Raw genomic sequence first — 72,089 nt, 5'->3', positions numbered from 1 at the left:
GTGTGGTAAATTGCTCATGCCCTCTCCTTCTCCCCAATGCAGACATTCAGTTCAAGTGCTAGGCATGAATGCTAGTACAGCAATCGTCACGGAAGAGAGTGATTTAAAATGAAGCGCTCATAATCCCCAACCAAGTACTGAAAAGCATAAACTCAACATTAAAACATTTTTCGTTCGTCCGCAGTGTCCACAATGTCTTTGGCACCTCACTGCACCTAGCCTAGCTAGGACTTCGTGCTGTGGAAAGCAAAGATTGGCTCGCTTCCGCACGTGCCTGTTCGGTTAGACCAATAAAAATTAAAGCACGCAGTTGCAAGCAAGCATCAGCAAAGACCAGGGCCGTAGCCGTAATTTTTTTTCAGAAGGGGTTATGGGATATCGGAAGGCAGGAGTTTTGCCCAACGGAACACGAATTCTCGCTTAAGCGCTGTCCGGAAAACTTTCGGAGGAGGTTTAACCCACAACGCCCCCCCCCCCCCCTCTCGCAACGTTACTGGCAATTAAAGACTGTACCCAAGGTCTGATGAATCTATCACACACGAATGCTCGAGTTCACCGCCCTGCCGCGACACTTTTTTTTTGTTTTGTTTTGGTGCAGTACGATATCGGTCATCCAAACTTTTTACGGGCCTGGTACTGGTACTACAACGGAGTTATGGTGGAGTCAGTGACTGCCGAACAGGAAACATGAGCAACACGCTTACAGCAGATACGCGACGCGTTCATCAACCAACAGCTCGACGCAACACTTTACAATCGTGTAAGCACTGTCCACAGCGGCTACGTTGACAGGAACTCGGTCATCAAACAAAACGCCAAAGCGAACCCACCGCTGAAGAAGGGCGCACTTGAGCAATAGTGATAAAAAAACACCTTACCGCAGTGCATAGCTTCTCGGCAGTTCTCGGTGCTGTGCGCAGTAACGTTGATGCGCAGTGCCTTCGTGATAAAAGTAAAAACAACAAAAAAAAAGGTCCACGGCCCAGGAAGTGACGAAAATGTCTTTGTCACGTGACTTTTGGCTGTGTCGTCACGACCTCGATCTGTTGATGGCCGGAGAGAGCGTCCCGCTTCTACCAGTGATGATGATGATGATGATGATAAAAAGGAGGACGAGTCTTTTTTTATTCACTGAAATATTTCAAACCACAAATATAAGAAATAGAAAAAAAAATATTCAACTACACTTTTTCTACGACCTGAGGGGTCATCTTCTAGGGGGTACAAATTCCCAAATTGAGGGGGGGGGGGGGGTCAGGACATCCGGACCCCCCTCTTTTGGATCCGCCAATGGTCCCAATGTCTGTTTATGTCTTGGTGGCTCTGTTGCCTCTCTATCTCCTACACTCTAGCAAGGAGTTAATGTCTCCCATGTAATTGGCCAATTCTGGATTCGAGTGCACGTTGGTACACTGTGGGAAGGAAATTACGGGCACGAAACGCGGCCGTAAGGCTTATTCATAAACAAATGTGAAATTCGCCTTTCTGATAAGCTCTGATGCCCCCTGTTACCTATGGTCGTTCATAATTTCCACGACACGATATGTGTCGAAGCATTTGCTTGTTTGTTGGGACACAGGGAAATGGAGTAAGTAACGTTTGAATGGCAGTTATTATCAGAGAGTTTTTGAGTCTGGTGATTTAAGTTCGAGAGCTTGGCATGGCTTTTGTTTTTACCCATGCCATCCTGCCTCGATGATTCAGCTATTAGACGCCAATATTTTTATTACTATATACAGCATTGATGGACATCTCTGGACAAGCCTTCGCATGTACATAGCACAACTGCCTTACGGGTTGGCAGGGAATTTTGGTTAAACCCGACCCAGCAATTAAAGAAAGATACCTTTTGCTATATCTTCATAACTATAACCAGATAGCATTTTTATATTTATCCCACGTGATCCCCCTCGACGAGACCTTTAATTTGATACCCCACACACCTTAGCAGGATCATATGGAATTCATACCAGTCAAACTATGACTCTCATGACTGTAACTAGGACGCATTATTTATATGTCCGACGTGATTCCCCTAACTGAAACCTTCAATTTGACACCCCACATGCTTTAGCGGCCTCTCCTTGAATTTAACCCAATCTATGACTCATAATGACTATGTCATGATTATAACCACGAAGCCTTTTTTATTTGTACCACGTGATTTCCCTCGTCAAACCCATAAATTTGATACTCTACACGCCCTAGCGGGGTCACTTCGAATTTTCACCCTATATAAGACTCGCCATGACTATCTCATGGTTATAACCAGGAAAATTTTTTGTATTTCTCCCACGTGATTCCGCTCATCAAGACCATTAATTTGATACCCATCACATCCTAGCGAAATCAATTTGAATGTTAAACCAATCAATGATTAACCATTACTATCTCATGATATAGCCATACCGCATTTTTGTCCCACGTGATTTCCACCATCGGAACCTTCAATTTGATGCCCCGCACACCCAGTTGCGTCATTGTGAATTCTAACCTAATTTATGACCCACCTTGAGTGTGTCATGATAATAATCAGGAAGCACGTGATTACCCTCATCGAGACCTTTAATTTGATACGCCACACGCCCTAGCGTCATGAACTTGAATTTTAACCGAATCTATGACTAACCATGACTACGCCGTGATATAACCATAACTCATTTTTGTACCGAATGATTCCCCGCATCGATAGCTTGAATTTGATTACCCAGATGCCCTCGCAGCGTCATTTTGAATTTTAACCCAATCTATGACTCATTATGACTGCCTGATGACTACAATCAGGAAGCATTTTTTTATATACCCCGCGTCATTCCGTTAATTGGGACCTTTCATGTGATACTTTACACGCCTTAGCGTCATCAGTTTGACTTTTCACCCATCTAATGCGGTCATTATTCTGTCTAAAGGGGCGTTGCCCAGTCAATTCAGATAATTCATTTGAAACAGCAGAAGGGACAGCCCCCGCCCCCTTTCCCCCCCAGCTCTCACCTCTTCCTTTGTTACCCCTAGTATATCAAGCCGTTAACAGTAGCAGGCAAACAACCAGCAAGCAAGCGCCGCAGTGTGCTTTCCCACCGCCCTTTCCCACCCTTTTAGTGGATCCATCAGGAGGAAAAGTTAAGACAACACTTTTTTATGACCTCACCAGTCAATTATCACTCACGCGCCCAGCCGGGAAAACTTGGTATACAGCAAGTGCTTAGGGTCATGAATATTCAACAAGAAACTAAAAAAAAAAATCAGACACCCCCTCCTTCCCAACCGATCCTGCGTATCGCGAATGGTGCCGTACTCACAGGCAACCTGAATTCCGAGCCCACAGCAACGCATGAAACTTAACAGCTAACCATAGCTGCCTGCTAGGCTACTCATATGTACTCAAATTAAAAATGGACTCAAAACTCATATGTACTCAGAACTCAAAATGTACTCAAAACTCACAATGTACTCAGAACTCAAAATCGACTCAAACTCAAAATGTACTCAGAACTCAAAATGGACTCAAACTCAAAATGTTCTCAGAACTCAAAATGGACTTAAACTCAAAATGTACTCAGAACTCAAAATGGACTCAAACTCAAAATGTACTGAGAACTCAAAATGGACTCAAACTCAAAATGTACTCAGTACTCAAAATGTACCCAAACTCAAAATGTACTCAGAACTCAAAATGGACTCAAACTCAAAATGTACTGAGAACTCAAAATGGACTCAAACTCAAAATGTACTCAGTACTCAAAATGTACCCAAACTCAAAATGTACTCAGAATTCAAAATGGACTCAGAATTCACTAGGTCTCAGGCGTAATCAAACTCAATCGGACTCAAACTCAATCGGACTCAGTCGGCTCAAACTCACTCAAGCTCAAACTCACCATGCCACACTAGCCTCGCGCTCAAACGCGTGAGTTTGAGTCCAAATGAGAATGAGTGAGTGGACTCATGAGTGAGTTCGCCGACCTCTGGACTTGAGAGCAGGCACCCCTTGACTTCTGGCCGATTCGGTGGAACAAGTGTAACATTCTGGTGGCGTTTTGTCGGGTGGAGCGGACCCATGAGGATGCCGACCCAGCTGCACTGATTTCCACTCCCAGTGTATGCATATGAACAGTGGCGGCAAGGGGTTCACCATTCAAGAACAGGGATATCGGTGTCTGCAACAGCCGTTGTCGACCCTTAGGATTTGTGGCAGACATGTAAGTGGTTTTTTGCGGAGACAGCTTCTGGCCAATAAGTGAACACCACTGTGAGGTAATGTCCATGGCAGCTGTTGTCCACGACAGCTTGTTGACGAGACAACTTGTCGTGCACCGACCACAGAGTGATATCGTCCGCATAGGCGAGGAAAAAACGTGACCGGTATGCTATCCAGCTGCCACGCCAAGGGTAATCGGGCCCCGTTGAACAGCACAGGAGACAACACGGAACCCTGAGGCATGCCTCGCTCCGAAACAAGGTGTCCCACGCATTTCTTGCCTATGCAGATAGAGAACGAGCGGTTGTGAAGGAAGGACTTGACAAAGTGGCATACTGCTGGCGGAAGGCGGAGTCTCTGCAGTATACCGACTATAGCAGAGTGGCTCACTTTGTCATACGCCTTTTCAAGGTCCATGGCCAAGACCGTACGGATCTTACGTGACCTGCCACCTCAAAGCACCACAGATGACATATGGCCCAGGCCATCTTCTGTTCCCAGGTGTGGACGAAACCCAATCTGAGCTGGGTGATACCATCCGTATCGTTCCAGCCACCAGGAAAGGCGCGTGGCGAGCAGTCTTTCCAGTAGCTTGCACAGGGTGGATGTCAGTGCGACAGGAGTACCGAGTGCACGAGAGTGTGCGCCTCATCAGGAGCGCCCGGCGTCGGACAGCTCGACCTTCGAAAATACTCTGCGCATTGCGCAGCGTTCGTGGCGAGATCTCTCGCGTGCTCTTTTTCGAGCCAGTTCACGTGAGTTCGCGCCTGAAGTGGGGAGCACAGATGCCCAGTTCGCGCTACAGACTCCGAGTTCGCGAAGCCGGTTGACGCGGGTTCTAGTCAACCTAGTCAAACTTCGACGGGTTCTAGTCAATATTCTGATCAACCGACAGTTTGTAATGGTTTTCATGCAACTGTTTTTTTTCTTGCCCAGTAATGTTTCCCTACTCTCTCTTCTCCCAATCAGTTTTTTTTTTCATTTCTCGTGATTGCGTCTTCCTTAAAGTTCCTTTGGCAGAAGTAGAAACAGCAGAACTAAAACGGAAGACAAGTTGCAACGATCAGTATTACTTGCACCTGAACTTACGTGCTGAAAAGCATGTAGTCCTGTGTGTTACCTGTGCCCCGGTTATGTATCCCTGAGAGTAAACCGGTTTTTTCTTGCATTGAAATGTCGACCAGGAACTTTAGCAATGCTTCAAATTAATCTGGCAAAGACCTTTGATCAGGTTTCGCACGAACTTCTTTTAAACATGTTAGAGCAAGTAAATGTAGGGTCTGTTATTCTTGATGGTGTGCGCATGGCGTATACAGGGTGTACAACCATGGAGGAAGAAAATTTTAGGAGGGAGCATGACGTCAGGCGGCACAGCTTTGGCAAGCCAACCTCCTCTGACGCCGCATTCTCCTCTCCTCGGGCTCCTCCCGCGCAATGCATTATGGAAAAAGCACCACTCTCAGGCCCGCGGTAGCATTTAGTGGCTCCGGCTGGCTGCCGGTGGAGATGGAGGCGAGCGCCGTCGCCGAAGGCGCCGTACAAGATTGTTCGCCAGCGTTGCGCTCCAAGCTTCGTATCGTGGAAGTACTGCCGCTGTCGCTGTTCAAAGCAAGGCGAGACTCACGAGCTGCAAGCCGAATTTCACTTCTGACGTTGGATCGCTCGAACGCGCCGCCGTAAACGTTCACAAGCATGGAGCGGCCTACAGCTGGGCGGTGTTTGCCAGGTGTGCTGTGACGATTGCGTTTGGCATTCTGCTGAGTTATCGCGCGTAACGAGTGTCGTGTTGGCGGGGAGGTGGTGAGACTAGCTTTGGTTTCGCGCGCGCTTTTGCATACGTTCGCCTTTCCGGTGCTCCGGCGTGATGGTACGTTTTTATCTACTTCAGTGCACTGGAAAACAAAGGGTTCAGAACCCTTATGTTGGGTGTGACCACCTCGCGTCGCAAGCAGTACTCCGGCTGTTTGTCCGCTGAGGACCGCTCGATCGGTGCGATACGTATATGAAAAAAAAAAAAAAAAACGAATGCTAGATTACGCCTGGGAGGGACCTTGCTGAATTGTGGACTGCCTGCGCCTTGCCAATAAATGGTTAAATAAACGGTTGAAATGGTTGATCTTTTCAACTTTGCCTGAGCGGCAAAGTTGAAAAGATCATTTCCACTTCTGCACGCGGCGGCGGCACACAACCCTCCGACTGCGGCGTGAACTTCGACGGGTCCGAAAGCTCAGTAAACAAAGATGTTTTCTGCCTCAACCGTCCGACCACTTTGCCCGCACGATCAGGCCGCTGCGCGTTTCGGGTTGCAAGCAGAGCTGCGCGCAACGACTCGTCGCCGAAACTCGAATACGCGGACGGCCCGGCAACCAAACGGATAGACTCACGCACGCAGCGTAGGCGAAGGGCCACATGAGGCGCAAAGAACTACCGCTTGCCTGTCACGTGAATAGAACACCTCCCATCAGTCTTTCCTTTTTATTTTTTATGACTAGGCTTCATGATTGTCACGTGACGCTCCCTCCTAAACTTTTCTTTCCTCCATGTGTACAACTAAGCTCGTTGTCAACAAAACAATTGGCAAACCCATCCCAGTTCAACGGTCTGTACGCCAGGGTTGCCCGCTGTCGCCGTTGCTTTTTTGTGTCTACATTGAAGCCTTTTGTTTGAGTATTATTAAGAGTCAAAGGTTCAATGGTTTTCTACTCGAGTCATGCGAGGTGCGTGTTTTGGCGTATGCGGACGATATTGCGCTCTTTTGTGTCGATAGGAGCAGTATAAGCGTTGGTGTAAACACGCTTAAGACTTTCTGTAAGTACAGTGGCAGTGGCGTAAACTGGCAGAAATGCTTGGGTTTTTGGCATGGCTACTGGGACACTACACCGAGTGTGTTTGAGTGCATTAGCTGGCAGACGACGCCAGCGAAGTATTTGGAAGTGCCGTTGGAAAATTATGTTGATAGTGATCCTTATTGGCACAGGCAGGCTGCTGAACTGCGAGAAAAGGCAGAGAAATGGAAAGGCTCTGGCCTTTCAATGTTTGCCAGGGCCTCAGTGTGTAACGTGTTTTTATGAGCAAACTCTGGTACGTTCTTCAGGTACTTCACTGTTCGCGTAAGAACGTACAGGCTCTGCATCGTGTGTTTGCAGTGTTTATATGGGGGTCCACGTGGGAGCAAACGAGCCGGACGAACTTGTTTCGGCGGGTGCGCGTCGGGGGTCTTTCTCTATCGCATTTGTTTTTGCGACAAGTTGTCAATCGGTTTTTATTTCTGCGTGATGTGCATGATCCTTTCTTGCGCACTGTGTCTCAGATGAGGCTAGCTAGGGCGCTACCTGATTTTGTTGTTTCTTCTGCGTTTTTTACTTCTGGTGCACCCAGAGGCTATTTTCGGGAGGTGGTACTGGCAACAAAGTTTTTACGGGCCTGCTTCACGCTTGAATACTTATGAAACGTGACGCGCAAAAGACTGTATCATGACCTTGCGGATATTGTTTTGCCTGAGCCGATGTACAGATCCATGTACCGTGCAGGGCCTGGGCAGGACGTACTTAAACGAGTAAAGAGAATGGCAGTGCCGCCATGGGTCAAAACGTTCTTTTTTAAACTTCACGTGGGCGTCCTTCCAGTAAAAACCTGGCAAAAAGAGAAAGGTCTATACATTCCATGGGGGGTAGACTGTTACCCATACAAAAAACCCGAGACGGTTGAACATGTTTTCTTGGAGTGTTGGGATGGGGTCTTCTTTTGGGATGTGCTTCAGCGCACATTAAAGAAGGACTTCCCCCTGGATGCCTACGGGATCAGGTTTCTACCCATTCAAAGCGAGGATGGGGTACCATATGACCTCGTCATGGTTCTGGCCCTGCACGGCATTTGGAAATCGCGCATGGCCATCCGCCATCGCGACATCGACGCCAAACGGTCCAAAGAGTACTTTTCTGAGTCTGTTCGTCTGATTATTGAAGTGTGGAGGGCTCAGCCCAAGCCTCCGGAATGGTTGCCCGTGTTTGAAACTTTAACAAACATGAAACAATTTTAGCCATTACTCTGTTAGTCAAGTGCTGGCTAGCGTCTTTAAGAGTGTAGTGTTTTGTTTGTGTGTCAAAGTATGGCAATAAAGAAAAAAAAATTGAAATGTCGGCCAGGATAGTGCAGTCGGTAGAGCGTTAGGCTTTTGACCTAACGGTCCGGGGTTCGAGCCACCGTTCGGGCGATAAACTTTTTAAAAGGGGGACTGACACAACCATTTTGCACATTGTTTTTTTTTTCTTGCGAAAAGCAGCTAATGACCCATTTACCACGTGTGAAACCTCATTTTCTTAAGCGCACGACGGTTGTTTTATTACAGGCTTTTTTAATACGGCCAGTCACATTTTCGCTTTCAGCGGGTGCCGCGGAACGCTGGATTTTATATGAACAAAGCTGTCCACGTGACTGTCTGATGGTTTTCACAGAGCAGAGCTGCCGTAGCAGCACTGTCGATTCCTCGATTGCGTGTCGGTGGCAGTTTCTGCTAATGCCCCTACGTACTGATGTGGGAAGCCGCTTAAATAAAAAATGGTGGCGGCTTAGCTCAGCTGACTTTGGATATGCAAAGCAAAAGCTTGGCTTAGTCTGGTTGAGTCTTCGTTTCACGTGGTTAGCCTTTGATGTAGCTGTATTGCTGACCACAGCTCAAAGCCGTTCGGTCCCGTGCAACGCTCACGGAAGGATGCCCGGCCTTGGTTTCATTCTCGGCGAACGCGGCGTTCCTCTTTCAGGGCGAACGCGGTGCAAGATGAGTCACATAGCCGGAGACGACCCAGCGGCGCATGCGTGGGAGGCTGCGGGTTTGGTCGGCTGCCAATCAGCTGAGCGGCCGCTCCCGTCACGGCCGCCGCCGCTACGTGAGCAGAACGACTTAGAGCGGGGCCTTGTGCGCAGCGCCGAAAGCGGGCCCGGTGAATCACGCGGTGTACTTCGAGGGGTGTGTCACCGGGGGGTGTCTCCGGTCAAAAGGTTAACCTGCGCATCCTTCGCGAAACCGCTGGATGAAAGTAGTAAAGCTTTGCTTTAGAGAGAGAGAGAGAGAGAGAGAGAGAGAGGAGAGAGAGACATAGAGAGAGAGAGAGAGAGGAGGACGAGGAGGCTCTTTATTTAAAGAGAAAGTCAAGATGTTTGCCGTAATTTCGACACCGACATGCTACTCGGCGGGGGAAGGGGGAGGGGGTAAGAAAAGGCCCGATAGATTACGGGGCAGAAGAAATAGGAAGAAAGAGAAGAAATAAAAGAAGAGAGAAAAATAATAAAAGTAATGACACTCAGTTTGTGAGTGTGTGATTAAAAAGTCGGTTTCAGGGGCCGAATTCTCTAAATCGACGGGGCGTCACTTCGAAGCGACGCGGTAGCGCCATGCAAATGCATGTGTTCCGGGGTTGGGGCCGTCGCTTTGAGTGCGGATGAGGCACCAGATCAGCCAGGAAAAGCACTGTGGCAAGGGCTTGTCGCTTCGTGCCCTTGCCACAGTGCTTTTCCTGGCTGATCTGGTGCCTCATCCGCACTCAAAGCGACGCCCCGTCGTTTTAGAGAATTCGGCCCCAAGCTCTAAATCACGGCAATGCCGCCAATCTCGTCCAGATAATGGAACAATGCCGCCAGTACTTTGCGTTGAGCTGGTGAAGATCGCCATGGACCAAGAAGTACTTTCAAGGTCATTGGTCCTGGGCTGAGGCGCTCTATAGTTTTTGCACAAGACTGCACCTTGCGTGTATATATGCGGAGCATTCCAACAGTAAATGCTCCACGGTTTCCAGTGACCCGCAGTTGTCGCAGTAAGGGTTCGTGGTGACACCAAGACGAAAAATCTACAAGTTCGTAAGCGCTGCGTTGAGACGAAGTCGATGGTACAATAGCGTCTCTAATCGGCGCGAAAGTACCTGTGGCAGCCTCATCTTGAGCTCAGGGTCTACGTAGCGCAGGAAGACATGGTGGTGATCTGGAAGGGAATAGAGCCGGTTCCGTTCCATTAAAACGAGCGCCTTCGCCATAGTCGTGGCATCACGCTTAGTGAAGAAAATCTTCCTCACATTGCGCATTTCCAGGCCCCTGCGAGCAGCTTCATCCGCCTCCTCATTTCCTAGAACACCATAGTGACCGGGAAGACAATGAAACGTCATACAGTGTCCAGCGTCGTTGGCAAGGTGGTGTAGGTATGTGATGTTACGAGAGGCATGTTCATGAATGGTGAAGCAGTCGCTGCGTTGCAGGCTCTGCAGAGCCGCCTTCGAGTCCGTGAAAACAGTTCATTGCTTTGGCCGCTGGCGTAAAATGTAGCGTATAGCTTCCTTGATGGCGTGAAGCTCGGCGGTCATATGATGTCGCATGCTCAAGGCGAATGGAGAACGTTTGGCATGTGAATAAATATTAGATGCAGAGCATCTGATTCACTCGCCTTGTCCCTCCGGCGTCGTCATCGTCGTCGGCGTTGTTCACCCCACCCCATTTTCCTCGCCGCGCCAGCTGCGCTCTCCGCCGCTCACCCCCTCTCCTCTCCGATAGCGAACACTCTCTCGCGAGGGGCATTGGATTGGATTGGATTGGATTGGCTTGGCTTGGATTGGATTAAAGTGGAGTGTGTTGGATTGTGCTGCGTCATAGCCGCGGCACGTTGCGTCATAGCCGCGGCAGACGCGCTGGGGCCGGCGCATGTGCAGTACTCTCTCTTCCACGGTTTCCTCTCCTTCGGGCGCGCTGCGCATATAACCGGTGTGCCGTTCTCCGACGAAGCAACATCCACGCTTGGCTCAAACCCCTAGAGTCCACGCCGCTTTACAAGTACGCCAACGTCGTCATCGACTGGGACCGGCTTACGCAGTCCCCTCAACGTTGTGCGCGCTATAAAACGCGGTCCCTTCGCCGCTCCGCCTATGCGTCGCATCTACACAAGGGTTCCCGCGAGGGGAGGTGGGAGTTTTTTCCGGAGGAACTGCGCTTAGGTGTGCAGGAGCGATCTGTGAAGATGGGGTTTGCGTGAGAGTACAGCCGGCTGATATGGTGAAGTGTGAATTGTAGGAGTCCACTTTGAGGCATGCTCCTTTTGGAGTCAATTTCGGGGATGCTGCATCTGATATGTAAGTGCGAAAGGGTCCAGGGTGAAAAATTAGATGACATTGCTTTTGGTGCCTGGAAGGGAGCAGAAAGATTTAATGTTCCGAGTGTTTACCACAAACTCGTAAAAAACACCCCCAAGACAGCCAAGTCATGTTGAACACGCAATCCCACACCTAACACTAGTTCGTAAACTATAAAATGACACTCGCTCACATTTTGTTATCCACCCTATTGCCGCATACGAAAGTAAATCTTCGCTCCTTTTATTATGCCAGCGTGGCGTTACTAGGCAGCGGTGAGCGCCGCATCGCAGGTTGGTTGCGCAAGAGGAACCGGAACCCTCTCTTCGCCGAGATTGTGGCGCCGCCGGGCCAACTTCTGTCGGATCTTCTCGACTTCGACGCCTTCCCAGTGCTTGCTTGTGGGCGCCTGGAAGTACCTGCGAGGTGAGTCAGCATCAGTGAACTAAACTGCGAAGACGCCGTCGATCTCATGACCGACTTGATCGGTTGGAAGGGAACAACATCTGAGGGAGATCTAAGGGACATCTAAGGGACCTCTGCAAAATGTTTTAATTGTTAGCCTTCATTGAAATAATATCTGTTCGAAAAAAATGGCTGTGGCTTCGCTCAGATAGAGCTCTCGATATGGAAAGCGAAAGCTTGGTTTAGCCTGTTTCGACGCTAGCTTCACGTGCTTGGCATTCCGGACCCCTCCAGTGAAGCAGCTCTCCAGGCGATATCTGCAGATGGTCATACACCGCTTGCCGACGACGGCTCAAAGACTTCTGCTCCCACGAAACACTCAGATAAGACAGCCCGGTCTCGCTCTCATCCATGGCCAAGATCGCACTGACAAGGCGAGTGCGGCGCTCATCTTAGCCAAAAGCGCGGTGAGTCACGCGGTCAGACGGCGACGCAGCTGCGGAGAGCGCATGCGCCAAGCCGGCAGCGGCGGGGGAGATCGGCGTGGCGAGTCATGTGATGCGTTGCCAAGGATACGGCGCAGCTGCGGTCAAATGAAGGACAAAATTCTGGCGATGGTGAAACCCGGCTCGACTACGCCAGTTAAGACTTCCTATAAAACTGCAAAACAGGCTTATTGAATCAGTTTCCAGTGAACAGATCCTTTGCCTAAGTGCACCGTTTACGGGGCAAGGCACACTTTAAAGGCTGCTCTCGTTCTAATTTTAGCGTGTGCGTGCCTGTCTGTGCTTGTGACGGCCCATTGTGAGATCTTTCGCTGCAGGCGAAAAGGCACCCGGTTCGTCTGCAGTGAGTGATCGCATAACGGGATCGCATAACTGTGAGGGGTCGCATAACGACGGCGAAGCCTCAGTAGGCGCTTCTTTGACCTTGGCTGAACTTGAAGGTCAGAAGGATGCTAGGTATTTTGATGCACCCGCTATTTTGCAGCGACGAGCTGTAATGCGGAGACCACCCGCGGTGAGAAAGAATCCGGCTCAAGGAGGACCCACGAGACCGGTCTGCCCAACCAGATGCCACATGTACCGGTCATCTCGGATGAGTAAGGCGGGAGCACAAGACTCTCGGGAAAGAAGATACGCTCACCTGAATAGAAATGGGTGGAAACCTCACTGCCAACATCGTTGTTTGGTTGTTTGGGGTGCGGGGTTCAAAATCGTGGAGGTGGGGGCTGCCCGAAGCGCCAGCACTGCCCACCGGAGTCCCATCTGCCCAATCGCAGGGACAGGGCGAACCCATGGTCACCTACTCGGGAAACGCAAGATGGAACGCGCTCCCTGTACGGCTGCGCAAAGGGCGACCTGCAGTTGAGAACGAGCCTCCAGCGGAGTTCCCAGTGCGCACGCGGTAGTACCCAGAGACCTGACGCGTCCACGCGTGCACGGTGCTCATCCATACACCCACGTAGTGTTCAGGGCCGAGTAAAACCACTCGCGAACTCTGTCATATCAGACAGGCAACTGGTCCCGGGGGACATTCCACCGTACGGAGACCTCCGGCCGATTGCTCACCGGGGTTCCGGATGGGGTAGAGGACCGCCCTGACGCAGTTTGTGCATGAGCCGCTAGGTGGGTATAGGTCGAGTCCGTGGCCACCCCGGCTAGGCCGAAGTGGATGTCAAGTCCAGGATTACCCGCACCCCGGGTGTGTGGTGGTTGGACGCCGGGCTGAGTTGGCCTGGCGCCCCTGACACATTGGAACCCTTGTTTCCACCACACGGCCGCTTAGGCCAGTTGCCACGCACCCCTTTTGCCGTCGGACTCGTGAGTGCCGACGTTGCCCGTGGGACACCACATGGAGGCGGGCGCGGGCAGGGGTGAGTGTACGCCAACTCCTACTACTCCCCCCGGAGCAGATGGTCAATGCTCCTGGTCCCACATGCGTTTCCCATATGCGTTTCCTGGGTTTGTACCTGGAGTAATAAGCTTCGCTTAAAAGCTCTACAGATGGCTAGAGTTTGTTAGAATAAGGTCGCCAAGCTGGAAAAGATTCTTTCCTCAGTAGCAACAAGTTCGGCTGATGTGGAGAACAGCACACTGTTGAAGCGAGGAGCCTGGGAAGCATTTTTGGGGGCGATTGTTAAAACCGTTGCGCTAGTGTTTTGTCGATGGAGCCGCTCGTAAAGACGTGAAGATGGCGAAGGTTGTCATCGGTGACAAGAAAAACGTGACAGGACTTCTCAAATCATTTATTTGCCCCACTGGCAAATACCAAGTTCCAACGGCACAGAAAGAAAGGTATCGTAAGATAAATAGGCTCTGCATAGAATTGGGCGCACGCATCTACTATAGCAGTGACTACAAGCTGGTCTCGCTTCCTCGTTATACAATGGAGACCTTATATCAAGGAGCCCGCTCCCAAACCTTGCGTAGTCTTTTCACTGGACTCGACTGCGCATATTCTCTCTATACTGAATAAACGTATTTTGGTCGAACACTTGACTACGAGAGGTTGCACACTGAGGGCCTGCTGAAACTGTTATAAACCGAACCTACAGAAACCACGAATCGAGGGGATAACTGCGAAGATAAGACGAAATGGCCCATTGGACGAGCACTCACCTTTTCCTAACGAGCTCGGCGAATTCTTCTTCCGCTTTGCTTATGCTCGTGCACGACATGTTCTGCACCAACATGTCCGTACTGAAACGATAGGACACAAGAGAGACAATAGCAGGAATTTTTATTTCGTGGAGATAAGGGCGCGTTTGTTGATCTTCAGAATACAAAACTTTCACCAAGGCATCCTATGCACCAGAAACACTCCGCAGATAATACCGCCCTCAAGTGATTCCCACGTATCCCTACTGCAAAAAAATCACCCCTTGCGACATTCATCACCTCGCCTGGCAGTTTGCTCAGTTTAGAAAATACAGGATTTTCTTATCCCCTGGCTTTGACACCGCCACTACCTTTCATCTTAGCACACTGGAAGAACACACTGTCGTTAAAAGTTCGCAGTTTGGCATTAGGATGGGGTTAACACGAGCGTTATAGTGCTGGTGTACTACGAAGTGGATACCCCTTTAAAAAGACCTCAAGATTCGCTTCACGGTGCTCACTGCTGAAGAACTACGATGTATACGTTTCCTCCCGTCCTTACCAGCCCCCCACTTCTCGTGGGCCTAATGCCTTCCTTAGATCAACAAACGGTTTCACAACAACTATATGTACGTTTGATCAAGTGCTATGATGGTGCGCAGAGGCTTGATGTTGATATTCACAGCACTGACACAAAATATGCGCTTTAGGTGTCTCTAACGGCATCTCAACTGCGAGGTCTCAACGAACTAAGTTCGCACGACTTTCACACTTCTTTTTTTAAACGCTAGTGTCAAGCGCACGTTGCACGTCGGTTAGTTTGTCGTGCGCAGATACAGCAGCGTTTTCCCCCACGCACTTGCGGATGATTTTAAAATGAGTGACCTGTGTAACCCAAAAATGTGGCTCGCACGCAAAGTGTGTGGGCCGTTGCTTTCAGTGTATTATCGGGGACATCATCGGCTGTGACAGCTTTGGTGCAACCATTGCGACATACTTCGTATGTGATAGGTAATATTACGATGTTTAATTTCTTGCCCTCACAATTGCGTCCCCTCGCCTACTCCTCTGCGCTTTCCTGCTTCTGAGATCGGACCTCCTATGGACTGCTCATTGCGAGTGGTGAAAGAGATCAGCGTGGGTTACGCCTTCTATTCAGTTAAAAGGACGCTGAAGGCAACCAGCAAGTTAGTTTCAAACAAAAGTTTGACCTTCCCATGACAATTTTAACATTGATTCGGTGCTGAAAGATACCTTAATTGCTGAGAAATCGTTTTTCCTTCCCCCCTTTTCTTTCTCATTTTCCTCGCAGCGGTTAGTTGCTGCTTGCGCCACCATAAACCGGAAGTAAGCGAGGCAGCGGTGATGTAAAGAGGTAGGAAGCAACAGAATACAACACTACCACGTATCAAGCAGGTTTCATCATTTCGGCAGTTTCGGTCAAATCAGTCGGGCTTTTCCGAACTCCCGCGTCTGTTGCTGCTCAGGACAACTCAGCAGAATGTTTGTTCATGGGACCTGTGCTGAGTATTGACACTGTTGAAGAAAGGCGTATTGTCCTTTTTAGGCGGCGTGAATGCTGGTGTCGAAGCAATCCTTTGTGCGCGGCCCTAGCATGCCGCAGCAAGGGGAGACGTTGCGTACTCTTGAAAATACTGACTTTGCACAACATAAACGTTCCCCTTTCTTTAACGCAGCGAAAGCCCGCAGCGGGTCATAATAAATATGGATATGTACGCAGTACTCTACAAGGGTCCCACAATTATCTGGCCGAGTAAGTATTGCACCAGGTATTGCACCGCGGGCTGGGCTGGGCTCCCGTCAGCTGGGCTCCCATGGTATTCTTTCTAGCTTTCTTTTCGTTCTTCGAAGTTGAAACATGACCCTACAAAAACTTTCAGTTCAGTTTTTTAATAAACGTGTGGAGGCCTTTTGTTAAAATATTTGTCCCAGAATTTTAACCCCTTCCGGCGTAAGTTGCGCGGTATAGCCGGTGGCGGAGAAACCTGTCTTTCCGTTTACGCCATTTCCTACATTATTTTAGAAATGCTACCCGCAAGAGTGGTACATTCGTGTTCTCGGTGATCTAATCTATCGATTGATCTAAATAACTTGCATTCTTCTTCAGAGTCCCTTTAACGGTGGTGTGAGGTGATGGTGCGGACTTACATTAATTAGCGGCGCGGTGTCTGACGCCTCATAAAAGAAGCGTTAAATGAGTGAAAAAGCCGGCGTCAGCGTTACCCTGGGCGTTTGGAACAGCAAAACGGCTCGTAAACCACATGTACTTGCAGCGTTATACCGCGCGAGGCGTTACACTGCACACGCTTTAACTCGACGATAGCAAAATGAGGTCGTCCACACCTCAGTTTAAGGGACCCCACATCACTTCCGGTTAACGCTTTCACTCTTTCCTTTGCGTCTGGCAGCACTGCGGAAGCTTTAGTTATCGCCAGCACGGAGCGACAATGCGTGATTTGCTCGTCGCAGCAGATACGCAGCAGAGGCTATTGAATGCGCTTATTGCTGGAACTGAAGTAAAGCCGGCCAATAGCAGCTACACCGCTGTAATGACGTAATTCCAGCGGTCGAAGAACGCCAAGACCGGGAAAGGGAAAAAAAATCCTTTGAGCAAGTTTCCATGTTATCTGATTGACATAGAGCAGTATTTTTTGGCTGAGGTACAATGCGACCCCCTAATGTAACCACTGGGTACGTGTATTGACTACGGCCTGCCATTTAATATTTCGAAAAAAGTTAAAAAAGGTGTTGCAGGGTCCCTTTAAGTGTGGGAGAGGACGAGTGCAGCCGAACGAGCGAACTGACGAGCAGCTAAATGCATCACCGTCGTCATCTCTCTCATTACACGGCGGCAGAAGCGAGTAGCTGCGCAAGGCGTAGGAGACAGATCGAAGCCCCTCGAAAGCGCTAAGGCAGGTGAGGGTCGCGACGCGCAGCGACTCAAGCTGCAAGAAGAAGGTGCAACCCTTCGAAAACCCGAGGCGGAAATAGGGCGTCCCAGGCAGTCGGTTGTACATTAATTCTACCCCCCCCCCCTTCTGAACCCACGTGCTCAGTTCGGAGGGTTTTTTTTTTGGACATGAGCCTGCAGCTGGGAAGCTCCCATGGACGACTACCAATGGGAAACACAATATCGGGTCGTTATCGTGACGTTTATCGCCCTGAGAGACAGCCCCGATACATCCGAGGAACGAGTGCTTGCAAAGTTACGAGACACGGCGATAAGTCAGTGGCAGAGAGTGTGAGCCCCCAGGCGTTTTAGAGGGGATGACACGACACTGCGATGTGATTGCGCCCTTTTGCTACTGTCCCTCCCACTTTTGGTTTATTCGAACCAGAAAAGTAGGCACTTCGAAGGTAGATTTCAAATTTCTGACTTCTTGGCCACACACTCGCAAGGGCATGGATGCATATATCCTTCTGCGCAGGGATACAGCTAGTTTCAAGTTTATTTCAGTTTTCGTCACTAGTCGCACTCGTAGTTGATACTGCAGAAAAAACAAACAAACAAGTGAGCGGAAATAATTGAGTAGAAGGAACCAAACATGATCCTCATGCTTGACAGATGCTACACTGCTGCCGATTCGTCCACAAACGGCCGGTGCTCATGAACGGCGAAAAAAAAAAAAACATCGTTCCTCATGTTACCACGTGAAAGTGATGAAATGGCGAACTCAGGTGGGGTTCCCGGTCCTATGATAAAATAAAATTTTCACTAACCCGCCGTCAGTTACTTTGTGTGAATTCTGCGCAAATTCTTCCTAGCCTGCGCACTGCAAATAACCCTGTCTTCCTTTTCCCTGGGCCGCGCCACGTGGCCTCGTCATAACGTGGAGAATGTGGCATGACGTGAAATGAGCCTCCGATCTCTCCGTATACTCGGGCACAAGTTAAGGACGGCTATACCTCAAAGTGTGTCTCGCCGCGGAGAGAAGGGATATGGATGTCAGCGCGTGCGCGCAGTCTGAAAGGAGGTTGCGCTGAATGCGCGACATCGTCTGCTTTTAGGGGAAGCCCCTTAGGGGCTCGGGCTGTCGTCGTCTCATGTCGTCGTAGTATCAAGTAATCACGGTACTAAAACAACGGGACACTCGTTTTCCAACGCCTCGCGCTAGAACGCTTCGTGCTTCAAAGACGCGAGACTTACAGCAAAGCTGTACAAGTATACCTGTACCCCCCCACAGTATCATTTCGGTGGGCAAGAACGACAAGGCGTCAAGAATGCGCTTACACACTGCATGCTTCGCCCCTCCCCTGGTTTCATGTTAGTGGAGATGGCCCGAGATTTTCCTCACGTAGTGTGCTTGTCTTCGCTGCAGCAATTTATAAGATGGTGAAGTACTAAAAATCCCGTGAACGCCTCGAGTCACGTTCAAAATACTCGCAGTAAGGCGCTGTTTGCGCCGCACGGTGGAACATCCGGTTGCGGCGGTGAGGAACAAGGGGAATTTAGGGGAGCTTCCGTTTGAACAGCGCAGCTGTCTAAGCTTTTTTCGGCGGATCGCTAACAGGAAATTCCGCTGGGCGAAGCGGAGAAGGCGAGAATGGTAGGCGAAGAAGCGTCAAGGAAAGTGGCGAGGAGGCAAGAAACCTACGAACAGGTGTTGGGAGTGCGCGCCTCAAGAAAAATTGGCCGCGTATCTGCTCCTTTCGTTGCAAATGTCCTCAAAAGACGGTAGTCTTTGTAGACGTTTGCCAAGGAATTACCCCCCTTCGCTTTCCGGCTCACCTCTCATGCTGTTCCTGTTCCGTCGCGCTCATCCCAAGGTAAACACACTAAAGATTTGCTCAAGGCGATTTGAATTTACCGCGTTCCATTGCTACAGGCGGGGTTCCTAGAGTTCCTGTATATAGCTCCCGCAGGGAGCTCCCTGCGGGAGCTATATACAGGAACTGTAGGGGTTCCTCGATGCCAGCGCTGCAGTACGGCGGAGACGCGCGTGATTCGAAGCGGCGGACTTCAAGGTTTATAGAACGGCGTTGCCGTGCTCCACGTGCGTTCCAAGCAGAACCTGAAACCGAGCTAGTGGAACCTTTCTTTGCGGTTGCCGCGTGATTTCTCATGCCGCCAGGAGGTGGCGCGGGCAACAGCAGGCGGTACGCGTTGTTCTGAACTAGATGTAGAATATCATTTGCTATCGAAAAACCAAGCATCCAGGAATTTTAATAAAGGAACACTGTAAATATCCCTTGTGTACTAATTTCCGGTCTTATATTTGCGTAATGTCTTGTTCTTGTTCAACAAAGTTGACAAGTATGAACATATAAACCGGGCTTAGTCGTTTACATTTGGCTGTGAGTATATCAGACTATTGCGCAGTAAGCATTTTACTTTGGCCGGGTTGCTGAATCGAGTTACAGACAGACATAGACCACAATTTCTGGGTTCAAGTAGCCCAAGAAAGACTATCGTCTTTAAAAAAAACACTTCCCCTGGTCTGAATGGAACCTGGGTCCCTGGCGTTATGTGTCCGGAGTCCATCCGATCGCGCTGTCATCGCTTTGGGTGTGCACAGCATTTCCTTTGGCTTCGTGGCGCGGGCGTTGGCTGTGGGCTTTGGCTGAGTTGAACTTTGGCTTCGGACTTTGGCAGTTTAGATTTTGGACTTTAGGAGGGTGGATTGTGGCAGGGCCGTACCCAGAGGGGGGGTTTGGGGGTTCGAACCCCTCCCGAAATCTTTTCCATACACTGCGCAAACAATGCTTACTTTTTTTTACAGCCAAACTACCCCCTTCCGAAAACCCATAACCCCCTCCGAAATAAATTTCTGGCTACGGCCCTGGATTGTGGTCTCGAGCTGGTTTAACTCAGTTCGAATGGAGAAAGCTTTACTTTTTAACCATCTTTCTCTTAAGAAAGGGGCACACCTAAGAAACGACAAGTTGAAGCTGGTGAAGACCACCAGCACCGCTGTTTCCCCAGTCTTCGCATCTCAACTGCGAAGGTGTCCGAATTTTTTGTTGTTGCGTTGTACCCACCGAATTTATTAGACCCGCCGCACCGTGTTTAACTCGGTAGAGCACGCGTCCGCCTCCTCTCCTACCCAGTATTGTGCCTCTGCAGCCGTATTCTTCCAGGACAAGCAACCGCATATTACCGAAAGCAGCGTTTACAGCGCACCACGGCTTTTGACGTTAGAATGAGCCAGCAGAGCGCAGAACCGGTCACGTACGGTTCCTCTGTGGGATACCTGCGCCGCGGCGCGTGTGCACACCGGTTTCGTTCCCTTTGCGCACGCGCAGTGGTGCCTTTCAACTACCGAGCACCATACCGACACCGGTTCTCCGCTCTGCCAGCTCATTCCGTTTACCCGAGCTGGAAAGTACACCACAAAACAATCGTTGGAATGTCGTACAAATGAAACCCGAAGAAGCGAGACTTGGGGAAATCCGCCGCGATGGCTCAGTGGCTAAGTCGTTGCCCTGTCTCAACGACCGTTTATCAGACGGGGGTGAAAAAGGAGAACGCCCATATGTCGAAATTTTAGCTCAACTTAAATATCTCTAGGGGGTCTCAATTCTTTCGGGGCCATTCACTACGGCGCGCCTTGAAGCCCGGGTGTAGCTGGGCTATTAGGCTCGTGCCGCAGGTTATTTCCCGTTTTGACGAGATTTTATTTCCTCTTTCCTACCAACGCTATCCCTCCCAAGAGGACCCCCTCCTTCGAAGACCCTAATCTTATGTCAGCCCTTGGGTTGTTCGGCTTAGACAGTGGTCTTTCAAGGGTACTGAAAATCTGGGTCCACAGTCCACCCTGGATGTGCCCGTTCTCTTACAACATGTGATCCCAACAACAGTCAGGCTCGTCTGGCTGCAGTGACGTCATCTACGGGTTTAATAGACTCAGAATTGTTACTGCTCGACTACTCCTCCTGCCTCTCGTCTCCTATTCATGAATTTTGGTCGCAAGGCCTTACCTTGATTAGCAAAGGATTAAAACAAAATTATTCCTACCCCCCCCCCCCTTCCCAAAGAAAGTTGATAGAAGCGCGAAAGCTTACATCAAAACTGCATCAAAAGGGCGACAAAATTTTCGCTAACAGTGCGTCCAACCTTCGCTCAAAGTGTGTCCAATCGATAGTCAAACCTTCAAAGACCAAAATTGCAAACGAAGAAATAACCCACACGACGACTTTTCGCGCACTAAGTAAACACATATACGAACGGTATAAACGTATACCGATACGTGGTTTATGAGATGAAAGCCGACTGAGTACGGCTTCTTGATTTGTGATCGATGCGTGTACCGTGATATCTAGAACCGTTCCTTTTTCGAGATTTTCAAGTAACCGTACTACGAACGGACAACAGGTGTTCCACAAGGACCGCGAGAATGGAGACCGCGAGACGGGACTAGAAGAAGAGGAAGGCCATTAACTCGATGGAGAGATGAAATAAGGAAATTCGGAGGCAAGGAATGGACACCGGCAGCACAGGACAGAAAAAATTTCCCCGCATTTCCCCGAGGGGAAGAATGTGAAAGTGCGAATGCACGAGTTGAATTTGCGCGGTTCGGTAATGTTCGCGAAAGAGAGATCACACACACACACACACAACTACAAAGAAAGAAAGATGCATTTATTCACAGACACCTATTTGTGTTGTCGTTGTACTTGTTTCGTGTCAGTACTCCTTTAAGCGGGTGCATTAGCCCTTCTCACGCCCGATTCCTGGCCAATCCCCCACGTGGGCACGTGCCATGTCAGCGGCCAGGCAGCGCGCGCCCATCTCCCCCCGTTGCCAAGGAAGACGAGGAGATTCCTGGCCAATCCCCCACGTGGGTATGCTATGCGGACATCGCCGGTGGACGCAGGTTCAGGGTCGCTTAAGAAGTGAATTCGCACTTAAAAGGGTGGAGGTCAACGGGGGAGGCCTTCGTCCTGCAGTGGACCCGAATAGGCTGTTGGTAATGATGATGATTACGTTTCTACATACCCAGTTTCTAGAGTGCCGTCCGACGGCACTCTAGCTGATCGCTGCAGGCATGGCTAGAGTGCCGTCCGACTACATTAGAATATATAAGACTAAGCTAACACCGTCCAATGCGTCTGTCCTTGTGCCTCAGTGCTTCGAGACCGGCTTGTGCCTCAATTGTTTTGTTTTACATGCAGAGCATTTCAGTAACTCACGATGTCACCCGCGTTGGCGTCCGTAGTCCGCATCGCTCCCCCTACACTATATAAAAAAACAATACTTGCCGGCGCCAGGTTTCGATCCAACGACTCTGCGGGCGGAACGCAAGGTACATGATACTCTACCAACTAAGCCACAAAGCCTACACAGAACGTAAGGTTACGAACGTGCCTTATATCCTTGGCTCATTTAACCGTCGGCCACAGGTGCGCCCTCTCCCCCGTGTCCTCCTCGCCTTCTCTCCGCTCGCAACGCCCTCTCTCGCCGCGTTCGGTTCGGGCGCACAACAGGTGGGGACGTGCGCAACACCCTCTCTCGCCGCGTTAGGTTCGCGCGCAAGAACAGGTGGGGGCGCTCGCATCGCGCTCTCTCGCCGCGGTCGGTTCGCGCTTAAACCACATATGTCGTTCGCGCGCGCTGCGGTCGCTAACATCTGTGGCGTGATCGTGACGTCAGCATCACGCGTTCGTGTGGTGGCGATTTCGGCGCTATAACACTCTCTCGCGAGGGGCATTGGATTGGATTTGATTGGATTGGCTTGGATTGGCTTGGGTTGGATTGGTTTGGATTTGGATTGGATTGGATTAAAGTGGATTGTGTTGGATTGTGTTGCGTCATAGCCGCGCCACGTTGCGTCATAGCCGCGGCAGGGGGTTCACGGCACGTTTCACCATCGACTTCATCGACAATGTCTACGCTGGAAGACAACAATTACAACAACAACCAATACCTTAATCCATACGACTTGCAGGCGCGCCCCCCCTCCCGCAGAAATGCTCTGCATTTGATCGTGCCCCTCGCGAGGGGGATGTTTTTTAGTTTGCGTCGGGCAAGAAAGGTCACTAACACGGAGGAAATTTTTCATCTTTACCTTCAACAATAATTTTCATGGCTTAGGTTAGTTTGGGTGTTCTAAATGCTTTCTTTGTGTGCATCAGGTCATGTTATGCTATGTTTAGGTTAGGTTGGCTAGCTTTGCGTTATCTAAAGCGATGTAGTGCCAGCAGCGGCAATGTTGTTAAAAAAAAAAAACGCTGGTGGACGTCGATATAGTGGAGTGCCTATAATACCGTCGGACGGCACTCTAGACACGGCCTTCTACATAATGGAAACCCGGTTTCACGCACGTGCCGTGTGTCCGGAGACCTTATCAGAGCTTCTCTGTCGACCAGCCTGTCTATGGGGAAATGCATTACTTTTTTGACAGGACGCCATCGATCCGACTAATCAAGTTTCCGCTTTAAAAAGCAGCTATGCTTCTAAGAGATACAGAACCGAATAAAGCAGCATGTGGGAGTGGGATCACAATTGAGCGCATTGTCGCGAAACAGCCTTGCTGGTGCAAACGATTACGTGAAGCCAACTCTAGTCACAGCTTATTTTCAGCATCACATCACCTATACGTCGCCGCGATTACCTTCACGTCCCTTTCTATGAAGTCTTGCTTTGCGAGCGTCCGGAATTAACCATTGCATGCCAAAAATATCCCAGTGGTAGCTGCTGCCACAAACTGTGCTGCCATTTTGATGTCAACATCCAGAAATGCGTGTTCTTAGATGCACAGCCTTACCTGTTCATTCCGACAACGGTGGTATGGACGCCGGGAAACTTGGAGAGGCTGTACCACAGTCCAAGTCTTTCTATGCTGTGGCCCGCTTCCTGAAAAAAAAAATCGGCATTACAGATAAGGATGCGAAGCAATGCTCCCTGCATGGAGGGAATGTGCATTCAGAAGTCTTAAGCAACTGGGTGTCCCGTTGATATTTCTCCAAAGCGTTTCAGGCGTTTGATATTTAGTGGGCTTCCGAGAAGTGCAGGTATGAGACGAACAGTTGGAATTAGGGCACGTTACGATTACCTTACCATACCTGCCTGACTAAACGGAGTCTCCTTCCTGAACCATCTGTAATAAACAATTTATTCAAGGCGGCCTTACTTGCCCGCTTTCCTGATTATTCAGAAGTCAGGTCTTTCAGAAGCCGTGCTCATCTGTAAAACCGTGTATATTTTGGTGATTGTTTTTGGACATTGTTTTATGTCCGCATTCAATGCTCTGTGATTTTTGCATTGTCAATCCCTTTCCTATAACTCCCTCTAACGTCCTCAGTGACCTTGATGTCATCATCATCATCATCAGCAGCAGCCTGTCTACGCCCACTGCAGGGCAAAGGATCTCCCATTATTATCCAATTACCCCAGCCCTGCGCTATCTGCTACCAATTTATCCCCGCAAACTTCTTGATCTCATCTGCCCATCTAACTTTCTGCCGCCTTATGCCCCGCTTGCCTTCTCCAGGGATCCACTCTGAGACCGGGGATGTTTCCGCACCTCTCCTCACCTACCAAGAAATCACCCAATACTACCGAACCACGAGACAGACCTTCCCTAGTCCTCACACATCTTTGACCAAAAGCCAAGAAACCACACTCAGACAAATTCAAGGAGGTACTTTTCCCCACCCTATCCGTATGCATTTACTCTTCCCTACACAGTACTCTGATAAGTGTAAATTCTGCCACGAACCAGGAACTCTGGCACACATATTATTCGACTGCACAAAAAACTCGGACCTTCCGCCTCTGAACCCGTCCCCTTCCCCTGAGCAGTGGGATATACTGCTGTCCAGCTGTCGACCTGAGGACCAGCTACTGCTTGTGACCAGGGCTACGGCAGCCTGGACAGCACATGGGCTCCTGGACTGAGGAACCACTCTCGCATTATTGCGTAATAAAGTTGTCTCTTTCTCTCTCCACTCTGTTACCCTTAATGACCAAGGGTTATCTTGCCTTCGCATTACATGTCCTGCCCGCCCCCATTTCTTCTTCTTAATTTCTGCTAATGTGTCTTTAACACGCGTTAACAGATAATGAATGGCAGCCTACCATTGTCCCTGAAGAAGAAAGTGTATGACAGCTGCATCTTACCGGTACTCACCTACGGGGCAGAAAATTGGAGGCTCAATAAGAGGGTTCAACTTGAATTGAGGACGACTCAACGAGCAATGGAACTGAAGATGGTAGGTGTAACATTAAGGGACAAGAAGAGAGAGGAGTGGATCAGGGAAAAAAATGCGTGTTAAGGACCTTACCTAGTTTCCATCGAGCGGCCGTGCCTTGACGGTACTCGAAAATAAATAAACAAATAATAGGATGCCCAGTAGCTGAGGCTTCTCTGATACGCCTATACTTATTTTCGCATGTATTATTTGTCCATTTCTGTCCTTTGAATACTGGTGCAAGAAGGTGTGAATAGTGGGGGAGGAATAAGTAGGCATGTTCTGTCGGTGGACAATACAGAGTGGTTAACTTGAAGGAAACCAGGTTGCTGGGGCGGGTACGATAAGCCAGTTCGGTTCCCCTCGACTCTCAGTCTTGATCAGCTCTCTTCCCTATTACAAACCGAGGTCATATAATGTAACGCAGGAGACATGGCGGTGGAATAAATCAAAACGATTATTGCTTATTTCATCTTCTTCGTCCACAGCTATCCCACCGCACCATCTTTTTGTGGCTAATCTCTGGTTGCAGCTACATGCAGAGCCAAGCCCTCTTTGGAACGCCAGAGAAGGCGCAGGGAAAGAAGTTGATCAACTTTTCGCATGGAAGTACATTTATTTCTCGAAGTGCAATTAAGTCGAGAAAAACAGGCTCTACTGGTTGGACACGAACGTACGCGTGGGATGCCATTCCAACTATAGCTTCTAGAGAAGCTATAGTGGGTATGGCACCATAGACGCATAAGAACTTGCTCGGATCTCAGCGTCAACACTGCTGATACATGCTATTTAAACGACGTACGTATACTAATCCATACACGATGTGCATTCGCTTATCATCATCATCTTTTTTGTTAAACCCCTCGTGTAAAGGTGACTTTCCTGCTGCGCGCTTTGTGCAATGAACGACGTCATCAGCGAAGCATAGAAAGATTCCCTTTAATACCTGATGATGTATTTTCGTAACACCCTTGCAATGACCATGTGCAATTGCAAGCCCGCTACAGAGGGTGCGGTGAATGTATTTTGCTTCAAAAGAGAATACCTTGCAGAAACGGGCGGCCTGAGCACAGGCGTGTTTGAGGTCCTCGGAGGCCGGGTGCCAGTCGGGTGGCGGAGATGACGTCAGTAGGCCCATGCCTAGCGGAGCCGCGTTGATCACGCCCAAGCGCCGGCTCTGCACGCCAGCATTTGCGACGCGCAGCGTTTTCAATGCATGCGATTGCAAACTGGTTCTCTGCGAGTTGACTTGTCAGACAGCTATAGTTGTCGTGGAAGAACCACACACGCTTTGTAGTAAACGGCCGATTCGTACCTTCACCACAATTCGGCTAATTCACACGTCGGACACGTCAGGTACACCTCACGCACAAACTACAGTCAATCGGTCTGCCTCCATCAATAACAAACTGGATTCCTTCCTATTTATCCAACCACATGCAAAATGTCAGTATTGAAAACAACTGTTCCAAGTCTTTACCCGCAACCTCTGGTGTACCGAAAGGCAGCGTACTAGGCCCCTTATTGTTCTTGGTATATATTAATGACATTTTAATGTAGATGGAATCGGAAAGAGGAAATGCTCATGTGTAGAGATTTCGGCGCATGTTAAAAACCCACAGTAGGTCAAAACTATTCAGGAGCCCTGCACTATGCATGGCGCACCTCATAGCCGAGGTGTAGCTCGGGCGCGTTAAACCCCACAATCAATCAATCAATTGTTAATGTAATTACTCACCCATTGCAAAGCAGGTTGTTTGTAGACGATTGCATTTTATTTAACGAAATAACTTGATCCAAGGACAAAATAAAATTAAACGAACCTTGCTAATGTCCATCCATAGTTTACAAAGTGGAATATGAAGCTGAAGGCCGAAAAATCTGTTTTAATGAAAATTACTGACATGAAAAATAGTTCGTCGTTTTCCGACAGGCTGCCAGCCCAGCCGTTTTGCGAGGCCAATGCTTACAAGTACCTTAATACAAACAATTAAGTTGGAACCTATACGTTTCTAACGTCTGTTCTTCCTGATTTCTCAAGCTTTGCATTTTTAACTTAAATTGGCACCTCCAAATATTAAACTACTTGCATACACATCGATTATAAGACCAAAACTTCAATACATATGCTCAGGCTGGGACCCCTACAAGCAAAAAAAAAAAAAGGGCTCTTAAAATGATATAGCGAAATGCTGTTCCATTTATCTACTCGAAATATCGTATGACGGACTCACCCACTGATCTGATGAAATAACGTGGCATCCAGACATTGCAAGCACGTTGAAAAATAGAGAGTATAAAATTTCTTCGACACATTTGAGAGCAACAAACTTGGAATTAGCTTCCATCGGTATATTCAACCATTGATGTCTCGACGTACACGGCATCGGCACAGCGCGTCACTAACTCTTTACAGTGCCAGGACAAACGTGTTTAAATTTTTTTCCCCGCGCACCATATCTGAGTGGAATGATCTGCACGTATACTGTTATTAGCTGCATAGATGCAATTGATTATTTGAAAGTTGAAGCGATGTGTTTAATTTTCTGTTGCTGTATTTTACCCCATGTTGTCAGTGTGTTACAACGCAGTGCCTTTGCCCCTCCTGCCCCTTTACCCCTTGTAGCGTCTGCAGCATGTCATAAATAAATAAAATAAAATAAATCATGTCGTATCACTAGACGGCGGGATTTCGCTGCCGTTTCGCGCTCTAGCGATCGATTTACGGCACAGATATGTGTACAAGATAGGAACAAAGCGATTCCTTCTCAGGACAGGTGATTTGATTCTTGGCGATGTTTCCAGCCAGAAAACCAAACCAATTACTCAGTCGGCTGCTCGGGGTATTTCTTCCCAACTCTTGAGGTTTCGCGTACAAACATGCTCAGGGATTGTCAAACTGCGCAACCAGCTTCATTTTCCTGAAATGCGAAAGTTAATTGTAACGGTATAGCTTCCGGTATAGATTCCGGTATAGCTTCCGGTATAGCTAACGGTATAGCTTCCGGCCTCGGTGTAAGGACTCCGGTCTGAGTCCTTCTGTGTTCGGCTATGATGTAGTGCACCCGTCTCCTCCCGTGACACTGCGGCCCCACTCGCCACACTAACGGGGTTCTCATAGCGACAGTTCGCCTCTTATTAGCGACAAAATGACTTCAGTTGACCCTCAATTGCTGTCCACGCTGAGTGGATGGAAATTTTGAAAGCAAATGCTAAAACAAAGGAAAGAAGGAACAAAGGAAGGAAGAGAGGGAAGAAGAGAGGGAGGGGAAGGAGGTGGAGAAGGGGAGGGGACGAGGGAGAAAGGGAGGAACAGAAGGAGGAAGGAAGGAAGAAAGAAAGGAATGTTATTCTGGCTATGATCCAGTTTGCTATTCTACACGCGGGGTAAAGAGGGCATAAATTAGAAAGTTCTGAAAGAAACGTCAAAGGTTGGAGCAGAACCTAGACAAATAAGCCTGGCATTTCGGTACTTCACATTAAAGTTCCGTGATTGCCACCGCAGACTTTCGTTCTATAATTTTCGATTACGGTAATCGACTTCGTGCCGCCAGAGTGCACGGAGCTGCGACAGTGTTACTGACGTATGCAGACTGAAAGTCTTCTACGGCGATCACGAAGCAGGCATAGAACCTCTAAACTACCAGCAATAAACAATCAATACTACGTCGTATAGTAGACTGAATGACGCAATCCCTCAACCATCATGCAAGTTTCCCGCATCGAGTAGCAACAGCGGCGAAGCTATCTTTTAAAGCGTAGCCATCCTCTAAAGGTTTTCAATTTGACAAGCGCAGCTGGGTCGAGACATGGACAGGGATATTTTTTTGTATTCGCACTTTCCTAATAATCAGCGTCAACATCATTTGGCTGGAAATGTGTATTCGTTTTTCGCTTATTTGTGGCTGGGCAACACTGCTTTCTTGTGTTAGTATCGTTTCTCCAGCGTGCAATTTCGATGACGAGGGGCAGAGTCACTTGTCACCCCACCAATGCATATTCCGTAAGTGCATCCGTCTCCTCTATCAGGCCAGTAACGTCTCCCTTCCTTCGTTCCCACATACGTTTTCGCGTTATTTTTTAGCTCTTGGTCCCCAACTCCTGTCTGCATTGCCAACCCCTTCTCCGGTCCCCTTCTCTTGTTTTCTCAATCACGTACTGCGAGAGCTCTGACTAGCTCCACTGCTGTCGCCGATCTCCTGGCTTCCCACCGGGCCCACCGACCATGCCAACCGTATCCGCAGAGATGATCCATGCCCCCTTCCGAATTACCCAGCCGTCGGCACCTTAACGCCATCAAGTAATCCTGGACCTAATTTTTCACTGGACCTGTTGTAGGCTGGGTGCTTACCAAAACTGTATGCGCTGACAGAGTGTCTAAAGAAGGTCCCGTCAACCAAACTGAGTATTGCGACCAGGCCAAATTCCTAGTTAATGATCTGTAGACCTCAATATAGCGCGGGCATATTAAAAAAATGCTTGAAAATTGGCAACAAGGACGACTCCATCACTACGCCCAATTTCCTTTGCTTGTAATGATTACTAAGTTTGCAGTGGAGTTGTAAATATTGTGAAATTTTCGCATGCTGTCAATACGTAAGCTTCTACGGAAGGTAGACAGACAGCCCCACGCTTGTTCGCTAGAATAAAACTCTAGCCCTTCCAAGTTGCCTTCAGCTTATTAACTAGCGAGTATGCGCAGTCACAAATTACAAACGTATTTGTTTGTTGCGCTTTTTGGGCTGCGCCTGCAGCTCCGCTGGTCATCCTTTTTCTAAGGAAATCATCGTACTAGCGAACACTAAACAGAGACAAAGGTAAAAGAGGCGACGAAACATACGCTAGAACTTCAACTCAGTTTATGCAACAAAAACAGGAAAAAAGGCTATATGTACATGAAACGTGGAAAGGGTAAAAAGCAGCGAACACAAACCAAATAAAATAGTATCGCACTTCACATACTCCAATAGTATATGAGCAAGTGTGACGAATGCGATACTATTTTATTTGGTTTGTGTTCGCTGCTTTTTACCCTTTCCACGTTTCATGTACATATAGCCTTTTTTCCTGTTTCTGTTGCATGGACTGAGTTGAAGTTCTAGCGTGTGTTTCGTCGCCTCTTTTACCTTTGCCTCTGTTTTAGTGTTCGCTAGTACGATGATTTCCTTAGTTAGTAACCAACTCGCCCAACTTACCGCCTTAGTTAGTCATCCTTTTTCGCAGAGAGGAAGGACATTGAATTTTTTTCAAAGCTAAGTTTAATCTTTTTCTCATCTCATCCCTCATAGGTGCGAGCCGTTTTCTGTGTCCCCCCCCCCCACTTCTTCTACAGTTAAACCTGGATGTAACGAACCTCTGTGTAACGAATTCCTGGATTAAACGAAGTTTTTTAAATTCCCCATTTCCACCTTCATTGAAGCCCATGTGTTTGCGACCTGTATGTAACGAAACAGTGGCGACGGTTAACCTGGATGTGACGAATTCGCTACGCTATGAGTCAAAATTTCTTGCCCCTTTTTCTGAAAAATCGGCTGGCGAAATGCACTAATTTAGCGAATTCCGCCCGCACCGCAATCTCTCGTGCGTTTCCACGTCTGAGTGCCGTGTCGCGGTTAGGTGCTATAGGCCTGCCTGTCGGCGTATAATCGCGTGTGTCCCCTGATATTTGTGGTATGCATGTTCATGGATGATTTCTGCTGCCTGAATACGAAAAGATTCGTCTTTTCTAGACAAGCACGCTATGCTAAATGCCGTCTCCGCCGGCGAGAAAGAAGAACGTCAGCGCCCTGTACAGTGTCCCAGCTAGCATCCCTTCAACAATTTTTACTGCAGAAAAAAGCGGGAAGTTCGCGAAAAGGCGCCCTTTCAGCATAAGTTTGGTTCTTGAGACGCGTTAAGGCACCGAAAAGTATCAAAAAGCAAAAGCGATACATGGTAACGTTTGTGAATTCGGGGGCCGTGTAGTATAGCAGCAAGCGCAAATCACGCAGTTTTTCAGTGTGAAATATATCCTTGAGCAAGGGTGAGTTCAGCGTCACTTATGCCTAGCATTATGATTTCGCTTCTGCTTCATTCTCGCGAGCATTAACTCAAAATCTGCATGTAAAGGAAACCTGGATGTAACGAAATATGCAAATTTTTGTCAACTTAGTTATATCCAGGTTTAACTGTATATGATTGTGGGTAGCGGCGGACCCCAGATAGCAAGCACGAGCTTTCCTTCGAAGAATCGTAAACGATGCAGCCGGCGCCCACCTGAAAGAAGGGCAGGTATTCGGCAAGCGAGTCGTCAAACAGCGTCCCCCGGCAGTACGTCAACACTGTGTCCAGCTCTACAGGGCTCTTCTCGATCACCTCCCTGCGTGCACGGCCAGAGCAACACACGTTCACGCACTCGGGCTGCAAAACAGAGCGCCGGCGCTTCCAAATTTCTCTCGTTGACAGCGACCATTTTGTGGTAGCATGTGTAACGTTCCGCAATTCGTTCCGCAAGACACACAGGCTTCACTCAGGCGCACTAAAAGGTGCGTGTTGGTTCACTATAAGGAAGCTCGGTTAGAAAGACACTCGAAATTTCTTGCACGTCGTCACCATTATCGGTTGTTACCATATATATAGGTAGACCAATATGAGATGAGTGCGGAGGGTGCTGGGGTGGTAACGTACGGTACTTTAAAAACGATGCTTAACAAATAGTACGCATTCTTTAACATGCTTCCAGAGTGTTTGAAATGTGTCTTGGACTGCAGGTAATTGGCGGTAGTTTTGGACGCAGCCAATTTGCCGCCGTTACAGAGACAAAGGCGTAAACGATGTGGTTCTTAACGTGGCGATAAAAAAATAGCAGTGGCTTAGCTCGGCTATGCCAAGATATACGTAGCGCGAGCTAAGGTTCAGCTGGTTATTCTTAGCTTTCCTCTTTGTCTAGGATTAGCTTGGTTATCATGCTTACTGCTGCTTCAATGACACACACACACGATATACGCATTATGTGACACATGCATATTTATCAAGCGGCTCCGGCGCAGCGTCACCAATCGCCCCACAGCTAAGCTGGTTCCACGAGCGCACGCCGGTGCTGTTGCGACGCACAAGCCAACGGTTCCACACCCGGCCACCCCTCGCATGGACTGGGCCGCCACGTGCGGAATGGAGGTTGGCGAAGACGCTGGGCGCGTGGGGTGTGTGAGAGACGCCGGGAAGCGAGCAACGTTCTGTGCGCAGTGTGACGTCACTGCTTCTCCGCACATTCGCATCACGGCTCTCCAGGAGCCACGTGAAACTGCTCAATCTCGGCCAGCGTAGCTCACGCTACAAATTGAGTCCCGTCGGGGCCGCTTGCGCGTATTAAGCTTTATTTCGCCGCTATTTACTAGCCAGGGCATCCCTTGCAGGAAGCACTCGTCCTAGCAGGAGCTTGGCAGCACTGTAGAGCCTCACAATTACGCCACTGTTAATGCGGATGTACAGCAGTTACACCAAACCCTTGGATTTTGACGCGGCCTGTTTCTAAGCATTCTGTGTGAGTTTCGGTTTCTCTTCAGCCGCCGGTTTGATTTGTCCCGCATCCGCTCTTCTTTCCTGCCGCGCGCTGGTATCGACATCGCGAATGACGTCGCTTCCGGCGTGACGTCGCATATCGTCACGTGATGCGCGTATTTAAGCCTATTTCCTCATAGCTGGCACTGTCGGAGCAGGTGACTTTGAAATACCCTTGCATAGGACTTGCCCTGCGCACTTCAGAATGGGCTTATAGCAAAGAGTTGGGATTTAGGACGACGATAGTTTTTACAAAATGTACAGGCCCATCAAGTTCACGGAGGCTGGAAGCAGGAAGTTCTGAATTATGTTAATTCTAATAATAAATCACGCCCACTGCCCCAAGGGACAAACAAATACAAGAAAGGCGCTCTGAGGATGCCGTTTCTGCTCGCGCCCTACTTTTTCCAGGCAGACAAAAAGGAAGGTGCAGAGATTCTCTAAGCATTTTCTTCTAAAATTAAAACGCCAAAGCGTTTTTCTCTAAGCTCGTCGACGAGTCTTCCCATGTATGCACTGAACCGACCTCCTCGACATCGGAATAGTTACTTGTTGAAGAGCCACATCCACTCGCCTGCGACACTGCTTTCGCATAAGATGAAGGCCGACTTGAACTGTGGGGATACTTTAGATGCAAGCGCCTCTCTTCGTTCAGTTTTTTTTTTTTTTTGTTCTCGCGCTAAGGAAGATGTCGCAGCCAGTGAGAATAGAGCGTCCTCCGAGGCCTAGGGGTTTCCTGGCCGTTTTTAGGCGAAGGATATTAAGGTGCAAGCCCGGAAGCACTCGGTAATGTCCCTCTGACCTTCAAGCTCAGTCAAGGTCAAGCAGGTGCTTTGTGCGGTTTTGCGGCGCCGACGGAGGCGCCACCGACCACGCTTTGGTCACTCGCGGAACCGATTCGCGGCATGCGCACCGACGGCTTCCGCAGTGAAAGTGTCTATACGCGAGTTCGCTCCGAGGTGAGGAATGCGGAGACGGGGCAACAGTATGGGCGCGTGACATCAGAAAATGATACAAGAAGACGCTGACTGCATCAAAGTTCACTGCATGGTCGCTCCTACAGCGTCGACTGCCAAATGTGGGGGTGTTCACAACGCGCTTTCGCCATAATATCGATATTTCTCGACATACTTTAACCGCGTTCAACTACGGCGACATTTAAGACTATGGTTGTCTGTATGCCTCGTGTTTGAGACGCAAAACTGCTTCTTAGGGATGACGTCCGTCAACACTCGAGAGAGAGAGAGAAATAACTTTTATTTCACCAATTTGTGGAGGAGAGCTAGACCTCCACCCTAGGCGTCGGCCAGGAGCCCTTGGGTCCTAGCAGCGTCTTCGGCTAACGGGATGGCCCAGACGTGATCCGCCGGGTCTGAGCTGAGCAGTACGGTCTCCCACTGCTCATTACTGCTAATTTTGCGGCTCTGAGGAGTCACCTGAGGGCATGCCCATAATATATGTGCAAGATCGGCCCGTTCCTTGCATTTCCGACATTTATCTGAAAACTGTCCAGGATAACATGACTATACGCGACGGGGTTCGGGTACGAGTTCGTCTGAAGAAGCCGTCAAACCACAGACTGCCTTTTACTGAGGGATGGGGCTCGTTCAAGCCGGTAATGAGTAGTCATCTCCCTGTAAGACACAAGCCTGTCTCTGCACGTCCAGCGAAGCGAGTGAGCGTTTGGGTCAGAAGTGTCGACGCCAGCTCGGTCGGTAAAGCCTCGAGCCGCATCGTGCGCACACTCGTTCCCGGCTAGGCCCGTGTGGGCCGGTGCCCATATCAAGTATATCTTCCCGTTCCGCTCGTCATGGGATCGGTATTTTAGGATTTGGGACGCCTGGGGTGTAATTCGCCCTCTCGAATAATTTAAAATAGCCGACTTAGAGTCGCTAACAATGAATTTAATTTTTGGAGACGCAGTCATCGCCAGGGCGATAGCCGCCTCCTCGCCCACCTCTGTGTCCGCCGTGCGGACCGAGCATGAGGCAATTGAATCCCCACGGAAATGGACCACTGCGAGGGCCATGGCGTCGCGAGCTATGTAATCAGCGGCGTCTACGTATACCACGTCCTCAGATTTTTCATATCTTTTGTGTAGGGCTTTGGCCCTGGCCTGTCGCTGCTCCTGGTTATGTACGGGGTGCATGTTTTTCGGTAGCGGTGGTATGTACATGCGATCCCCTATTTCGCTGGTAGGTTTATTTTGGCTCGGGGTATCCCTGCGGGAAAAATTGCAAGCGATTTGAGGATCTGTCTGCTTGTTAGACTCTGGATAAGTCGCTCCCGCTGTGACAGCCTTTGAGCTTCGATAATCTCGCTGAGGGTATTGTGAAGCCCGAGTGCCTCGAACCGTTCGGTTGGGGCTGTTAGCGGGATCCCTATGGCCTGTTTATAAGCCCGCCTTATTATGGCATTTAGCTTGGCTTCTTCATCGCGTTTCAGGTGCAGGAATGGGGCGACATATGTTACTGTACTAATGACGAAGGCTTGTACCAATCTCGCGAGGTTGTGTTCTTTCATCCCGTGGTGACGATTGGCTATTCGTGAGATCAGGCGAGTTGTTTGGTGTACGCTCTTTTCGAGAGCGAGTATGGTCTCTGAATTGTGTCCGTTGGCCTGGACGCGGGGCGACATATGTTACTATACTAATAACGAAGGCTTGTACTAATCTCGCGAGGTTGTGTTCTTTCATCCCGTGGTGACGATTGGCTATTCGTGAGATCAGGCGAGTTGTTTGGCGTACGCTCTTTTCGAGAGCGAGTATGGTCTCTGAATTGTGTCCGTTGGCCTGGACGCGGAGGCCCAGGACTCGGGTACTTGAAGCTGTCGGGATGCGTTGGCCTCCGCATGTAAAGAGCTCGAGAGAAATATAATTTTCTCCCACCTTTCGCCCGAATTCTGCGCCACCTTATATCGCGTGCTAAAAACTTCTTTGGTCATGCACAGTCAGACAGTGGAATAGCTACTAACTTTTTGCGGACGCCACCCGCGTGCGCTTTTTGTGGATGTGGATGCGTGCTCGGTTCGCGCTTTTGCCAAGTAGGCCAGGTAACACTTTCGCTTTCAAAAACTTTCTATTAAGGTCGTTGCGAAGGTTGCAAAGAACCATAAAAAAGTTGGTGTTTGTATCTCAGTGAACGGCGACAAAACGTGCGGATTCTTCTCACAAAACCGACTTCTGTCCTATTGGCTGACACTCAGCCAAGCGATCATATATATAGCCCGCGTCGTTTTAGGAAAGACCACTCGCACTTCTTACTTGAACGTGTGCAGAGGGTACCCGGTAACGCCGATATGACGAACTATTCCGGCCTGTCGAAGGCTGTCTAATGCTGGTAGCGTTTCGCGAATGATGACGTCAACGTTGGGCGCGAACTCGACGTCGTGTACCTGAGCCGCAGCACAAGAAAACAAAAGAACATAATCCAGAGATTAGAACAGGCACATAAAGGTGAATGACGGAGGAAGATAAAATGAGTTCGTTTATGAATGTAAAGTCTGAATTGAATATGTCAGTACAGGCACCGGCCCAGGCACGAACCTATACATATTGTCACGTAGACAAAGACGACGCAGCTGTCTTAAAGGAAAAACAAGTTTATTGGAGCGAACTTGTGCTCCCCTAACAACTCAAATAATACACAGGCGGCGAAGCATCAGTCATAAAAGTGACGTGCGCAGGCGAGTGTCAGCGAATCGAATGCCGCGCGTCGGCTTTGCGGGAATTAATCTTTGGGTGCGAGTATTTCTGGAACAATCGAATTACATCCAGAACACTGTAGGTCAAAGAATATTATTCTAGGCGGTTGGCGTTAGTTCGAAACGCTCTCCCTATCAAAACAAATAACACGTGCGGCATAAGAAAGTAGAACACGCGCTTCATTTGACACATAGATAACACAGACCGGCGCAGCCGGGTGGTGAAAACAAAACATAAACAAACGCAATGCATGGTTTGCGGCTATATTTACCAAAGTTTCTTTTTGTAGAAGCCTTAAGCTTAATAAATTATTAATATAATTTAATATATATATAATTATATTTATTAATTTATAATATATAATTATAATTTATTAATATAAAAATAATAAATATAAAATATAAATAATCGATTATTGCATTGAGCAGATTGCGAACGGGCCTGGACTGTATAACAGAAGTTTAGGCTCTGCGAAATGGTTCATAAATTTGGAATGTGGCGCAAATGTGGGACACACACGTGTGCCTTAATAAACATTGCACTCACTCACTTAGACCGCCATCAAAGCGCAAAATACGCACCGAAGTCCCATCCAAATAAGCTTTGAAAAGGTCACTCATAAGGTGTCCTTTCTCTACGAACGATAGTTAAGGTTTCGTACCTATTGTACCTGTGCTATTAATGCGGCATTTTGAACTATAGATACGTCTCATTTACTCAACAACAGCGCTTCACTACTTACAACTTGCCCAACTTCTAGGATACACCTTTTCTTACCGCAGTCTACCTTGAATCTCTCGCATTCGTTACCTGAATCTTTTCGGGCCATCTGATACTAGCCCACATCTTTCTCGAATGCCATTTCGAGAAGCGTGTAAACACCTCACCTGTACGAGGTCGAAGTGTGCGAGTCGCATCTTGTCGAGGCTCTCCCGCACGCTGTCCAGGGTTCGGCGCCCACTGAAGTCGAACATGCGCTCCACGTCGCACTCGTAGCGGCCCACCTTGTTCGCCACGTAGAACGAGTCGCGCGCCACACCGCCAAGCGCCTGAAAGAGGCGTCACGTGGGTACGCACTGTGTTCATCTCTTTGAAGCGACGCTCATATGGCTAGGATTCGAGGGTCTCGCGCCGGCGGCAACAACTGACTCAGCGGAGTATGTTCAGCGCATGAAAATAATTCATAAAATGACAAAAAGGTCCTAGGGACCTTTGACATTTTGACAAAAAATAGCCTATATTGCCTCTTCAAAAAATGCTTCCCAGCAATGCATTTGTGTTTAGAGGTGAAACCGACTTCAAGGAGAATGAATGAATGAATGAATGTGCTTTATTTAAAGGAGGCACGAAGCCCTTTGGGGGGAAGGAGGTAAGTGGGGAGGGGATGAAGTGGGATACCACTAAAGTTCATTGTGGGATCATAGGTCCTTTCGAGGGCGTCTTCGTTCTTGGGTGCCGCCTAAAAAAAAAAAAACATGGTCAGGCCCGCTCTATACTGCTTTGTAGACCACTCTCTAGTGCGTATCGGCCTATTGCTCCGAGTAAGGATGCGTTACTCCGGAGTAGCTGTAAGTGCGTGTGAGCGTCAGATGGCAGTGGCCACTTATCAAGCAGGGCGGCTCTGCCCTTGTCGAATGTCGTACAGTGCCAGATTAGATGATACAGGTTAGGCGTTGTAGCCTGCCCACAAAAGGTACACGTGGGTGCCGATGTGAGGGAAGTGGCGCCGTTAAACCATTTTCGGGTTACGTTGGGGGTATATGCCGCGTTTGCGTAGGCCTTGTTAATAAAGATTTCTTCTTGCCGTCTGAGGGGGATTCCAGCGGGCAGGTAACCCTGAGGGGTAACGTCTTGGAGCCGCTTACGGCTTTCTTGTTGCAAGCGTTGGCGCTGCAAATACCATGTTACTGGAGTAGGCGCCGGCGGAGGGTTGGAAATCACGGGAGGAGAGGTTAGGAGGCACTCCCTTGCTGCGTCGTGGGCTTGCTGATTTCCATCTGCTCCAGCCGTGTGACCAGGTGTCCACGCAAGTCTAACAATCGTGCCTTGTTGCTGGAGGGTCTGTATTAATGTTATGATGTGATTTGCTGTTGCATTGTGAGTGTAGGCCTTGTTGAGCTCGTGCAACGCTGTATGAGAGTCCGTAATTAATCTGAATTTGGTGACGTTAGTTGGTGCAGAGTGTTGCAGTTGTTGAAGCGCCCCGAGTATTCCAAGGAGTTCAGCTTCTTTGGTGAGGCCGTAGGTGTGCGCTATTTGGCGGCGGACATTGAGGGCAGGGTGTTCAGGGCATACCCAGGCAATGGCCGCTTGCGCACCGTCAAGTGAGGCATCTGTGAAGATGTCCCATTCATCAGGACCTTTGTCTTGCTTAAGTTTGTGTATATATCGTTCCCGTACAGCCGTGTTTCGTCTTGGGATTGGTTTCCGGCGCACGATACAGGTTGTGCGGCGATCCCAGGGTGGGATTGAAGGGGGTATTAGCGTGGGGTCGACTTCGCTGTTTTGCAGATCCCATCGTCTGAGTGCTTGGCCTTGCGGCGTTAGGTCAAGGCGTTGCTGGTGCCTAAGTTGCGTTTCTTCCACTATGCTGGTGAGTGGTGGCAGTTGAGCGGCCTGTTCAAGGACATCAATGCGAGTATGTTTAGGGAGCCCAGTGATTGTCCGGATTGTTGCACGGTACAGGACATTCAGGTCCCGTATATGTTTTTGTGACAGAATGTATGCTGGTATTCCATAAGTGATTCTTCCGACCGCCACCGCTCGCGCAAGCGTAAGGCAAGCCCGTTGGCTAGATCCGCCGAATTTACTTGATATGCGGGAAATTAGGTGCATTGTTTGTCGCCAGGTTGTGCGTAGGGTACGAATCCACGCGTGGGGGCTGTTGCAGCTACTAACCTGGACACCGAGTAGTCGGATAGTGCCGTTTTTCGAGGTTAAAGTTTCGGTGCCCATTTGAAGTGTCAGTTGTTCGGCCGGGTTTGTTAGTCGCCGTCCATCTATACTCAGGAATTCTGTTTTGCTGGGTGAGAGTTCCAAGCCAAGTTCTGCGAGGGAGTTTTCAAGGCTGAATACTGCTGCCTGTAGCTCAGTTTGCATACGCTCTTTGCAATTGTAATCAGCCGCTTCCGTCCAGACGACAATGTCATCGGCGTAAATAGCAAATCGGGCTGAGGTGTTTCGCTCTAGTGCGCGAGCCACTCGGTTTATGGCCAAGTTGAAGAGAATTGGGCCGAGTATTGATTCTTGGGGAACACCCCTATCAAGAAAGAAAGTTTGAGGTGTCCACTGGGAACTCTTGCTGTGGAATCGAATTGGTCGGTACTCCAGGAAGCTGCATATCCAGTTCTGTGCTCGCTGACTGGGGAACGCAGCTGCAATTTCTTGAAGAATAACATTCTGGCTGACGTTGTAAAATGCCTTGCGCATATCGACAGCCAGAAGGTAATCGGGTAAGTGTTTTCGGGATTTTCTATTAATTACTCGGCGAAGTAGCCAGATGTAGTCGTGGGTACTCAGGTTGGGGCGGAAACCGGTTTGGGATGGGTGTAACCAGGCCGTTTGCTCTAGGTGGTATTGCAGCCGGTTGTTGATGAGTCTCTCGGTGAGCTTGCAAATAGTAGGTGTGAGGGCAATCGGTCGAAGGTTTTCAGGTTGACGAGAGTCTTTTCCAGGCTTAGGAATGGGATGAATGATGGTTAGCTTGAGGTGTTCGTTCACCGTTCCTTGCTCCCAGGATTGATTAATTGTAGAAAGAAGAGCTTCTTTAGCGGCTGTAGGAAGATTGCGTAGATCTTGCCACGTAATACCGTCATGACCAGGGGCAGAGCGTGGTTTCCCTTGCCCCAGGGCTAAGACAAGTTCGCCCATAGTGAAGGGTTGTTCCAGATTTTCTTGTGGGCTGCGGATTGTGAGGCGAGTTAAGGGAGGCAAGTGTTCCGGTGTGCGAGCTGCGTGGGGGAAGAATGTACGGATGACTTTGTCCTCCACTATGAGGGGCTCCGCTTGCAGCATTAATTCCTCCATAGTGGGAATCTTGATTTTTGACTTCCGAGCGAGACTGCGGAAAATGCCCCATAGTTTTGACAAGCTTTTTCCCTTGCCTAGACGGTCACATAGGTCGTGCCATTTTTCGTTCTGGAGCATGCGTTGGTACTCATTGATTTCCTTGTAATGGTTTTTGAGCTTTATCAAGTGCCGGTATTGCCGTCCATCTCTTCGGAATCGCTCCGTCAGGCGTTCGGCAGTACGAAGCAGTTGTGCCATGTGCACGTCTAATGTTTCTATTTCTATAGTCGTCGGTATCGGTTCAACACAGGAGGACTTAGCGTCCTTAATACTGGTGACAATGGTTGAGAGGGTGACATCAGGAGGCAGCTCGAAGCAGGCCCTGTACTTGTCCCAATTGTGAAATTGAACCGTGCTTCGTTCTCGTATTTTCTTTGAGTTTATTTCAAGAAAAATGGGATAGTGATCGCTACCCCATGTGGTACTGGACGTTTCCCATGTTTTAATGAATCCGGGTGTTGAAAGAGTAAGATCGGGCGTGGTGTCAGCCTGTTTGGAGTGCAATCCAGCCCGTGTAGGCATAAAAGGCTCATTTCGGAGGATTAGGCTGCTGAACTCAAGTGCTGATTCCAGGAGTTTTCCTCGGGCATTCGAGGTTTGGTAGCCCCATAGGGTGCTGCGAGAGTTAAAGTATGGTGTAAACTTGGTCTTTGTAAGCTGGCTTTCCAAATATCCTGTTGTACAGTGAAGTATGGCCATCTACCGCAGGAGTATGGTTACAGCCCCACCTTATACACCTGTCCAACGCCGCCGCCTCTGTCCCGAGTCGCGTAATCTGCTTGCCACGTAAGGTGTCTCTATTCCCCCCTCCCCCCCCCTCACGTGACATTGCGCAATACCGCGCGCTCTGCGGCGGCCACCTGTGCGGTGCACTGGATCCTGCGCTGTGATTGGAGTAGCCGCGCTATAATAAAACGTCATTGCCTCTGCCCACCAATCGTGTGCGTCCTTAGTCTGTGACGTAGAGATAGGGTCACTGTCCTTATAATACAATATAGCAAATCTCGAACGAAAAACAAATCCAACCAAAGCGCCAGATTCTCTGGTCTTTCGACCTCACCGGGTAGGAAGTCTCTGATTTTCTCCGTTCGGCAAGCGGACAGATGACGCTTAGCATACGCCACCAAATTATAAAATACCCACGTGGATTGACGTCAAAATTTTCAACTTGTATGTGATGCGTCACAATTTCGTGGCATTTTCGCGGCTATTCTCTCGAGAATTTTAGGACTTAAGGAGGCAGACGGTTCCTCTTTCGAATCGGTGAAGTTTCACAGGGACGAAGAGAGAGAGGGAGAAAAAAGAAATCTATCGACAGTTGTCCAAATTGAATGCAAGCATTCAGTTATAAACCTACTCTCATATGTCGTTACGGTGTTGTGTTGCATGGTTTTCAGGAATCGAAATTAACTTTCTCAATTCCCAACAATGTATTGGCAGGTGCATGCAGACTGCTTGTATTTACGTCAAAACATTAAGGCCTACGGTAGCCATTATACAGAAGAAAAGGATGCAGTTGGACGCAACAGAAGTACAACAACGCAGCGGTGGGCGAACCACAGGCGCTTTCCAACTGGGTGTATAATAATTGTAACAATTGAGTACTGTAACAAAAAGCAACGTAAAAAACAGGAAATACGTAGAACTACAGCGAAGCTATACAAATGACGTTATAATAATTACATTTCTTGAAAGATTTCATATAGCAATGTTATGTAAATGTGCAAGACTGAGACAACAGCATCAAAACATGAAGGTGAAACGAAAAGCAGGGGTAAATATTTCGCACAGCGGATGATTTGGCAACATTGAATTAATTCAGCGGGAGTTGCGTGATGTTTTCAGTACAAGGTCTGCAGGGCACAAAGGCCCGTCAAGCTGTGTACTAAAGGCTTGACAGGGCCTATGAACACCCTCATTTGATGCTGCAGACCGATAAAAGCAATTAAGAAACAAGAACAGAAATGCATACGGAAATAGAAAATCCTCTGGCTGACCCAACACATGATAAGGATGGAAGCCAGTAACAGTTCCAGATAACAAACAATATCCAATGGATAACATATAGCCATCCAACGGCCAAGTAACAAGAGGGTACTTTATCCAATAAAGAGGTGAAGGAAAACAAAGGTGGAACTATGCAAAAGTTTCCACCTTTACGAGTTTCTTCCACGTTTACAGAAAAAAGCTTTTGATTTATCTTGAAGTCCATTTAAGCAGACAATCAAACCTCTTTATATACCCGCCGCGGTGGCTCAGTGGCTATTGCGTTGTGCTGCTGAGCCCAAGACCGCGGGTTCGATTCCCGGCCGCGGGGGCCGCTTTTCTGATGGAGACGAAAAGCAAAAACGCCCGTGTGTACGAGATTTCGACGCACGTTAAAGATCCCTAGCGGGTCAAAATTAATGCGGAGCCTTCCACTACGGCGCGCCTCATCGCCTGTGTATCGTCGGCGCGTTAAACCCTACAATCAAATCAAATCAAATCAAAAGAATCAAACCTCTTAAAATAGTTGGTAACCAAACATTTGCAGCATTTGAGTTGTCATTGCGCGTTATTCATTGCACAAAGACGCCGCGAGGAGCAGTCTTGGTGCAATGAATCACAAAGACTGCCCCTCGCGCCGTTTTTTGGGCCGGTCGATTTCAGTAGGACTACAATTCAGGGACATTTTAGGTCCCCCGGCTTGCTCCCAACGTGTATCTTGTACAAAAAGGACGCAAATCTTGATCACACCCTGTAAATAACTAAAAGCATATGTGCACCTCATTATGATCATCGTAATCATAATCTGCGCATTCATCTAGTGTAGCAAACCATGGCAGGTTCGGCTGGATTGCAATTTCATTAAAGATCGTTTTTCCTCTCTCTCTTTCTCGCTCTCTCTCGGTCTATCCTGTAGTATTAGTAGGTTATGTTAGCCGGCGTTATCCTTTTAATGAATAAAGGTCTCAACTTCCCCAGACAGTCGCCATTCTTGCCATCATCAGTGACGTACAGGTCTTGCACAAGGAAGGAAGGAAGAAAGACTTTGTTGAGTGCCTGCAACAGACACAGTGTGTACACTGCGCCCGGACGTAGCCACTCGTCGATCCCGACGTCACCCCTACTCGGACCACCCCTTCGCTACTCCCTACGGGGTTGGACGCCGCTGCCCCATAAGGGAGGGCGTCGGCCCGCAGCTTTCGCTCCGGTGCTGCTTTTCGAGGGCCGCCAGGACCTATTGGCCGGCCGATAGTTGGGTGTCCTTGTCACAACTGCGCACTGCTTCTTGGATCCACGGCGGTAGGTCTGTCCTGGTTGCCGCCTCGTTAGGTCGCACTTCACAGTCCGGTCGAGGCCCTAGCATTGTTACATAACACGCACGTGTCGCCCGTATAGAGTCCTGGCTGTATGTGCTTCATGACGACCGGGGTCATCAGTGACAAATTGTATGTTGCTTCGCAACAAGAGGAAGCGGTCTGCAATTTTTGCAACGCATGTCTGCCTGCACCAGTAGAGACGGATATGGGGATACCACAGGCAAATGACCACGAACGTTGCGCCAAAGAAATTCTTCATCTCAAGAGCGGTAATACTCATCGAACTCATTTTTCTTCGGTGGTACGTCACGTTCGTCGTCATTCCGGGCTTTTTTTTAACATTGCTTCTGAAGCTGGTTGAAATAGTCGGAAGGTGTCCAATTTGTCTGGGAATCGGGTTCAGTACCAGAGTCGTCAAGCACAGCAGGAAGGCATGGCTAAAACTGGGTGCCTTGCCTCTGGCACGGAGATCTTTCCGCGTCTTCTTCAGACTCTTCTACAAAAGCAAAGAAAAATTCAGCCTCATATTTTATAATATAAAAGCTTGCGTAACGAATTCTGCCTGAAGAGGGAACGTCTGGTTGTGATGCTTATAGAACGCGCGTGTTCTCTGCGTCTTCTGACAAGTCGAGCCCTAATGACTTGAGAAGCAATGACCTCCAATATCGCTTCGGCAGTTTTCAGCTGCAGCTAGCCCCGGCATACTCGAGACAAGGCAAAATTAATAACGCTGTACAGTCAAACCCGTTTATAGCGAACTGCAATATGCACCGCGATTAGTTCGATATATCCAATAGTTCGATATAGCCGAACCCGCCCATAACGAGCTTATTGTTACGAGTTCGCAATCCGCGGGAGTTCGATATAGCCGAACCCGCCCATAACGAGCTTATTGTTACGAGTTCGCAATCCGCGGATTGGCCGCAATCCGCGGCCAATCCACATCTCAATCGCCGCTCCGATATCATGCATTTCGGCGGCCATTCTAGGCGCCCAGAGTTCGATATATCGGATGTGAACTTCGTTATAAGGAATATGTTTCCCATGTATTTCCGTAACTGAATTATTTTTGTTCGATATATAACATAATTCGCTCTATCGGGGTTCCTTACAGCTGGGTTTGACTGTAATATGAGCCAAAGAAGCTTTCTTGGTGAGGATAAATTTCAATTTAACGTCCCGTCATCGTAAGAGGGCCCACGGCGAACACACCGAAAGAACCTGAGTCATTCCACCTTGGTCCTTGAGTGCAATAAAATATACACAAAAGAATGTGTGATATCACAAAGAGAGAACACGCTTGCCCAAGGTATAGTTGAGTTCTAAACGATCCCCAGACCTTCAAGAATCCACTCGGCACAAATATCAAAGCATTTCGTAAAACGCTAAGGAGATAGGAGCAACTCACTTGGCCGCGCTTTGGTAAAACGACTTCCCAGGAACGGAGGACATTTTTAAAAAAGGCGCGGGAAGCACTGCACAGTCGACTCGCATTTGTTGCACTAGACGGCAGCCAAGGTCTGTGCAATGCTTTGCATAGCGGCACTTCGCTTGATTGGCTGTTGGACGAACGCAATGGCGCTGAGAACGAGTGTGAAATAAAGTGTACTCTGGTTCTCACAATAAGATGAAAGCACGCTACAAATGTGTGAAGGATGTAATCGGCCAAACGGAAGATGAGGCGGCAGTGAGCAAATAAATTAGAAGGTATCCAGAAACGAGCTGCCCGCTTCATATCTTGTCAGTGCCGCAAAATTTTCCCTCCCTTCGCTTATTTCGTGTCGAAACACCTCTTGTATTTGATTACTTCAGTTTCTTTTTTAACAACTACCTTTGTGTTGCTTACTTCAGTTCCTTTTTGCCAGGCATCCTTTGTTAAAACCTCCACCGAGAACGTCATACCGTGCAAACCATAGCCACCCAATAGCACGTAATAACGGTCGCACTTCAGCAATACATAATTTCTTTTTTTAGATTCTGCATTACACTGGAACTTACGTAACGGTATCACTGCATGCTCAAACCGCTCTACCTTTCGCGAAAAACCTAATCTTTATGTACTGTAACTCTTAACTTTTGCCCTCCACCCACCATACTTTTTACACTGTATGTAATCATTCTGTAGCTACATCTTATGTGCAACAGAATACAGTCAAACCTGGATGTAACGAACTCCTACGTAGCGAATTCCTGGATTTAACGAAGTTTTTCGATTCCCCATTGTCAGCCCTATTGAAACCCAAGTTTAATTGCGACCTATACGCACCGAAGGCGTTGCGATGGATAAACGTGATGTAACGAATTAGCTGCGCTGTTTATCCATTGTTTTTTGCCCTTTTTGCAGAAAATCTGTTGGAGACATGCACTAATTTAGCTAATTTCGCCAGCTCCGCAAACTACCGTGTGTTTTCACGTGTGTTATGGCGGTGTCGGTTAGGTGCTAGGGCTGCCTGTCGGCGTGTAGTCGCGCGTCTCCACTGCTACTGGGGTATCGGTTCGTTGTTGATGATTTCTGCGGCCAGAAAACGAGAAGTTTGTCTTTCCAGCATAATCTCGCAATTTTAAATGCTGTCTCCGCCGGCGAGCTGGCACCCTCTCACCAAATTTGAGTGCGGAAAAGAGCGTTAAATTCGCGAAAAGGCGTTTTCATCATAGGTTTCGTCCCTGAAACGCTTTGAGGCACCTAAAAGTCTCCAAAGCAAAAGTGATACTTAAGTTACGTTTGTGAATACGGGGGTAAGTGTCCTTGCTCCTATGCATAGCCGCGCGCGTAGTGGCTACGCTCGTGGGAACACAGCAGGCCGAAATCCTGCAGTTTTTGAGCATTTGAGTATTTGATTTTTATTTCTTGGCAAAACCAAGGGGAGGCTGAGACTAAAGGCGGACGGGGCCCGACAGGGGCCTCAGCCACCCGATTTACAGCGTACATAATAACACGTCTGTTCACAAATTTAAGCATAATAGAACGATCGTGATAGAGAAATAGCACAAAGCAAAGTCATTACAACATTTCCTATGTATTATACAAAGCATATGTCTAAAATTCACACAAGGATCACAGTGCGCACATAAACACAGTAATTCGTACGCATGAAACTTCATGCGTACGAATTACTGTGAGATTTCTGTGAAAATGAAAATTTCACTGCGAAATAAATCTTTAAAGGGTGAGTTCACCGAGGCTGATGTCTAGCACTTTGGTTTCGTTTTTGCCACATTCATGCTAGCCTTAACTCGAAACTTGCACGTAACGGAAACCTGCATGTAACGAAAAATTGCGAAGTGTTGTCAACTTCGTTATATCCAGGTTGAACTGTACCGTGTTTGCATTTTTCCCTACTGTCTTTTTTATCTGGCTTTTGTCGTGAGGTGTCCTACTCGAGTACAGGAGTGTGGTGAGACGCAGGCCGAGACTGATCTGCAAAGCATTCTCTTAGCAAACACTTCCTACCAAAACCCCCCTTGAGTCGGAACTAGTTCTACATCATCGTTTCAGCGCTCGCCCTGTCTGGTTTCATTCCTCGTGTATTTCGTCCTACCGCGCTGTTTTTACATCATGTCTATATCACCGTGTTGCGAAAGCCCCAAATTTACGCTTTAGAATTATACAGAACTACGCTCCTACGAAGTGCCCGTTCGGACTTTTTTCAACGTTTATGTCAGTGTTCGCTCTTTTCACATTTCCATTTGGTTGAAAGAAACTATTTACAAACACATATTCAGGTCTTGTTAAACTGAGTTGATGACGTTGTCCGAAGTTTTTTTGTGGTGGCCCGACATCAGCAGTGTCAAGCGCTCTTCTACCCCTTGTATGTACATGGGCGTCCGCAGGATTTTGTCTTGAGGAAGGGGGGGGGGGGCCTTCTGCACCGCCGTAGTGTGCGTGTGGGCGGGGGGTGAAAACATTATAAGAAAAATTCCACAGCATCCACGACATATAGCGAAGAAAGCTAGTTTCTGTTCTGAAGGGTAACAATCCGGTTTAAGAATGTTATGAGCACTCAGACAGCACAGCAAGAACCACTGCGTTACATAACGACACCATTTTAGTTAACAGAACGATCGAGGCAACATGTTTTTCAATTGTGTTGCACAGATCAGATAACCATGTAAAATTTAATGATGCTGTGAGGCAAAATTACCAAAATTTGTATTTTCTTTGCGCAAAACTGTTATTATAACTCCAAATTAACTATTACAACTCCTCCAAAAATATAGCAGCATCTGTCTACAGGCGCCCGAATCTCAGTGCATATATTTGCCTCTCTCTTCCAACATTTTTCACGATGCTGCTGAAGCATGATGAGTCCAGAGAGACGGATGTTGTTGTTGGTGTTGTATCCATTTATTTTAGACAATTCAAAACTGCCTTCGATGGCATGGAAAAAGGCAAACAAAACTGCCTGACCAGGCCCTGCCACCCGTAACAATCACACGCGCAGTGGGATCACAAGGAAAAACAATTAGAGAAAGAAGATAACAAAAATGAACTAGCAAAACAAAAAATTCAGAAAGCGAGCTACATACGTTCGCCAAAACAAAAGGTGCACACTGGCGTAATCATATCAGAACAAAAATATGAACACACATCTGATATCAGAAACCAACAAAACAAGAAACAAAGAAATCACAATGCACACATCCTTTAGGCACTGGAAAGGGACAAATTACAGCGCTAACAACTGCTGTCACCGGTAATTTTTATTTGCCTCAACAATTTTTCCTTCATAACTTTAGATACTTTGTTTGCGATACGATATCGAATGAGATACAGAATATCAGGGTACTGATTGAGGAGGTGAGGAATCTGCCATTTTAACCTTTGATCCCCATAGCCTGTCCGAGAACGGCATTTTTCTACCAGGGACGTTCTCAGTTCATACGGACTTCTATGTACGTGATAGTTCAACTCAAACAAAGTTTCATTAGAATTATACTGGCGGAGTATTTCTAGAGATAATTTTTGGGTGTAAAGTTGTCGTACTGGTAGTGTTTCATGTTTGTTAAAGTATGCTGCGCAGCTTGCAGAATACTTTAGGTTTGCAATTGCTCGTATGGCTCGTTTTTGAAGTATCGTAAGATGATTTAGGTTTGTTTGCGCTTAGGTTTGTTTAGGTTTGTTTGGTGGACCACACTAACGAGCACTAATTTAATAACGAATGAAAAAGCGCGTAATAAACTTGACGTTTTACTCTCGTAGGCAGGTAGTATCTCAGCCGGTTTAATGCACCCACAGCTCGACAAAGGTTTTTTCTAAGGGAAGTTATGTGTTGTTCATGAAAGGTTTTCATGAAATGTTACACCAAGGAAGCAAATTGTCTCGACTGTAAGATGCTTTTGTTATAAAAGTTTAACAACAGGTTTGTAGGAATTTGTGTCCCTTTTGGTATGAATACGAGGTATTTGGTTTTATCTACATTTAATTCTAGCCCATTTCATCTGAGCCAAACACCTAAATTTACCAACCAATGATTCGTTTTTTTATAGAAGTCTTGAATATGCATCACTCTTAATCTCGATCCACATAAGATCCACTTAGTAACTGGAACATTTTTGCAAAAAAGTTCCACTTATATAATTGGAACCGTGTCCTATATACCCTGAAAATGTAAGTGGAACAGTGCACCACATATTTTTGCAGCTAAATTATCTGGATCGGCGTTCCAAATAAAAGTATACGGATCACTGTTCCAAATAAACGGGTAGTTAAGTTACTGGAACACTGGTCCACGTAAAATGATTATGGATTTATCCGGTGCGCCGTTCCAGGTACCTTCAGACCAGCTGTTTATATAAAACGGTGTTCCGATAGAAGTTGAGAAGCTGTCTATGGGACTCCACTTTTCCAATATATCTGCTTTTCTGTTGGTATAAACTGAGGTCATTTGCCAGTCTGGCGGATGCATTGGTATCAGGAGGAAACCGCAAGCAGCATTCTAACGCAGCCTTGACATATGGCCCACAGTGATACCAACAATTCGAAAACAGAAACCACCGCAGCATTGTGGTCCCTGACAGTTCCCAACAGTTGCCTATCGGAGCACAGTTCTATATAAAAGTTGGTCTGAGATACCTGGAGCGGCACACAGAGACTGACTTCATCCGCCGCATCCTGTTCTGGGTTTTGGCTGCATGTAAAAGAAACAAGACTCGCAATAAAATACATACCAAACCAACTATTAGCACTCATACAATGCTTTTCAAAACACTAAGCAAATTTTATTCGCTCGTATTATTGCGTACATTGGAGATGCGGAGACATATCTGTTTCCACTTGGGCAGAAAATGACCAGCGTACAGGATCAAATACCAAAACGATATCAAGTAGCCAAAACGATCTAAGTGGCATTTTCCTAACATCTGCGCCTCAGGCTCGCAAATAAAGATTTATCAATCAATCAATCAATCGCTAATATTTACCATTCTTTTTTGCTAAAAAAACATGGGTCATAAAGATGGCTTTAACCGCAACCGCGTCACAAACAGACTTGTACATCTACCCTCGCACTAACTCAAAAAGCATTACACAACAGTGAGCATAAAATATGCTGTTTTATCACATGAAATCAGGTACCGCAAATGCGGAAGTACCCACAGCGCTTGCCATATTATGTTTACGCATCCCGGTTGCTATTAAATTGTAAGGAAAAGCCAAAAATACAAGCCATACACGGTTGGATTATCAAAAGACCTGCAAGAGTGTAGGAAAAGAACACCGGAGCCAATACTAACAATATAACATTTGCACAGAAAAACTTACCGGAAGCATGTGGAACTATTGCAAAACTAAAACATACACCATATATCAATATCAAGCTAACTGTAATATCAAGCTAACTGTAGCCGAAACCGACTTTATACGCGCCCTGAAAAAGCCTTTCACTGAAGCCGCGTTGCTTCCCCGACAATTTGTAGCTATTTAAAATAACTTATCAAAAAAAAAGCTCATAGCACCCAGTGTGAAACAAAATTTTACAAACCAGATAGCTCGGAGCATGTTACGCATTTTAAAGTTTAACAAGCAGCCTAACTCTAAAAACGTTATTAATTCCCTCAAGAACAATTCAGACATCCCAAATAACCAAGCCAGGTAGCGTTGAAACATACAGGTGACCAATTTTACCAAGCGAACTTGGAAGCATTTTTCCAGCCGGAACATTTATGTGAGGTAAAATTCACAGTTGCGTGCTACACAAACCCTACTATCATGACGTCAGTATGCTTGTGACCAAAGCACTGCCTCTAACAAGTAAGAAATGCTACTTAGTCCAAAGTAAACAACTTTTTTAAGCCAAATATGTATATTTCGCATTCTTCTAGGGCTTAGGTGTCAGCTAAGGTACAGTACCAAAATTGATTAATAAAGCCCCAAACCGCCTGTGTAAATAATTACTACGTTTGCATCCATCAACAGCAGTACTGTAATGGAAAAAAATTTTTGAGCTGCACTTGAATAATAAAAACGTTACAGTGCAGTGCCATTAACTACATTAACAGAGTAACAGAGTAGCTGCAAAGGCAGCCTGCGCTTTGTGCCAATAAGGAAAAATTGCAAAGGAAAGCACGACTTCACTTTTGCAATTGACATGCCGCTTGCATCTACCAATCATTTGAACCACGACATATCTTTCTGAATAGGCTTCAACGTCTAATTTAAAACCCTAAGTAGAGTGACCACATCAAGTCTTTCAACAGAGCTTTGAACTTAAATGACACCAGGACACTGTTAAATGGCCAAGAACTCTCTGCAAAAGTCCAGAGAACTCTCCAAAGTCGCCTAAGTTTCAGGAGATTAAGATGAAATATACGGCGAGGATGACCACATCTTGATGTGACAACGGAGGCGGAAAATCCATGACGTGTTTCTTGCAGACAATATTTACGCTGCCATTGTCTTCTCTCAAAATAACTGGACCTCGAGAATAACTGGACCACGTCATGTACCTTTAAGGAAGGAACAAGAAAATTTTGTTAGACGATGGCTTTAAATGAGTAAGTTGCTTAGGATACCCCTTTTAGCAGTAATTGATTGAAATATCAGCGATTTCTTGGTTTCTTTTCTGGAAATGCTGCTAACAATGTACAAAAATATTAGCACAGACTGTCAATAGCCGTTCTCTAGACTGTCAATAGCCGTTCTCTAATTCTGGAAAGCAACCGCACTGGGCGTGGCCGTGGCGCCGTATAATCACAGCAGCAACTCTCAATGTGAAAGCAAAATGTTTGCAAAACTTGAATGCAAAATACGTTTTTTTGTCCACATGTTGCAGCATCCGAAACAGGCTGAATGTGAAGGTATTTCCCAATATTGGAGTTCACGATTTATTTTTAACAGTAAGATTTTGCTACAAAGAAAACTACCACAAATTCAGTCCCGCAAAAATAAAATGCCAACTTCAATAAACACTACCATAAATTGAGTCCCACAAAAATAAAATGCCAACTTACCCAACTTAAATTAAGATGCAGGCGTTCCTGGCAGGGCCTCCTCGGAGTGCATTTCCAGGAACGTTTTGCCAACGTGTTCCCAAAAGCTCTTACTGTCGTTTTCACCTACAGGTCAAGTTGTCACTGAAATGGTGTTCCGAAGCCATTACGTATATTGCAACTACCTAAAAAGGGACCATCAAAGTTCCAGAACTGGGAGTGCGTACTTACTTGTAGAATGCAATGATTTCATCCCGTACAACGGCTTTCATGTGTTTCCTTTTCGTGAACACACGCCTTCAAGAACGGTGAACGCACGCCTTCAAGAACCAGGAAAATGGCAGTATGCATTCCTTGTTCCATTGTTTTAAGTCCCGGTCCACCCTATTTCCTAGAAAATAAAAACAGTATAAAAATATCGAAGCATAAATTTACGCTTCCCTCTATGGGAGTACTACAAGATCTCGTACAATGCCTGATTAGTTGTGCTACAATTTCTTTCGCAGCACAAGCCCTGGTGACGTTTTCAGGCGAAACAATTTTAAATATAAAAATATTTGAACATTTTTAGGCTCACCTGTCATTGCTCCATGCGGAGTGGTGAACGTCTGTATGATACGCAACACTCAAGAGGCACTCTTTCGTGGCTTTGACTTCCACAATGTATTCATAATCTGCCACACTTGTCACGACGACGCCTCGGCGTGCAGAAGATGTCTTCAGCCACAGTGAATGCCACAGCCATGATTTCAGAGGTATATGTAAGGAATGGAAATAATTCGTTTTAATTTCTGTTCTTGAGATAAAGGAAAACAATTGTCGCAAACTACCAGTGTAGAGACAAATGTCTCCACAGTAAGCCTAGTCTGCATCTGGACAGGTTATACAGATCGAATACAGAATGTAGCAATCTGCTTTCGCAGTATATTTTCTAAGTTCAAGGAAGCACAGAAATGGGTTAATGTTGGGTGCACATAGTGATGCAAGAACTTATCACCTGAGCGTTGTCGGAAATTATTTCAACTCTCGGGTTACCACCGACATTGACGGCATAAAAATGCAAGAGTGGCTTATTTCCAACGCGGTTCGTGAAGTAGCAACCACTAATTATGGATATTGGATATTTATCCTGAAGTTTCAAGTTACCACTGACATTAACAGCATAGAAACGGCAGAACACTTTCTAGCGTGTTTCCACATTTCTTCCCCTCTACAAAAGAAACGTTTGTTACTGCGGTACTGCTAAGACAACAACTGTCCCTTCCATTTCTCTACACTTCAGGCAATGTAAAATAGATCATCTCAATTGGTCAAAGGAATTGGAAGAAACATGAAACATAAACATGAAACGTGGAAACATGGAACAGATAAACGTAAGATGACGCCTTGAAAGCACTTCAGGCAATGTAAAATAGATCATCTCAATTGGTCAAAGGAATTGGAAGAAACATGGAACATAAACATGAAACATGGAACAGATAAACGTAAGATGACGCCTTGAAAGCACATCAACACAACTCGAAATAGCGTCTACCTTGCGTGCAACGGGCAAGGTCGAAGACTCCCGGTCTGGTAAGCACAGTAAATGCATTCTACTCAGCAGACTAACACAACGCCGCAATTACCACGCAAGTTTTCATAATACCAATAAATCTAAGGACGGACGCTCCGACAAACTTGCTTGGAAGTTGTACACGTGTGCAAGCGCGATTATCGCGAGCGACTAACCCGAGAAGATTCGCTACCGCAGAGATACACAGCAACCGTCAATATACAACAAAGCAAAGCCGCACAGTAAGGGAACATCTAATCATGAAACGCGCAAACCAGCAACTTCCTAACGTACGCAGTCAGAAATGTCTAGCCGACTCTGACCCACGAACACGGAAGGTTTGGTAAATTACGGCTGCAAACGTTTCTCCAACACAAAATATTACACGCCGCGACCACAAGCATGGACGACACACGAACAACGGGCAGAGAAGCGGTGTGTTTATTGGACGCAGTTAACAAGGATGTCACTGAACAACAACCCTTACCAGCACATAAATAAGCAGCACTGACCTTTTTTGCGCCTCCTGGCAAAACTCCACTTCGTCGAACAGGAAATACAGCCCGGGGATATGAAAAAATTCGCAGTTGCACGCCGCAATCAACCCAATCAAACTGCTAAGTTCTAACGGCGCTAAGCTAACGGTTCTCGCCAGCGTGACCGAGAATTTCTTTAGTAAATATCAGGCGCATCCCGCGAGCAATTGAGAAACCCGCTTGGGAATGCCACTGGTGGCGCTGCATGCGGGAGACCGTAAAATTAGTGGAGGGAATCCTGGAAGATGGGAGCGCTGCTGTCGTTTAAAGTGTTGACGCAGTCCCGATTTTCATCCGTCGTCGTCGTACCCGTTGCAGCCCCACTGTACCGTGAATCAACGCAAAAACAGCTCTGCCGTGCTGCTGCTGACGCATGCGCATGGAATGCGCTACTGGAGTGGCGGTCTTTTCCTCATGGCTTCGGCAAACGTTCGTTCTCGCGGAGGCTTTGGCGATGCGCCCGCATAAGAGCTCATACAAACTCGGCACACATGATGGCTTATATTTGATTCGGAAAACGGGCATATGCGTCTAAGCGGACGTTTACGCCCGCTGAGGCCGAAACAAAGCTCAGATAATAGCCGCGTTAGCGCGTTAGTACTTGCTAAAGTTGTTTCTCGCGGAGGGCCGTGAGTGCGTGCGATATCCGAGCTTAACTTTGGATGACAATTTCTGCGTTACTGCTTACAATGAACGCAAAAGGGCGTGGCTTCATTTACTGCTTTTCTTGACAACAAGCCTTTCCGTAGTCAATAAAATATACTGCGACGCTCTTAGATACCCACGTTATATAAAGCTACTTACAGCTAATTATTAGCAAGTAATGATACATCGGCCCGTTTCCCAGCCCTTTTCCCTCCTGAACACCAATACTACAGGAAAACAGCAACTGGGGAAGCAGCTGGAGAAGGCGGGTCATTCAATGAACTTCAATTACTATGACAAGACACAACAACAGCAAGTTAACTCTGCGCATTTTTGCCGTTACTGCACAGCATAATTAAGAATTACAATGTCATTTCAGCATTAATACATACAAAATAATGCAGGTATCAGGTGGTATATTTAGTTGTCCAAGTTTAGTTCCGTTCACCCAGTCAACCGCTCTCTGCAAAGAGGCTTTTGTTTTTGCTTGTGGAAATGAAAAGGGACTCACCTGTTAGCATTCCTATCGGACTTACTACGTCATGACCAACGGACTTAAAAACCATCGTGCAACGATACGAATAGTTTTACAAATACATACCGACATTCACAACGGCCTAGTTTGCTGATTTTAGATATATGTCGCTTCTCTACTGAAACAAAGAAATAAAACTCTCGCATGGTAGACCGCTAGCGCCTTCCAGTGAAGACTGGATAAACCAAAATGCGTTTCTTGTTTTTTTTTTTATCTCTGCAAAGAAATGATATACAGCAGACTTCCGTTAAGACGAACCCGAAGGGAGCGTAAAAATGTATTCGTATTATCCGAAATTCGTCTTAAGCGGAGGTGTATTGCATTGTGGACGTTACAAGAGAAAAATGTTGTGGTTCTTAATCAGCGTTCGTTTTAACCAAGTTCGTCTTAACGAGGGTCTACTGTATTTCTAGAAGAAGCAAACCGGGTCGTTAGTGTCATTTCTGTGAATTTGTAAAAGTTCTTGTATCGGTACATGGTGCTTTCAAATTAGTAAGTCTCATGAATTTGCGTCATGAATTAGTGAGTCCCATATGAATTGGATCAAGTGAGTCACCCTTAATAGCATGCACGAGACGAAAAATGCTAACGAACATCCAAGCATATATAACTACATGCGTGACATGCTGCGTGCAGTGTAAAATGCGGCACAGTCGGTTAACGCTATGTATATACCGCATCAGGGCATAAATAACGTGGACTAAGGACCTATTTTACAGCAGATTGTAGCCATTTATACGTTCCTGTAAAGCACTTAAAATTGTGCACGTACTACAACACAGCGAGCTGATGGATGAGCATTGAGCAAGAAACAATGTTTCTGCGACGCTTTGTGAACCAAATGCAGAACATGCAATAGTCTCAACAGCTACATATATTTCTTTATGAGGTATTCACAAAATCCCAATGAATTCTTCAGCACTACCACGGCTCTGTCCCAAACGCAGAAGGAGAACCTGAGGATGGTCCTTCTCAAATTCAAGTCATTGGTGATTTCAGACGTACTGCACTTCTGCAATTAGCAAAAGACGATATTCACTAAAGCAGTCTGAGCGCCGCAGACAACCTGAAAGGGGTTCGTGGAATTTCTATTTTCGCTAAGATACCCTTTTCTCGCACCTTTCATGCTTTGTACGGTGTTGTTATAGCAGTGGACATATTTTTTTCTGTCAAATAACGTCACTGAAAATACGTCTTAGCCGTCTTATTAAGTAAACTGCTCTAAGACAGTTCCATAGATATCGACAAAGTTTATTAAATGTTATGTGGTGCGTGCGTGTGTGCGTGTGTGACTGCATGCATGTGTGTGTGTATGTGTGGGTGCGCGGGTGTGCGTTCGTGTCTGTATCTATGTCTGTGGGCGTGTGCGTGCAAGTGCTTGTGCGTGCGCTTGTGCGCCAAAGCGCGTCAAATATATATGTGGTTCATTGTTCCAGTTAATGCAGGATTCAGTGCATACTTCACTGCAGCGCACAAGTTATGTGGAACAAGACACGAGCAAAAAATATACAAAAGCACTGTCCAAAATTTTTACTGGGACATAAGTGGAACAGTAACTGGAACGGCCGACAGCGCATCCCCTCATTTATTCGGTTCCACATAATAACCACAGACCTAAAGAAAACAAATGGACAGTTCCAGATAAGATCCACTTATATCTCTCGTTCCAGTTATTCTTCGTTTAGATCCAGATAAAAATATGTGGATCGCCCCGTTTAACTGGAACTTACATGGAACCAGATTAAGAGTGAGAAGAACACGTTTGTGTCGTCTGCGTACAATAAAAGTTTTTCTGTGCCCTGAAGATTTGAAATGTCGTAATATAGAAGAGAAACAGAACTGGACCGAGAATCGACCCTTGGGGTACCCCATACTGAATGTACTTGGTGCCTGATTTAATGCTATTTATTTCTGTATACTTGGACCTGGACGTTGCGTAACTTTTAATGAGCGACTATGCGACACCTCTGACTCCATAATACGAAAGTTTCCGTAAAAGCACTTCATGTTGAACGCTATCAAATGCCTTTCTTAAATCAAGAAATATGCCTAGTGTGAGTACTTTCATCCCAATGTTTTCTAGAATTTGCTCTTTAATTCCGAGAAGTGCCACCTCGGTAGATTTTTTCTTTTGAAAACCAAATTGCTCGGCTATTAAAATATTGTTTAAGGACAAGAAAGCTGTTAGTCTTGTTTATAAGACGTTCTGCGATTTTTGCAAATACTGGGAGCACGGAAATTGGGCGATAGTTATTTAAATTGTTCATTGGGCCTCCTTTATGTATAGCTGTCACACGAGCAAGTTTCATTTTTTTCAGGAACACTCCTTGAGAAAAACTAAGGTTGCATATATGCACAAGGGGAACACCTAATCCCTCGGCCACAGCCTTTAGTGGTTTAGGTTTAATACCGTCAGCACCTGCGGCACAGCTGACCTTCAACGAAAAGATTATCTCAAGGATTTCAGATTGGTCGGTAGGAGATAAAAACATGGTATTTGGACAACATTTTGTGATGAACTGCTCGGACACCGTCGAAGGAAGCCACGTTTTCACACGCCGAATCACGCTCGATCGGAACATGTTGTCGCGGAAAATATAATGGCCGTTTGCTGAGCGCGACTGGTATGAGAATGTACTCTTAAGCAAATGTGAGAAAGTCGTCCCGGTACGTCGCGATTGGCAGGGATTCTGGGAACAATTCGATGCCCCCTCCATGCAAACCAAAACTTGACGAAAATCGATAAATTCAAGTACCTCCGCCCGTACATGACCGGCCCCGCTAAGACCGCGATAAAGGCCATCAGGCTTGCGGAGGATGGCTACGACGCTGCAGTCAAGATCCTCAAAGACCGTTTTGGCCGCAGAGCCCTATTGATGGCAGATCATGTCGATGCCCTCCTTGCCATAGCTCCAGTGAAGACCTCTGCGGACATCGAGAGGCTGCGGCGCTTGCATGATGAGATCGCCTTTCGCCTGAGCGCATTGGAGGCAGAGATAATTAGAAGGATAAGAATGGGCTGGAGTGCATTCGGCAGACATTCTCAGATAATGAATGGCAGCCAACCATTGTCCCTGAAGAAGAAAGTGTATGACAGCTGCATCTTACCGGTACTCACCTACGGGGCAGAAACTTGGAGGCTCACTACGAGGTTTCAACTTAAATTGAGGACGGTTCAGCGAGCAATGAACGGAAGATGATAGGTATAACATCAAGGGACAGGAAGAGAGCTGAGTTGGTCAGGGAACAAACGCTTCTTCAGGACATATTGGCAGAAATTATGAAGAATAAATAAGTGTGGGCAGGGCATGTAATGCGAAGGCGAGATAACCGTTGATCGTTAAGGGCAAGAGAGGGATCCCGCAAGGGGTGGCAAAAAGTAAGATGGGCAGATGAGATCAAGAAGTTTGCGGGGATAAATTGGTCGCAATTAGCACAGGACCGGGATAATTGGAGATTAATGGGAGAGGCCTTTGCTTTGCAGTGGGCATACATAGGCTGCTGCTGCTGATGATGAAATTCTACGATATTCGCGCTCGCATGAAACTGCTCCACGATGCTCACAGACGCGAGCACACTTTGGGGCACAGATGTTGCGAGGTGTCCAAGCCGGAATTTTTTTTATCTTCGTTCTGTCTGAGGTTCACAGCAGAGAAGGATTTAGCTTCCGACGCCACGCCAGCTCAACTGCTGAACGCTATACTGCCGATTTCAGCTGTCGCTGAGGTCTAGTAGCAAAGCAAAAGGAGCATAAAATATTCGTCTTTCGAAAGGGGGCCGCAATTACGACTTCAAGGGACGCAGGTGGCAAGTCCGAAAGATCTCATCCTCATGGCAATCCGCAAATGCTTCCAGACACACACAAACAGGCTCTTGCTCGATTTCCGATATGAAGGGTGCATTGGAGAATCCTGCAATTGAAGAAGGCATTTTGTAGCGTGAGCTACACTGGCCCAGGGTAAACAGTTTCGCGTGGCTCCTGGAGAGCCCTGCTGAGCATGCTCGAGGAGCAGTGACGTCTCACGGCGCACGGCTGGCGCGCCGGAGCCGCCACAGCGATTGGATTGGATCGGATTGGATTGTATTAAGTTGGATTGGATCGGATTGGATTGGAAATCGTTTTAGTGCCAGTAAGCATGATAACAAACTAACTGCAGACAACCAGGAAACCTAAGAATAACCAGCTGAACCTTCGCTCACGCAACGTATATTATGGCATAGGCGAGCTAAGCCACTGCTATTTTTTTTTTGTTGACGCTGAGGGGTCGCTCTCGCCCTTTGTGATAAGCACATCGCGGAAACGCGGGTTCAGAATGGATTATCATATTCACCGCAACCTCGTTCTTTGCAGTCATCTTTTCGCAGCTTTAGCAGAGCTGTGCGAAGAAAGTAAATGCATGTACGTTGCGACTCCAAGCAGCAGCTTTCAACCAGAATGTTATGCAGGAGAACTCATCCGAGTGGTTCGGCACCTGCCTTAAGCGAGGGGGTTGCAAGATAAAAAAGAAACCAGGCATGACTAATCGGTGGATAGACAAGGTAGTTCTGGAATTCTTCGGAAGTGTAAACTTCAATTTTTCAGCAAAAATGCCAGGGATATAATTTGGAGGGTAAATACGTCCAGGGGTGGCTGGTTTAGATCTTTCTTTTTGTGTCTACAATTGCGTTCCCGCTGAAGAAACCCCAAAAGAAGCGGCCCCCGCCCACTCTTTTTTTCGGGTAAGGTTGCAATGAGCATGTTGAAAGATCATGATTTTCAGCAAAAAGATAAGTAAGCCCGAGTGGAGCTGCGTGGCTGAGGTATAGTCAGCAGGGGGGGGGGGGGGGGGGGTGGATGAGGGGTTCTGGTGCGGCTTTTGTGAAGGGGGCAAGTACCCCTTTTGCACCTGCCCCCCCTCCCCCCCACCTGCAGTTATATTTCGTGCAGCTATCCGTTACGTACCCTCTGTACAGGCGCACGTTTTTGTGTGTTTTATTTTCTTTCTTTTCTTCCTCCTCCTCAGAATGATAATTCCAAGCCTACTTGCACAGTGTCGCACGTTCAGCACCTTTTTTAACGCTGTACTGCTGATTTGAAGCAACCTTTTCCGAGTGCGTGTCCTTGTTTGTAACGTGTATATCGTATCCCACTTTTGTCCTCACCCCCCGGGTATATAGATAAATAACTTATCCGCACAGTGCTATCTATCTCAATTGCCGTTGTCTATGCGCCAAGCACCGCTTGTCAGTCGGTAGCTCTCTCCGGTGAAGGTCAGCCCTCTGACCGACACCTGTTGCTTTCACATGTGTTTGACTTCTGACGCGGCACGTTGCTTTGTTTTCGCCCGTCTTACAAAGCAGATATGTGCGTTCGCGCATGTGTATGCGTATATGTTGTGTGTGTGTGCGTCGGTGCGGGAGGGGGGGGGGGGTAGCAATCCTGTCGAGGGCCATGCCAATATATCTGTATGGCCATGGCCAGGTTTCTTCCGAGAATTATTTTTTGAGGGTGCCCCAGACGAGCCATGGCCATCCCCACAATTATCGTAAACATTATTCGAAGGTTGATAGCGCGCAAATTCTTGTTTTAATACTTTCAACTGAAACGTAAATGTCAGTGAGAAAACCTCGCAAAAGTTAGTAAGAACGCCTTAAGTTTTGGATTAGGTGTTCTAGGTGCCATGACAACCAGGGGACTTTTAGGCTAACTTTAAAGAAAGTCTGGGAGCACGCATAGCAAAGTCTACGCAAACACGAACACCATCATCATGAAGGATAGTAATGGCGTGCCAGATATAATACCGTGCTTCAACAAATCTGATACAAGTAAAAAAGGTTCGCCGGGATAATTTTGTTTCAACCATATTCTTGGAATCTGTAAGTTAAGACGCACATGGGAAAGTAGAAATAAATGCGCGACACCATATATTTTAAAGTACATTCTAGCTTGCGGCAAAATTCAAATAAAGCCAGCGTGACGATGTGGAATATTTATGACATCTCTGAACAATGAACTCATATTTCTAGCGAACTCTAATGCAGGACGAAGACATTAGTCAGCAACCAACTCGCCCAACGCTCCGCTTTAATTGACATCTGTGGAGTCAGGCTCAACTCTTGATAAAAAATGTACTCATTCAGACGGATAAATGACTGCCCGAGTGGAATATGCCGTGTTATTTGGAAGCTGCTTCCTCAATCTACGCCCGCCCACAACGTCGTTGAATGAAGTGAAGGTCAAACAAAATGATTTTGCCCAATCAACGATGCCTCTGACGTTGCATCACGTTACATCGCGGGGCTACAAAATTGCCAGGTGAGCCACGTGTACTTGCTGCTATTGCCTTGTATGTGCTTTCCAGGGCTTTGTCAAGCTGAGGCGGCTTTTACCCGGTAAACCAGACCAGTTTCTGGGGGAAAAGATGATGATGATGATGATGATGATGATGATGATGATGATGATGATGAACGTGAGTGGTCATTCAGCCACGCAGCACCTACCTTGCCCAAGACGACCTCGGACTTTCCTTGGCCGTACCACGGTGCGGTGTCGAAGTAGTTCACTCCCCAGTCGATCGCTTCGCGAACGGCTCTCTGGGCTTCGTCCTCCGCGGGGCTGCCTTCTTGCAAGTGTCCGAAACTCGATGCACCTGCACGTGGTCAAGGCTGGCAGTTTACATCTCGCTCAAAGGATTTGCGATTTACCGCTAGTGGAATTTTTTGGCGCCTAAACAACAACGGACAGTTGAACACGTGATTCGGGACGTCATCGATACTAGCCCTTTACGGCCCAGCCCACACAAACGTGTGGGTCAACAAATTCGTTTACTAAGTGGCACCTGTTTCGGTTTCGGTTTCAGAGCCCTGGGTAGTCACTGCGAACGCTTCAGAGACGTTATTGGTTTCAGTGGTTCACTCATTTCGCCACCAGGGGGCGAGAAATCGCATATTAAAAACGGCGCCCAAGCCGTCGGAATCACGCTAGCCGCCTTCACAATGAAAGCTGGTATTCCTTCTTGCTATTCTCGTATTTTCTGAATAACAAGCGTAAGACGCGATTTTCAGGACTTGGGAAAACACGATCGGCTAAAAAACACACCCGTTCCCTTCGTGTGCGTACTGTCATCACGCTTGAAAAATGCACCCACACATATGTGTGGGCTGGGCTTTCGTCGTCACGAAAATTTTGCTGGGCGGCATACGGTGGCGGGCTCGTGCACTGCAGCGCTAGCGATAAATAATTTGTTCTTGCTTTATTGGTGTCTCATTTATTCGCGGTTTGGTTCTCGTTCATTGGTAATGTTTTCTTGCGCCTTAACCTTCAACTCGTTGCGTAATTACTTGTGATAATAGTATTAATTATAATTAATAATTATGTTAATTAAAACTTCATTATTTTTTATTTTCACAAAATCCTATTTATAATATGAATACTCGTGAAAACAATACAAAACTTATAAATAATACGTAAAAACGTAGTTTTTCTGTGCCTGATGCCGTTTTTAAGGTATTATTACTACCCGAAGATCATACAAACACAAGCCCAGCCCACACATTGTGTGGGTTTGTTTTCTGTGTGAAATACTCTGGGCTTTCAATTTTAACTTGTCGAAGCATCAATGGGTAGGGGTAAATACACAAAATTTATTTACTTGTGGCCATTTTTTCTAAAATCTTTATGTTGAGCAGGAAAGGGCTAGGGCACGTAGTGGTTAATTTTGTGAGTTTAATTAAATTCATCTGCATTAATTTCAGTTTCCGGGACAAAGTTGAAAGGAAATGGTATGAGCTGTGTATTAGCAGCTCGAAAGGGTCTAAGAACCTCCGTGCAAGAGAGCAAAAATACATACGCAGGCAGAACGTCTCCCGAGTGAACCGACTCATGTTCAGAAGTGCCGCAAATAACATTTAAATACAAAAGCTTACATACAACCCATAACATAACGGTATGCATGATCGACATGAAGAAACGGTGATTTACATGGAGGATGAACTGAAATTACATTTAATTTACTGTAAGACATTCTGCATTCAAAAGTTCATTCCAACCTTACAAAAAAACTGTCATCCTCTTTAAAGCACAGCTAACTAGACCATCATACCTCTTTTAATATATGAGAGGGTATGCTGCAAAGGTTATACATATTTTTAGTTTGTGGTGTTGATCCTAATGTGTATATTCGTTCCGAAATTGCTTCATGAACAATACATCGCTACTACTCGTATTTGCGCGTAATCAAATTTCGTAGTTTACTAGGTCATATTCGTCAGAAATCCTTTAGACTAGGTGTAATATAAAAGGAGAGTAGGATGCAAAACTGCTATAGGGGCTGCACTTTGATGTGCAAAAGCTGACTGTGTCAGAGTCAAGCAGTGAGGGTTTGCAATGTGATAAGTGCCTTTCTTTATGCATACCAACTTTCTGAAACTTTATTCGCTTCGTTTTTTGCCAGTTGTTAAGTATGAAAATTGGTTCGGCATCGAACAAAACCTCACAAATGTACAGTCGCCAGCAAAAGTTTGCGGGATGTGCGGCGCGTGGCCGAGCGGCGCAAAACTGCATTGCTGCGCCATCTGCAGCCAGCGAGCGCCGGGTCGAGGCTCAAGGAACTGGCGGGCTAGGCGCGCTTTGCGCATGACGTCCCTTATTTTTTACCGGGCATCTATGATATCTTGCTTGCCCGTGACATGCTTTCGATATTCGCGGCAGCCGCGGTGGCGCCGCGTGACCATCGCTGTCGTTCTGCTATCACTGGTGCTACAAAATACGCAGCCCGCGGCCGCGTCGTTTGCGCGGCGCGCAGCATTTAATAAATCTTATCTTCCAAGTGATGTAATGGTCCACGACTAAATTTATTTTACAGGAGCTAATAAAGGCTACCTGTTAGAAACTGCGTACCTCGACGTGGTGCCTAGAAAATAGTCGCGTCGCCAAATTTAATCTTGCGGCAAAGCAAACTTTCTGGGGAAAGATCTAGCTGTCAATGTAATATAGGTCTCATGTAAACATCATACTGGAATTGGCCGCGAGGACGACCGTTGGCACTACGCCGAATCATATTTACTTGCCATAATTATATTTAGGGAAGCCGTAAACGATACGGCATTCAATACATGACAGGAGGAGGTACAGTTACAGAAAACGGTTGTAACTCTTGTTTTGCTGGAACTACCCCAAAGGAAATGTTTTGATAATTAGGCCCAAAGACGACTACAATGGCAATTGTGGGTCAGCTGACAGTTTATCGGTGCTTAGGTTAAAAATAAAATAAAAGTATTTCCTATTCAGCCATCAGTGCCTCTTGAAAGATAAGGCCGGGTTCAGACTGTCCGCAACTGTCGTAACTAACTTTAAAGAATGACGTCATTTGACGTCTCAATCCACCGAACAGCGTGACACGCCGTCTTTTACGTCCATGGATCACGATATGGCTTTTGCGTCGATAGTCTGAACATAGCCTAAGATTTATTCAACATTGCGTGCCGCGCAAACGGCGGCCGCGGGCTGCGTATTTTGTAGCACCAGTGATAGCACAACGACGGCGATGGTCGTTAATGATCCCTGTAGGGTGCTTTGGTCGGTACGATTATGCTTATGATGCTTTCGGGCCGATGTGTATTTGGCTGCATGATGCGAGAGGAATGCCCTGACGTAGTTGTATGTTGTTTCCGTCCATTTGGACTGTAGACCCGAGAATCGGCTCGATTTGAAGGGTCGGTGTGCCAGAAGCGGCTAGTTTTGGTTTCTCGGAATAACCGTCATAAAATGATCACCATAAACGCAAGATGGGATAGGTTGTCGCCGTTGATTTAAATGCACCGAACTATAGGTAGTAAGGATTACACGATCTTGGAGAATGGATCCAACAGACGATGCTTTGGGGAGGGTGAGTCCAATGTGCAGGAACGTTATGGCGTTTTTATTGATGTTTCATTGGGGAATCTCAATAGGATGAATCAATTTTGTAAACGGAATTTCGAACATTTGGGTTCAATATCGTTTAAAACCTTGACGTAAGACTTTGAAATTTCAGCGACATTAAGACCATATAGGCGACCTTACCAACCTCGGTCATGGCGCTAAAAAAAGTGCCATCCGAGGGTAGAGGACTGTGATGTCAGCGGTCGCAACCTACATAAATCCCGCACTTGCCCGGCGATGGCATGCAACGGTAGAGACTAGACGGCTTTGGCGACAACTCCCCGCATGCCATGCAGAGTCCTTCAAATTGCTACCGTCCTTGGTTAAGTCCCAATACAATTCCCCTATTAATTAGGGCTCCGTGTTTTCAGAGTTTATTTTTCGTGAAATACGGAGAATGTTTCTCAAAGTTTATCTTTTAACGAAAATTCTATTTTTTTCGGAGCTCATTCCTCCTATTCTTCAATTCTCTGAAATTCAGAAGATCTGAATGTGTTGAGAAGAAGAACACGTCAAAGCACACAACGAGCAGGTGAGTGGTGCAGGAAATATGAATGCGGAAAATTATACACACGAACACTAATACTTACATGCAAATAATACAACGTTGGTACTTATTAGGACATAAGGACTTGTTCTGACTAACGCAAACATAATTGGGAGGTTTTTGTCACTGGCGAAAGCGCATTGCTTGCTTCCGATTTATGAATCTCGGTGTTAAAAAAATTGGCCACGTATCTGCTCCTTTCGTTGCAAATGTCGTCAAAAGACGATAGTCTTTGTAGAAATTTGCCAAGAAAATGCCCCGTTTTGCTTTTCCGCTCACCTCTCATGCTGTTCCTGTACCATCGCGCTCATCTCAAGGTAAACACACCAAGGATTTGCTAAAGGCGATTTGAATTTACCGCGTTCCACTGCTAAAGGCCGGGTTCCTTGATTCCAGCGCTGCAGTACGGCGGTGACGCGCATGAATCGAGGCGGCCGACTTCAACGTTTATAGAACCGCGTGGCCGTGCTCCACGTGCGTTCCAAGCAGAACGTGGAACCTAGCTAGTGGAACAACCGATTTAGCCCTGGCCAATCCCCCCTTGTGGGTGCGTGCCAAAATCTTTGAGTACATCATCGTCAACAGCAGGCGGCGATTTTCGGCAGTAGATGTAGAATATCATTTGCTATCGAAACACCAAGCATCCATGAATCGTATAATAAAGGAACACTGTAAATATCCCTTCTGTATTAATTTCCTGCCTTATATTTGCGTAATGTCTAGTTCTTATTAAACGAAGTTGGCAAGTATGAACATGTAAACTGGGCTTAGACGTTTACCTTTCGCTGTGAGTATATAAGACTATTGCGCAATATCTACTTTGCTTTGGCCGGGAGGCTGAATTGAGTCACGGAAGGACACAGACCAAATTTATGGGTTTAAGTAGCCCTTTCGGAGTTTCCGCTAAAAAAATGGTGGAGCGGGAAACCTCCGCGCGCAGCAAGAAAGCAGGGGCCGCTCCATGTACAGTGTCAAGTTTTGAATTCAATAGTTGAGCAACGTTAGTTATCTCATAGCTGTGATTACAAAATAACTAATCTGCTGGCTCGTATGGTCAATTTCTACAAACCCTACTCCAAAAATACCCGCAGTTGAGGCTCGGTAGCGGCTTTTCTGATGGAGGCGAAAAGCGCGAACCGCAGTGTGCCGAGATTTCGGCGCGCGTTAAAGATCCCCATGTCGTCAAACTTATTCCGGAGCCTTCCAGTGCGACGCGCTTCATATCCCGGGTGTAGCTTCGGTGCGTTAAACCACCCACAATTACAATTACTTCAAAAATCGCCGCAAAGGTTTGTAACGCGCGGTCCAGCTACAATTTCACATTTGGATCCCCAATTCCACTACTGCACCAGTGCAATGCAGCTGACATAACCTTCCTTTCGTAAGGCGTTTTGACAGAAGCCGAAAGAGCGCTCCTCGGAACCTAATAGGCCATTCGCACTTATCGTCGATAAGTGCTAACCTTAACGGTCCCCCTAAGCTGTCTGTAACTCCAAAGCCTGAACTTTGACAACCATTTTTTACCTAGCCCTTCAAAATCGGAGTTTGTCCGAAAAATCTGAATTGCTCTTTTACCTGCGAGTGTTTTTTGGATTGATCGGAAAACACGGAGTTGTAATTATGATGCACCAGTACGAGACCCCCACGCCTTCTGCAAACAAAATTCACGGCTGAGTCACTGGCCCGAACCCGTTGCAGCAGTTATCGCTCACCGAACGAGAGCTCCGGCACCAAGATGTCTGTCGATCCCAGCTGTCGCCTCTGCAGAGGTCTAGCAGGTTGAGGCGGAAGCTCCATCTTCGGCATACCCGGCTGTCACCTTGTTTCTAAACGCTCCCCCCGAGTCTAGGCCAGCTAAGAAAGGCGCTTTGGCAAGCGCGCTGCGCGCCTTATCGCCAGCCAGCCCTTGCGCGCACGATAAGCTCCGCCGCTCCGATTCTAATGAGCTCGACACGCGACAGATAGACCAGCGATCGCGGAGCTAAATGTAAACACCAGCGGGACTCGCAACCTCCTTCACGCGGCCGTCGAGTGTCCACCGAATTATCCGCGCCACCTCTCTCCCATCAGCACGACGCCAGACGGCGGTTTGGCGAAGTTGGAGAATGTTGCACTATGCTTATGCACGCGCGACCACCAAGTCTCGTTCGACGCTCCGCACGCAGGAAGACCGTGCACAGCAGACGACAGCACGAAAAAAACAATTACCCAGCAGGCCGTGCGCGGATGCCAAGTCCGGTGACGCAGATTAGGCCGCAAAACAAAGGCGACTAATCGTCGTCTTTGTACCCGTGGTCGTCCGAGTGTTTTCTCAACACCTCTGCCGTTGTTGTCAGGATTGAGCACGTGGAGGCAGAGGGCATATTTGCCGCGCCTAGGTGGCACTACTTGTCTCGCCTAGTTTCACGCCTTCCTGCATCTGGGCTGTGCACAAACAACCCCGAAGCCCTGGGAAGCCGCGACTACCGGTCGACTGTTGCACTCTGCGCGGGCAACAGCGTAATCGGCTCGCACGTCCTCGCGCGCGCTTTTCCTTGTCCCTTTTCTTTGCGGAATACCGGCGCGTGGCGCCGTTTGCGGAAACAGCAACGAAAGCTGTTTTGTTCCTGTCAGCGATGTCAAAGAGGAACATGAGCCGAAAACCGAATCCGAGCCTTCTTACTCTTGGCAAAACTGAACCTTTAGCACACATTATTTTGGGGGGCATGCGGAACTGAAACTGTAACTGAAATGAAATGAAACAACGAAAGCGGCCGGAATCACTGCCCAGATTGCCATAAAATTTGATCGCTCGCGACTGTTTTTTGTCAACGGCCAGTCAGACGTGGGCTACGAAATATTTTGTGCAGATAAACTGTCTTCCGCAAGTTCTGACCCAAATTGCGCGCGTCTACCGCGAACCGTCGACAAAGAATCGCACGTGCTCGCTTCAGAGCTAGTGTAAAATTCTCTGTAGCTATTTACATATTGTACGTAAAAGGAAAATGTAAGTAGGAAATGTGAATACGAAATGTAAGTGTAAGTAGAAAATGTAAATAGGAAATGTAAGTAATAGGAAAATAGGAACTAACAGGAAAACTGCTCGCTAGACAGACTCTATCACCATACTGAGTTTCCTTCACTTCGGATAGCTTATAGTGAGATTGTAAACGTTAAAGATTTCCCGGCTTCTGTCAGTACATGGACGTCTACGGGGGAGTGTGGTTAGATAAAACGGCTGCAGCTCAGGCTTCTCGAAACTATCGCGAAACAAATTATACGAGAATTTGTCGCCAAGACGTTTGTGTGATTACATCGAGTTTCATTTACTTTTCGCAATTAGTTCTGAGTGAAGTTGTAAACGCAACAGAATTCCCGTCTGCTGTTTCATTAGAGTTAATTCTCTCTCTCCCCCCCTCTCTCTCCCCCGTCTGCTGGTCAAGCATAGCCGTCTACTGAGGAAGTATGGTTACAGAAAATGGCCGTAACTCTCGTTTTATTTACGCTACCTCGAAATAAGTCATATGAGAGTCAATTTAGAATTAATTCAGTAAAAGTTTTGTGCCTGTGTTTTTATTCAATCAGTACAGTAACTAGCCGCACATAAGCCAACATAGTTACCTACCAAAACACAGCTTCGCTGGTGTTCCCTTTTTACCGCAGTGAAAGGACTCTAAATTTGTAATAATCGTTTACGGTATGTACGTCGGCTTCAATTGTAATATTTAACAACGTGTCTTTTTGTATTTCTTCATTTCGTATGCTTTCAAACGTTACTTTTATGTTGGTGCTTTAGTCCGTCTTATCCTTGTTCTTTGGCTTTCGCCTTGCTGTTGTTTTCAGAGCTTTTGTTATTATTTTGAAGTTGGATACCCCAAGACAGTTGCGTTGAAAAGGACAGTGGGTAAATACTGTACAACAAATGAGAAAACTGCAGTGCAAACAGAACAAAGTAAGCTATGCAGTACAAAGGAAGCTATATATTAGTTGCTTCATGCCTTCATTCTTACACACCAGATGCAAATAAGAGTACAGTAATAACTCGTTGAGTACAGTAATGCGTGAACCGCGAGGAAGGAGCGTTTTCTGCTCGCGAAAACGCCCCGCCCACGCCACAAGGGGCGCTGACGCTGCCGCGGAACCACCCGCACGCTGCGCGCGGCGCAACCGGCGGCAGCAGCTTCGGCCGCGAAGTGGTGTCGGGAGCTGGAGCGACCGCTTCTGAGCCTTCTCTAAAATGCCGCTCAAGGCACGCGCGAAGTTGCTTGTGCGGTAAAGGAGCTGATAATGTGGCCGAAAGCGGCACAATAAATCATCATCCGCGCCGCTAGTGAAAGCGCCCATGCAATATCTGCCGGTGTGGTAAGCCTAAACATATCTGGCGGAGCCAGCCGGCTGTCTCGAGCGCTTCAAAACTACCGCCATGAGGCGCGCCTCCCCATTCGCGCAAGTCATCAGGCTCCTTCCACTGCCACGCTCGACGCGCGTCATTTTCTGAGCGAGGCAGAAGCTGCCGCGCACGCGGAATCGTCGGCGCGGCCGTAAAAAAACCGCACGCGCGACACCGACACGCAAAAATCGCGTGCAAGAACGCCCCATGCGGTTCACGCTTAATACCTTGTTGAGTAGTAAAAACCGGGAGATATTTCGAGTTAAGCGGATTTTCGCGATAAGCAAATCTGCGCGAATTGCCATGAAATATCGCGTTCTTTGCAAGAAAGGCGCTACTACTTACCAGCTCTTCAACAGAAGCTTCCAATCTTGCTTTTCATAAAGGTCTGAAAGAAAAAAAAATACAAGAGGCGTTCACCAGCTGGATTTTGTGGCACTGCAATTTTACTTAGCAGAAAAGAACTCCACAATGCTGGTCTGCCTTGAGGTCGCACTCAGGCTTAGTAAGAACTCCACCAGCTGTTTGACGAATTGCATGAGGCGGTCTTCCCCGCCGCTGCACTCAACCTTATTTTGCCTGCACTCCATCATTTTTTTCATCGGAAAAGGGATCCGCGCTCTCCATTGGGTTTTTTCCCGCACGACACACCTCTAGAGATCTTCTAGTACACTGTACCTCTGCGCATGTCTCTACCTTCACATGACGCGCCACAGGATTGCTTGACGAAGTTGGTATGCCTCTAGGCTCAGACTTCACGTTCGGGAAAAACATCGGCTTTGTGGTAGGCGCGGCTAAACGAGAAAAAAAAAACAAAACAAAAAAAAAACCCAGGGACTTAGGCGCTGCAGCATCTCGCGAATCTTGTGAAGCAGTCCGCGGCGGAGAAATTTTCGGTTCACACTCAGTCAAGATTTCGAGATATCAGCAGTTTGGCCCCAAAATACTGCGAAATAAAGGGCAACATATGCGTGGGACGTATAGGAAATGGTTCGGTGCCGCGGAAAATTTCGACTTAGCCGATTTTTCCAGATATATGTAAGTTCGAGTTAACGAGCTATTACTGTATACTTCCAAGCGGCCTGCTACACTTATCACATCACCACATAAGCGTGCTGCACCCTGGGGTACACCACATTTTCACAGGCTGCCGAAGTACACGTGAAAGAAAGAGAAAGAAAGAAAGAGAGAAACGTTTTATTGAGCCTTTAAAGGAGAGGGGCGTGCTGACCGGCGTAACGGTGACCGCAGCTGCCCTCGCCGTGACTACCCGTTGGATAGTGAGGTCGGACCTGCCCTGCGGGCGCAGTTCCTGGCTGTACACTGGCGCAAACCACATCTTTACACACTTCTCATGTACACCTGAGTTTAGTTCCTCTGGAATCTTTGTTACCTCCACTGCACTCTTAGCCAAAATGGGAGAAAATAAGACTAACTGCAGCAATTACGCCTCGCGAGGAACATTTAGTCCCCAAAAGACCAAACGCGCCAAGATTAGGGCC

The 72,089-nt window shown here is 47.3% G+C and overlaps 1 protein-coding gene and 1 long non-coding RNA gene across 2 annotated transcripts; both read right to left on the bottom strand.

Annotated features, from left to right (window-relative positions):
- Nucleotides 1-11,444: 11,444 nt before the first annotated feature.
- Nucleotides 11,445-68,290, bottom strand: LOC144168956 (uncharacterized). The gene is made up of 9 exons (XM_077697951.1): nt 67,931-68,290; nt 62,251-62,399; nt 37,593-37,754; nt 36,265-36,395; nt 31,719-31,821; nt 26,509-26,640; nt 24,038-24,126; nt 14,334-14,414; nt 11,445-11,726 (listed from the first exon to the last, which is right to left on the bottom strand). Exons 1-9 carry the CDS (start codon nt 68,022-68,024, stop codon nt 11,573-11,575), a joined length of 1,095 nt encoding a protein of 364 aa, XP_077554077.1. The 5' UTR covers nt 68,025-68,290; the 3' UTR covers nt 11,445-11,572.
- On the bottom strand, nt 50,319-58,047 carry LOC144168957 (uncharacterized). Its single transcript, XR_013322313.1, has 5 exons — nt 54,567-58,047; nt 53,080-53,219; nt 52,734-52,893; nt 52,524-52,646; nt 50,319-52,019 (listed from the first exon to the last, which is right to left on the bottom strand). It is a non-coding gene; the product is annotated as an uncharacterized LOC144168957 (long non-coding RNA).
- Nucleotides 68,291-72,089: the final 3,799 nt, after the last annotated feature.

This window comes from Haemaphysalis longicornis, unplaced genomic scaffold, assembly GCF_048455015.1.
Source record: "Haemaphysalis longicornis isolate Haplotype H1 unplaced genomic scaffold, Haemaphysalis longicornis Haplotype H1 scaffold_2, whole genome shotgun sequence".
Lineage (NCBI taxonomy): Eukaryota > Metazoa > Arthropoda > Arachnida > Ixodida > Ixodidae > Haemaphysalis > Haemaphysalis longicornis.
The sequence above is the reverse complement of the archived record's forward strand: the minus strand, read 5'-3'. Positions and strand labels throughout refer to the sequence as shown.

Bases quoted from the DNA above. Each gene is read 5' to 3' on its own strand.
- LOC144168956 (XM_077697951.1), bottom strand. From the start codon at position 68,024: ATGCCGAAGATGGAGCTTCCGCCTCAACCTGCTAGACCTCTGCAGAGG. The intron at 62,400-67,930 runs GTGAGCGATAAC...GACCACGTGCAG, and splicing joins GGTGCCGGAGCTCTCGTTCG to GTGCATCGAGTTTCGGACAC. The intron at 36,396-37,592 runs GTGAGGTGTTTA...GCTGCGGCTCAG, and splicing joins CACACTTCGACCTCGTACAG to GTACACGACGTCGAGTTCGC.